Raw genomic sequence first — 72,089 nt, forward strand, 5'->3', positions numbered from 1 at the left:
TACCAATCTGTATTGCAGTATTGATTAAATTCATAGGTTGAGTATCCAGTATATATTGTATTTCCCTGCTTCCTCTGCATAATTTATTTGTCCAACTATCACTGTGATGTTAAATGAATCACTAACACTACCTTCTTTGGAGTCATTTACTTAGAGAGTCATCTGATAGAGTCAGTAACAGGCCGAAGAACTTCTCTTAGTGAATGGTCTCTTTCCTAATGACCTTATCTCAGAGACTGCAGTTTCTCACAGATAGCCTTGTACGCTTCACAGACTTTATGTTTTGGCAGCATGTTTCTTGTAGAAAGCAGACTTTGAAGCATGATACAACTTATAAACACTCTCATTTACTGTCTTTTGTAATTTTATTCATCAAGTTTGTACCTTTTCTGCCCGTTTCCTCTGTATTATGTGCAAAGTCACAATGTTCCTCCAGATATACCCCTAGATTTCTCATTAGGTGTGCTTCTCCTAACCCTTACATCATTTAATTTTATTTTTGGGTTTCTCTCTAGATTCCTTTTCAGCAGGAGGTAAGTTGTTTAATGAGATGCTAGAGCAGTCCTCAGTTTCGTGGAGCGCCTCATAACATTTGTCTTCCATATTTGTTCTGGAGTCACCACTTACAATGAACAGCACATCATCTGCAAATGCCACTAGTCCATTTATGTTACTGCTTTCATGTAACTTTTATAGTATGAGTTCCAGTACTCCATCACATAACCCTAGACCACACACTGAGCCCTGTGGACAGCCTTTTGTTGTTGTCTTCATTATATTCTTTCCTGGGCTTGGTAAAGAAGCATGTCGCCCATGGAAATGAAATCTCCGGCAATTGTACAGCGCTTCTGGCACTCCAGATCCCTACGGCGATCAAAGAAACACAGCCACCATATGTTATTGAAGGCACCAGCAATATCATCTGTCATTGCTAAAGTATATTTAAATTAGCTAGCGAAATCAGCTTATTAAGTTCCTCTTCAGTTGACTTGCCTCTTCTAAACCTGTACAGGTGAGGGCTCATCCTGTGTAGCAGTCTGTGATCTTGTAATGTTTTGCCTAATAGTTCTTCAAATATTTTTCCAAAAACGTTCAAAAGACAATTTGGCCTGTACGATTTGTGTATCACTGGATTCTTATCTTGCCTTTTACTAAAATTTCATAAGGGTTCTTCCACTGTGCAGAGATCCTGCCTTGCAAGAGGCACTCGTTGTATAGTCTGCTGATTGCTCACATAGAGTTTGTATTACTTTGGCAGGGATCCTGTCCGGTCCTGGAGACTTTTTAGTTTTCATTTCTAAAATTATCTGCTTAATTCCTTCTTTTAAGAAGCGGTACACAAATTTGTTGTTTCTATATAACATTTTTCGTAGCCCTCACTGATCATATGTCTCGGCTTCTTCTCCATCGTCAGGAAGTAGTGCTTCCATTACCAGTCAAGCCTACTGTTCCCAGCTTCCTTTTACCATCCTATCGTTTTTTCTTAGCGTGGATAAGACAGTTGGTGATCTTATTAGCCTCCACAAACTGCTTCCATCGTTCCATTTTTGTTTTCCATAACTCTTCCTTAAAATGTTGTTCAACATACTTGAATCTATGCAACGGTTTGGACTCTTTCTTCTTGAATCATGCTGCTCTAGTTTCGTTTCCTAGCTCTTCTTGTTTCAGGTATTAATGTCTGAAGTGCCAGTGCCTTGTTCCAGATGCAAGGTGCTCCTTTAGAATAACCTCTACTGACAAGAATCAGTTTTGTGCTGTTTGTGTTGCACTTGTGATGCCTGCTCTACTATATGACACTCAAAAATTTAGCAATTTCAGACAGCCCTTTATTTGACGTTTTACTCTTATTTTGATGCATTAAGTACACCCATGAAATGCGCAGTTATTTCAGATCACCCTAGGTCTTCATTTTCCATATATTAATGCAATTCTATATTATTTAAAATAATATTGGTGTAAATAGGTCAGCTATAAATACCACACTATATTGCTGCAGGTTTCAGTCTGCAAGAGAAAAATATGATTTTGTAGCTATATATAATGACCATTCTAAGTGCTTTTCCATGTTGTGGAAAGTAGGTCAGCTATGAATAGCGCCATATTAAGTTTGGAACATGCTGCAGATTTCAGCCTGCAGCAGGAAAACAAGTTTGTATTAGCTATAAACAGAATAGAGAGAAAACCATAAATATTCACTGAGACCAGACAAGACAATGATTGCAGTCTCACAGGTGAATATCTGCACAATGTGCCACATGCACTCAGTGAAAGCCTGCATCTCCATTAAGCATTCGTTACATAAGGAGGTGTCGTAGTCACTTCACGTGGCCAGCCTGGGGGTTACACACCTGATGTCGTGCAGCTGCCATTATATTACATCATGCAGCAGAGGCACAGCAAAGGCTACAGCCAGTGGCTAGGAAATGTAAACTGGGAAGATGTATATAATGACCCAAATGCTAATGATAAATGCAGCATATTTCTTCATAAATTTATATCCCTTTTTGAACATTGTTTTCCAAAGAAAATTACTCATTGTAACATAATAAACTTTTCAATGAAATGTTGGACTACTACAGGTATTAAAGTGTTTTCAGAAAGAAAAAGAAAACTGTATGAGACAGCAAGAAGTAGTAAATATCCAGATGCAGTTTACACTATAAAAATTATTGTAACATACTTAGAAAAGTTGTAAGGAAATCAAGAAATATGTATGTTAGAGGAGAAATTAACAACTCCAGCAATAAAACCAAATCAGTATGGAATGTTGTTAGAAGGGAGGCAGGAAAATTAACCACTGGGATAGGTAGTATTACTGTTAAAGAGTACACAGGTAGCCATTGTATTAAACAACCACTTTTTAAGTATAGGAGAAAAAATTATTGAGGAAAGTTCAACAGAAAAAGGCAGACAGTGCATGGAAGAGTCACTTTTGAAAAATTTTAGTCAGATTAAGTTTAATCTCAAAACCTCTTGCAAAATAAGGAAATTACTAAATCTTTGAAAAATAAATGTTCTGTTGGAGTAGATGACATCTCTAACAAGTTATTAAAACAATGTGGAGTAATTACAGCTGATGTTTTGAGTCACATATGTAATGCACCATTGACTCAGGGCATTTTTCGAGACAGGTTAACATATGGCATTGTCAGGCATCTCTACAAAAAGGGGGAAACCACAGATGTCAATAATTACTGGCCAGTATCCTTGCTTACAGCATTTTCAAATATCTTTGGGAAAGGAATGTACTCAAGAGTGGTTAGCCATCTCAACAGTAATGGGATATTTCATAAATCACAGTTCGGAATTCAGAAATGCTGTTCCACTGAGACAGCAATATAAAATTCCCTGTCGACATAATAGAGTCTTTAAATAGTAAAATGTCACCAGTAGGCATATTCTGTGACTTATCCAAAGCATTCAATTGTGTGAATCATGGCATTATTTTAGAGAAATTACAATTCTATGGTATAAATGGAACAGCATCTGAGTGGTTTAGGTCATATCTAAAGAACAGGAAGCAAAAAGTCTCTTTATATGCTTTAAGTGATTAAAAGGAATTTGCCACTTCATCTAACTGGGGTGAAATTACATTAGGTGTTCCACAAGGTTCGATCATGAGTCCCCTACTGTTCTTGATATATGTGAATGACATCCCTTCTTATGTGAGAAAAGATGCTGAACTGACACTGTTTGCTGGTGATACAAGCATAATTATTAATCCAGTAAAAGAAAGTCCGATAGAAAATAAGGTCTTTGGAAAAGTTATTAATTGGTTTTCTGCGAATGGGCTTGCTCTGAACTTTGAAAAAACACAGTACATCCAATTTTCTGCTGCAAAAAGTATAGTTCCTTCAATAAACATTAGACATCAAAAGAAGTCAGTAGCCAGGGTAGAGTATACTAAGTTTTTGGGTGTACATATAGATAAGAATCTTAATAGGAAAATTCATATTTTGGATCTCCTAAAGCCAACAGGTTTAGCAACTTGAGTAATTGCCAATTTTGAGGATGTATAAATTAGTAAGCTAACATACTTTGCATACTTCCACTCTCTGATGTCATACGGAATAATATTCTGGGGCAACTCAACACTTAGGCAAAAGGTATTTACTGCTCGAAAGAAAGTAGAATAATGTGTGGGGTTCATAGGCGCACATCTTGTAGATATGTGTTTAAAAGGTTAGAAATTCTTACAACTGCTTCACAGTACATTTACTTAGTAATGAAATTTTTTCTCTACAGCATGGACCAGTTTAAAATCAACAGCGACATTCATGGTTACAATACCAGAAGAAAAGACCTACACTATCCTTAACTTAACCTACCTTTAGCACAGAAATGGGTAAAATATGCTGTTCTAAAGCATTTTGATAAATTGCCAAATGAAATAAATGTCTGACAGACAGCAGTAATAGTTTTAAGAACAAATTGAAATCATACCCCCTTGACAACTCCTTCTATACCATAGATGAATTCTTGAATATGAGTAAATAAATCTGGAGATATAACATATGCATTTTGCGCCATTTAAGTGAATGGGATAGATAATAGAAGTATTTAGGTATAACACTATAAAGTAAAAAAAACACTTGTTTCCTGTGCACATTTCTTATGCATTTGACACATTCCACATCATAACGGTTTTTCCATGCTATTGATCAATGGATCACATAACTAACTAACTAACTAAACATTGCTATCCTACTACACACACATTGTAGACATTTAAACAGAGCATAGCTTTAAACTTAGGACAAGTCAGCTCTTCGGTTTTAGATTTAAGGTGGAAATTGTTTAAAACTACAAGCTGTCAGCGAACTGCGACATCAGAAGGGTGAGAGAAATTATTTAGATGACATTTTACACTTAGGACCATTGACCTACCATCGTTTTAAACTTGCAATAATTGGACTTTTAGTACCAATCATTCACAAACACTTTTATTTCAATGTTTTAGTATACAGAAGGACAGAATTACCAGTGTCGTTAACTGGTGGATCAACCTGTGATGCCACATACTTTGCATTTCAGATAGTCAATGGATACAATCACACAAGCCACATGTAATTATTATCTGTTTTAAATTAAGCATTTCTCAACTATTCCATATTCTTAATTACACTCTCTTAACTGAGTCAGTCTGGGACACACCATCAGATGGACACAACAGTTTTGTATTACAATACAAATTTACTTCCGTGTTAGGCAGCAATTGGTTTGCTGTTCACAACAAATAAATCCTAGTTTTGTTACTGTAATGTCTTCTTAAGTACTTGATGAATTTCAGAGAATGAAACGAGGTGGAACTCATGTCTTTCAGATTTCTTATACTAGTTGAAGATGTTACTGCAGTTATATTTGAAAAAGTGAAAATAATATCAATATCTCTGTAATTAATATACAGTGAAAGGCCAAAGAAACTGGTACACCTGTCTAATATCGCCCACAGCTCACGTGAACACGCAGGAGTGCCGCAACACAACGTCGCATGGACTCGACTAATGTCTGAAATGGTGCTGGAGGGAACTGACACCCTGTATTCTGCAGGGCTGTCCATAGATCCACAGGAGTACGATGGGGTGGAGATCTCTTCTGAACAGCACTTCCAAGGCATCCCAGATATGCTCAATAACATTCATGTCTCGAGAGTCTGGTGGCCAGTGGAAGTGTTTAAACTCAGAAGAGTGTTCCTGAAGCCACTATGTAGCAATTCTGGACATGTGGGGTACAGCATTGTCATGCTAGAATTGCCCAGGCCATGGGAATGTAAGTGGAGATGAATGGATGCAGGTGTTCAGACAGGATGCTTGCGTACGTGTTACTTGTCACAGTCGGATCTAGATGTATCAGGGAGTCTATATCACTCCAACTGCACATGACCCACACCATTGTACAGCCTCCATCAGCTTGAACAGTCCCCTGCTATCAATGACATCGTCAATCCATACCGTTTTCCCTCTCTGCTCCTCTCCCCCTACCCCTACCCCTTTCCTATCCAGCAAATTGCATAGTAGTATTAACAAGAGTCAGCCAGTCAGAATACATTACATTTTCAATAAATGAACATAATACATTTTGAAAATTTTCTTAACTAATCCAGTTGTGCTTTGTAGTCTTTCCCTCTCCACCTATCCAACCAGTCACAGGGTAGTATTAAAATAAGGCAGCGCAATTACAACTTAGTTTCAATAAATCAAATAAATCTAAAAAAGTATTCTTTGCACATTATATCTCTCTCACAAAGAAATGCAGTAATTTAGTGTTGAAAGCTTTATTTCGTCCCCCCCCCCCAATACACACACACACACACACACACACACACACACACACACACACACACACACACACACACACACACACACACACACTCCATTGATAGTGACTGGGCCAAATATCTCACGAAATAAGCATCAAATGAAAGAGGTACAAAGAACAAAACTCGTCTAGCTTGAAGGGATGGTGCGGTGGTTGGCCGCTATATGGCGCTGCCATAGGTCAAACTGATATCAACTGCGTTTTTTTTTTTTAAATAGGAACCCCATTTTTGTAGTACATAAATAAATATGAATGTTTTAATTGGACCACTTTTTCCGCTTTGTGATATATTGTTGATTTTAACTGAAGGCATTGAAATATATCTCGAAAACTACACAACACGTCAAAAAACTTTATACTTCAAATTTGTATGTCTCGAAGGAGGACATCCAATGACACCATAGACGACCCCCATTCCACCCTATAAGTAAATGGTGGTGGGAAACTTCGATGTGAATCTGCAGATCATGATTCTATGGCAGAATCTACAAACCTTTTGTCTCAAGCATTTTCTTCGTTTCGCCACAGTTGGCCCTATAATAGGAAGAGTAGAAATGCGTACACAATCGTAATTTAATTTAAATGTAAATACAACTCAATGGCCCTTGAATATCCAATCTCGAGTGGGTCTCTATCTCCATGCTGCGAGAGTAGGACAGGCCAGTATTTGATAAATTCTAATTCAAAACCTCATTTGCAACGTTGTACTCTGACATATCGAACAGTGGACTACTCGACGTGCCACTGTGGCCATGGCTCAAGGTGAATGCTACTCTACTTTTCCAATTAGAGAAAGTATTCAAACGTGGTACCGCTAACTTCAGTACAATTGATGGTCTACTTTTCACATGACTGTAGACAGGACACAAGCATGTCTGCGTGAATGTCAGCATAGGCGTTTCTGATGTGGTCGATCATATCTTCATGGCCTGTTGACACAAGCTGGTACACCTTAAATTTTAAATATCCCCACAGATATAAATCTGGCGACGTCAAATCCGGCGACCTAGCAGGCCAATTAATAGGGTCACCTCTGCCAATCCACCAACCAGTGTAAACACAGTCTAATATCTCCTGTACTTCAGTTGCATAAGGTGCTGGGTAGCCATAATCCTGAAACCACAGACGTTGCTGAACGTCGAGAGCAACATGCTGCAGTAGTACCCGAAGTTTCTGTTCCTAAAACTTTCGATATTTGCGTCCATTCAACGTGCCGTCGATAAAATTCGGACCAATGAGTTTGTTGCCCATGATGCCACACCATACTTTCGTCAGTGGTGAACTTATCATAACCAGCCAAGAATGTCCACACTCCAGTAATGCATGTTATTGCAGTTAATGTTACCATGGTTTGTGAATGTAGACTCATCAGAAAGTAGTGCCTCGGCAAATACCAGCTATTTCATTATCTTCTCCTGTAACACGTTTGCTACGTTTGGTTTTGCTAGTCTGTATGCTGCAATTAGGCATAAATGAGCTCACAGCCTTGTAAAAGAACGAATGAGAATGAAATACTTGGTATACCAGACAACAGTAGCCTCAAAAATTTTCCGACATTCTCCGTAAATCAGGATCATTTCAGTTTTTTCTTCTGTGGTTGCAACATTTATCATCCACTTGCATGTCTGTTCTCTAAATGATAGTTTGGTGTGCAGGCAATAAACACTGCACAAGTTTCGTAACATTTAGAGCAACCATCTTTTCTACATCTGCATGATACGTGAGCTCCAGTTGCAGTGTACTTCCTGTTATCATACGTTGTAGTTTGCTACATGGCCAAGGTGGTACCCTGTTCCATATGCCGGAGGAATACAATGTTGCAAATGAGGTTTCCAATGGGGTTATGAAATACCGACCTGTCCTACCCTCGCTGCATGCAGATGTGGCCCCATCTGCTATTAGATATTCAAGGGCTATACCCTTGCAGGATGGTGATGTGGTCCCATGTGCCAGAGGATTTTCAAGGGCTATTAAGTAATGTTTAAATTTAAATTGAATTACGATTGTGTACCGATTTCTGTTCCTCTGATTACTGCGCCACCTGTGGCAAAACGAAGAAAATGCTTCAGACGAAGGGTATTTAGATCTTGCCATATAATCGTAACCTACAATAAAAAAATATTTATCCCCTGATATTTTGAACCATGTTCTTCCAAACAATTATGTAAAGCAGCATTTGCAAATTGTCCGCCAAAAGTGTACCAATTTGCTCCAAAATGTATCGGTTTTTCCCCAAAAATATGTCATCTTTAATAAAAAATGTATCAACTTACCCTACAATTGTATCAGCTTACCCCAAAAATATTTTAATTTGTCCCTACTCCTAAAATGTATCAGTTTACCCCAGAATGTATCATCTTAGCCCAAAATTGAATCAAGCTACCCCAAAAATGTGTCAACTTTAGCTTGATATGTGGTCATTGTTTATTTTGCTTATTCACATTCCACTTTAAGCTGTAAGTCAAACCAGCAGTGATACCCATAGGAAATACAGTCTGTAAACGTTTTAGAGAGCCATAGTTACGGTTGTAGCAGTTAGTTTTAGCACTTAACCTGGACTAGACCTAATCATTTGTAATAATTTCCAATCAATATCATCAATTATATTTTTCTAATGACACACTGTCTCCTTACCCCCTAAACTGGTGATGAAACATTACTGAATAAGTTGTATAAACTTAAGGTAATGACAGTACATTCTACGAACCACCAACAGCATTTTCTCAACACCCTTTGTGTATATCAGAGATGGAAAGGCCACTGTAACACTTGACAAGCATTGTAGAGCATTTTGCATGTGGAAGTATTTAATTTGTGGGTTTATTGTGGTTTAAAAAGTAGACCTGATTAATTAGATTCAGAATCCAATACTTGTGATTGACTATTTGTTTTTGTGCTTACCTGCTTACTGTAGCAGTTTAGATGACATGTCTTTTTTGTGGTTATAACCTCAGTAAGATTAGTTTTATGACATCTAACTTTTATGCCTAAATTCTAGTGTTAACTGTTTGATAAGCATATTATTTGTAATTATTTAGGCATGAAAACAGTATTGGGGTACGTACTTTAGAGTACACAATAATGTTTTAGGCACCAAATTGATGGTTATGTGTCTATATGGAAAATAATATTATGATATGTGATGTAAATATTGCACTCTTTTGCGTTGCTGACGTATTTTTGCCGCCTTCTGGACTTGGAAAGAACGTTGTGAGACTTGATAAGCATCAAAGATGTGAAAACTAAGTAATTTGAGACTTGGTTGGTTCGTAAACTAAACCTACTATGCAAATCGAAGTATGGGTGCCACCTCCTGTTGATGATGAAAAGCGGCAGGAGCTTAAAGCAGTAGTTGATTTTATTTTGCATTTTTTTAATTTTTACAGAACAATAATTAAAGTACAACTCATTTTCAACAACTACAAGCTACTGATTTGTTAATCACATGACACAAGCAAATGTTGCTTTTCAGCTACTTATAAAAAGTATGTTTTATACATGTTATCATACCTCATAAGAAGTTAACCTGCTCAATTAATAATACCATTCACACATTTCGTTATCACATTTTACAGCTATTAAACAACAGAACTGTACTTGTTAGTGAACTTTATGACCTGTACAAAGTATTCCACCATGTAACTCAATATTTTGTTAGAAAAGTTGAGTTTCTATAGCAGTAATTGTGTAGCTAATTAATGGATCCACTATATTTAATGAAAACAATGTTTGAAGTTGTGCTGTATATCCCAACGAATGTAAAGAGGGAGGTACCTCTGCCTCTGGTGGAATCATCAACACAATTCTATTAGACAATAGCTTAGATCCAACCCCATATATATAGGTGACTTTTCGTTTAATATGAAACAATTAGTATTAGTTATTTTTCCAGATGACACTAGCATTATAATCTGTTTCAATAGATATTATACCAAAAGGAATAATAAATTATTTCTTACGAAGATCATTCAGTGTTGTTTCCACTAAAAGTCTCTCCTTAAAATACAAAAAAATAAAAAAATCGCACCTTATATTCAGATCTGCAAATCAGTGGACGCAAAACCAATGGAAAGTTTAGTACAGTGCCAAGAGCTAATAATTTTGGTGGAATCATTAGTGTGTTGATGAGAACTTAAACTGAAAAAAGATTAATTTTAGAGATTCGTAAACAACTCACTTTTTCTGCATTTACATTTCACATCACTGTGAGCCTTGGACTGGAACTAGCCAATTATTTACATGTATTTGTAATTAAATTCAGAAATCTGTTATAAAATTATTCCTGGTGTAACTAATCCACAGAAAAAAATTCTGTTGATGAAAAGAGTGCAGTAAGTATAATATTTGGTACTCAGTAACAATCATATCATAGACAATTCTAAATATAGTTTTGGTGTACATATATTCTCTTATGAAATTTTGTTGTAAATAGTTCATTAAATTTCAGGAAGAGCAACAATAGCTATAATTACAATAGTAGATGGACAGAATTATCTAATTTAAAATTAAACACATTACAACAAAATACCATAAAATATTAATTAGCCATCCATCTTGAATATAAAAAATGTTTCGACACCGAACAAAGATGTATTCAGACAGTTAAATTTTGAATCTCTGCTGTTTGGACGAAATCTTATGTTAAAATTGATGCAGACTTCCCACTCTCGTCGAATTTATGCACCCATATAGAAGTGCTGCCCCATTTACCACTCAGTGGTTGCACCTAGAATTTTGGGCCATAGGTCTGTATTTCTCACAGACCAGACTATGTATTTTCTCTAAATGCAGTGATGTAACACAAAAATTTCGTTGCCTTCTGATTTGAAGATATGAATCACTGTATTTACTGATTTCTCTTTTGAAAAATTCTGTGGCTACTTACCTTAGTCAATAAAAATAAACTTGTTACAGAAATATTAAATGTGATTTCGTTGTTCAGAGGCGACGGCTGGCTCTTCTTCAGACTAGCTTCACTAATCCTAATTGCTTTGTAACACCCACACTTCATAGCCTTCTGATTTGCAGATATGAATCACTGTATTTACTGATTTCTCTTTTGATAAATTCAGTGGCTACTTTCAGAGCACTAATTCTGAATTTTGTTTTAATGAGTTGCAGAATAAACCACATATAGAACTGTGTATGACCACTCGTGGTTACTTTTGAATGCTCTTCCAGCTGACATTTGTTCTATGACAATATACACAGGCCAATGAAATCTTCCAACTATCGGTATTACTCAGTGGAGCAATATGCATTACCAAACTGAAAAATCATGTTTTGCTGTACTTCAGTCGTGAAATTCAAATAGCTTGTTTTGTAAGTTAGTGAATGAACTTTAAACACAGCTCGCACTGTTCTGTAAATTATTTAAGGTTTTTAGCTTTTGGAGTCAATGTTCAAGCTTCCCTACATGATGATACTATTGTTGTCATTCAAGCCTACACAATCTTCTACCTCAAATGTCTTGCAACCAGAGTACTTTTGTTAGTTCACAGTACATAATGGTCTATGTTAGCATAAGAAGTTGTTGACAGCATTAAATGTCAAAAAACATGGGTGGCTGAACATTTTCGTGTACAAAATAGAATAAAACTTAAAATTTAAATTTATTTGACCGAATGCGTTTCATTTTTAACTCGTTTCTTCTGCCTGTGTCCTGGCTGGTGCAGTGATTTACCTCCTAAAGTAACTCCAAATCCATAATATCTAGGAGACTGACACTTTTATAGTCACTAGATCTACATATTTTCTTCTACATAACATTTATTATCTGCAACAATCATAAGTACATTTCTGCTGTTACTGGTTTCAGTTTGTTTAACAAATTATCTTCAGATCTCCTACTACCACTGTACGCCATTAAGGATATCGCATAGCATGCTGTGTCAGCCTGATTTTAATTTACTTCATTTCTTCTTTCTCCAACTGTGAGACTAGGTACACATTCATACAAAATGACACTCTGTCCAGGAGAACACCAGGATCACCCCTTTACAACAGAATATTTATTATTCGTCAAATTAACAAATACAGATTCCTTGGCAGTTAGTGATTTAAGTCTAGTTAACAACTACACTACAACAATATGGTTGAAAACTACTGGGTCTCCCTAAATAGATCATGGGTGTGCTATATATGAGAAGTTTCTGTCCAGGTCTATGACTGTGTGTGTTGTCTTTTTGCATAAAATAGTCACTTCTATTATCAAGCTAAATAATTGTGGTGTTATCTACACTCATGTGTAAATGATCAGCATGGAGCTACATTTAACAACAAATTGTTTAAATAGTTATTAATTTGATTCGTTTCTTGATCTGCTGTGCAGATCACTCGGAAAAAGTTAGTAACAAAACTAAACGTATCTCACCTCAAGTCTGGTATACACTGCAAGTGTACTAGCATCAGCGAACAAGAATTTTCTCCACTGTAAACGGTAAGCCTACTAGACTATGAGATCCATCCATAAAATGTAAATGAAAAATGTTGTCACCTAAATTCCGTTTTTCGAATTAAAAATAAGGGTCTTCACACCATATTTTCTCATATTCAGAGTCTACTGCCAGCCCACTACGACCGTTTCTGTTGTTCTCTGTTTCCATATCGTGAAGGGCCTGCCAAATTTCACTACGTTTGCCAAATATTTGACTGTTTATGGTGCTGTTTGATGTGCTTGTGAAGCATAGAATGTGTTTGGCATGTGTGCGAGGAATTTTGATTGACGGAGGGTTTTACAAGATGGCGGAAGTTGTTTGTGTCATTGGTTCGCCGCATATTGTAGCCATTATAGGTATGCTAGATGGAATGGTACGATAACTAATGAACTTTAATTAAGGCGCTTACTGGAGCAGACGAATTCTCTGTTCTCTGAAAGCTGTTAGATCTGTCATCCACCTACTTGTTGGCAGTGTTCCAACAGTGGCTGACACCGAACTTCTTTTCTTCTAGCAGAGATTCAGTTGATGGTTAATTGAAATAATGAATAGGAGAACAGAGAGAGCTGCAGACCAGAGAAAATGCACCTTCTCTGGTAAATTTATAGTATATTGTACTTCAAGTAGTACATAAAGGAAACGTAAGCTATCCTGATTTGCAAGTATGACAGTACATTTATAAACAGCAGTTCATATCTCTTCTTCTGCAGGTCAAAAATACTACACAGAAAATTATGGTAAAGCCTTAAATTAGCTTGGTCAATCTCCTGAACTATGCAAGAGTGAGAGGAGAGAAACCATGGAGAATGTTGATTATCAGCAAGGAAGGTAATAGAAGCCCAGTAATCACTTCGAACAGCACCCTGTCTATGGCGTGCGACATGATAACCAGTATAGCCCTGAATGCCGCGGAATGTAGGTGCTGATAGAACTTATTATCATCTCGCGAGTGGAACGACCACCGCGGATAACAATGTACTAAACTTGATCACCGACGCCAAGATGGCGTTGCTGTTTACATCCGGTCCACTCAGTTTACTAGTACCAGCTGGCTTCTCTTGCAGTCTTTCGTCACTTTTACTGGCCGAGGAACCCTCAACACAGTACTCATCCACCAACGATAAAAAGGACGTATAGCCCACCCAACCAATGGGGCTTGTTACCTTTAACATCCCTGTGAATCGATCAGCGCCCCAGCCTAGGGATTGGTGCTCTTACTGTGGCGAAAATTCCGTGGAAATGGCCGCCCCTAGTGTTGGCTCCCTCGGTGAGTATCCGTGACCTGAATTTGAAACTAACGGCTGGCTAGCGTCTGCAGATTTTCGCAATCTTATGGTATTGTAGAATGAATTGAATTTGGACCCTGAAAATTCGTCCACCCCACGAACCCCTGGTCTGCTGCTTAGGCAAGCTGACAGTGGTCCAAAACGTCGTGGGAAATTAATTTGAGATCATATAATTGAAGATTAAGGTAACGATCTCTGAGATAATTATTTTATCGGGTCGAGCGGCGTGTCAAGTGAACGGTAATGTAACTAATAGCCTACATGTGAAGTCAAAATGATTGATTTAATTTGTGTTCTCTCCCTTTGTCACTGAGCTGGACCATGCAGCAGTGTAGTCTAGTGACAGGCCTTGTAACCAGTCCACGAAAAGATTGCACTGTACAATATGTTTAGCGAATAATCGTTTTATTACAATTTATCTCACTGTATCGTGAGTTTCCACAACTATGGAAACTACGATAAAGGATTAAAAAAAAGCACTGACAATTACCAAAATATATTACGCAAGAAGAGATTATGAGCTAAATCACTTCTAAATCACTTTAGGCAGCAGCTTACGGGCGCTCAACGCCGAAGTTATCAGCGACAAAATCACTATTTAACGCATAATATACAAGCGGGAGTGCAATGAAATAAACAAAATAGAAATTCTTCGGTTCTTCCACTGACTATGTGGGTTATATGTTCCTACGTTGTGGTAATTTAATGAACTATCATTAGAGAAGCAAGTAGAAGAGAATACAATTTCGCATCTTTAGTCCTCTTTTTCAATGTGAGGGTGAAATAAGTCTAAACATATTATTAATAGTTTCACTGTCGATCCGCAGGAAGTTGATGTAATCATCAGGTTTCGGGTGTAACACTGACATTAACAGTTTCTCATGTATATATTTCTTCCTCATTTTAAACCATTTCCTGGACCATCTCTTGATTTCTGCTGCTTTAAACATAGTGCCAGAGTCAATGTCAGAAATACCTTTCCTGCGTTTCTAGCGGTTTCCACTAGTGCCAAAATACAGTATACACGAAAAGGGTCTGCTTCAAATGTAACGTTAAATAGACAAGCGTGCTTGGTACGTGTACGGGCTTGTTTGACACAATGGTGGCTATATAAGAGCGAATTTAACAGCCAAGTTATCTCTTTTTACGAGAGCCTCAACGAGTTTTTTTAATTGTCCATTAGAAGCAAGCTGGTGTAATCATCGGGTTCTGAGAGTAATATTTCCTTTAGCAAATATTTATAGGTAAATCTCTCTTATTTTAAGGCATTGCTTGGACCAACGTCTCGTTTCTTCTTCTTTAAATACAGTACCAAAGTCAATGCCGGGACTGCTTTGTCTGCATTTGTAGCTGTTTTTACTACTGTCAAACGACTCGCTAACACTAACAGCGTCTGCTTCAGAGTATAATTAAACTGACATACTTTTTACTTGTGCGGATTTGTTTGACAAATCCGCGACTAGGCAAGGGCTGATTTGGCAAACAGACTTGGGCGTTTACGGACACCTTAACACTTCCGATATTTTGATGTTCTGCACAAAACAGCGTCCATTGCGTCCAGGTACGATATTATGACCAATAATTTGGAGTATTCTTCTCGTTTTAGAGTTATAGTTCTTCTAGATATTTTTGCACGTCTTCAAACCGCCCCATACCAATTTGAACAGGCGCCAAATACCAAATACAGGTTGCGCTATCTATGCCACAGTATGTGCAACATTTAACACGCACTACAGACAGAAAGGTAGACAGCTGATTGAAGTGTTTACAAATTAACATCACCACAACTATAAAAAGAAACACACGAGCGGTGTGATAACGCATGCTCATTGAGAATGATTAGATGATATAAAAAATATAAATGTTATACGGAAGGTTGGATGTTTGTTTCCATGAGCGTAGATGGTAAAAATGAAAATAGCTAGTGGATTCACGGTCTTGGTTCTTCGAAACATTGTGTTCTTCCAGCTGTGCAGTTGACATTGAACTTTGACGGTCACGTGATAAACAGATAACAGAATTATTAGAGGATTTTGTTGCTTAAAAGCCATTCCTGCATAGCGTGCGTTGTCAGAAACGCGCGAATTCGGTTGAAGGTAGCATCTAACGCCGGCAGTTTTCAACGATGTCTTCAAACAGTGAGAAATTTGTTTCTATCCTTATATTTTCTGTTTGTGTACAACAATGATGCAGTCGGTGTTTGGCGTCATTTTTAGTGTGTTGTATCCATTTATGTTCAGTTAGGGCGGTAGGTTTATCAACAAGTTCGTTCCTTAATCAAGGCTTATAATCAACTATGTGTACGTTGTAGTCTTCAAGCCCATCTCTTCCTACTTTCTGACCAGAGAAGTGCAGTTATGTGTAATTACATTATAGGTTGTCACATTCTACCAGAAAAAAATACGAGTATACAATTCGGGCACCAATAATTTGACCAATCTGCCATACACAAATGCCGAAACTTGATATCAGTACCACCTCATTTTTCGCTCGATCGACCGTCAAGAGTTGAAAGTGAAAATAAAAACGTAAGGAAGAATCAAGCTTGAAATTGTATTATTTGTTCAACAGTACTGTTTGAAGCACTCCTGACTATTCAAGTCCTTTTACTGCACTATTCGTCTTCTGACACGTTCCACATCATTACGAAGTGTCGTATTCATGATCTATGGAACAAGTATTAATCTAATCTAATCTAATCTAATCTGCATCTCTTCCATCATTTTTGAAGCAAGAAAAATGTAGCGGCATGAATTCATCAAAAATATTACGTAATGTTACTGGGCTTTCAGTATTGCTCCTTTTTTAATATGACCTTTTCCTAGGCAGACATATACTGTAAGTTGTGCCTTATTTTACTTTCTGTTTTAGGTTGTGTGTTAAGGTTTTACAAATTGAGTGTTCTTTGTTGAATTTCACATTTTTAACATATCTATGTTTCACTGTAATTTGTAAATGATTAACACTAGCAACTTTTTTTGTTCATTTACAATTTATTGAAACAAATAAATTGTGATGATAAAGTAGGCATACACCAAAAAACAATGACATCTAACATTCTAAATGTTCATTCTCCAGTTGTCACCCAAATATACAGTTTCTCAAGAATTTGCTGACTTCGAAAATCTACAAACCCCATCGTCATAAGGCATACTTATTTTATATATATTGTGCACATTTATCTCGAGCTGTTGATTTTTATCATTTTACTTTGATCCTGGAACTGTCTAGTTCATATGGATGACGACCTTTAATGTACGAGCTTCCAAAAATGTATTTTGTTTTTGCTGATGAAAGGGTATAAACTCTTGAATTTGTGAGTATTCCAACAGAATCAAACAAATTGTAACTACAGAAAAAATGTGAGCTTTAACTTCACATCAGTTTGCTCAAAAACAAATAAATGTATCCAAGAAACATTAAAAAGAAAATTGTTGAAAATCGTGCCCTAAGAAAATTTTGGATCTCTGAATTCAACAAACCAAATAATAGAGGGTACAACAAGTAAACAAACAATACATACCATGCACAGTTCCATTCACTGCTTTCTTATGGATCTGAGGAAATGATACTCAGGGCATAAACATATTTAGAGAGTAAAAAGTGTGTTGAAGGTAATTATGGGTTTAAAGAAGTAGACTATTGTGAATTTTGTTCCACTGAGGTTGGTAGTATAAATGTTTCATGTATTTTTATCCATGAAACACACTTACTCAACAGGAACTCTCTCATGAAAATTTGTAAAACAATGCAAAAAGATGATATTCACTGTTACAGTACCAGAGGACAATCAAAATCTACCAGCTGTTTTCCAAAACATCATCCTGTCAAGAAAGTGTACTCTACTGTGGTGTTAAGATATGCCATAACACACCAGAAAAAGTACAAATCACTCCAAAGTCTATATTAAAGAGCAAACTAAAGCTGTTTGTCATAAAGAACTGTTTTTTTTCTGTACAAGAATTTCTAAACATGAAAGCACAGCAACTTTTCTTTGAATGTAGAGAACCTTAACTCCAGAGTTTGTGAATGTGTGCATATTTTTTTTATTCTGACCTGTGTAAGAGCCCATGTATACCCTTTACTCTGTGCTAGAGTTTTACAAAAGAGATGACAGTGCCATTTCAGGTGCAAGAAAGACAGACACACTATCAGTAATGAACAATAAACAAATTTTTGTGAATTTGTGTAACAAAGTACTCCATGAACTAGTAGCTAAGCTAAGTAATTCTAGAGAAGAGAATTATATCCTCTCAAATCATTAAATACGTCAAGTAAAGACAGTGTAATCTTTTTGATTAAAATAATTAATAAAATATTAAATTAAGATAATTACTGAAATTTTCTGTTGCCAAACCAGTTCATAAGAAAGGAGACATGGCACCCTGGTTAAGTATGAACCTACTTCACTTATATCTATAATATCAATGATGATAAAATACTGTATGCATAAACAGATGAGCAAATAGTTTGAATTTAATGTCATACGTAGTTGCTCAGAAAATTGGTTGAGCTGAAGTGTTTCTGCAGTCAAAGCAGTTACAAGCATGGTAGCAAAGGTATATACCCTAGTAGCCATTAAAATTACAGTTCCCTGAAGGCAACATGCAAAAAACTTCAAATTGGTATGAAGTGACTACATGCTTGGATGCAGATATAATGAGCATTTCAACAGAAGGTACATTTTAGTAATGCCAATTACATTATAGAAGATAGGATGAGGCTTTTCATTCAGAAATTACATTTGAAAGTTGGTTATTTGTGAGATCATCAAGTTAGGCCTCATGTAAGAAGAAGAAATGTATAACAGCATGTGTTAGAATTCAACAGTGGCAGAATCATTGCCTATCAAGACAGAGGTTTGTAATTCTGCCATGTTGCTCCTCGCATTGGTTGAAACCCCCAACTGTCATGCAAATGTGGTATCAATGCGCTCAAGGGGTCCATACTAAATGTCATGTAGAATGTCAGTGTCCTCATGTTATTAGTGCTTGAGAGGACAGACGCATTGTTTACTCTGCTGTGCAAGACCTTGCAGCCATATCACATACTTTTATTCAGGAAATGGTCTTTTCTGCAGCAATACAAGTATCCACACAAAAAGTGCAATGATGTCTGAATCTCCACAGACTGTGAGCATGGCAATCATGTTGCAGTTTCCCTTGATGCGACAGTAGAGCGAGTCTCATTGATAGTGGTACACCTAATAACAGTACTGGACACAGGAGTGGCACCACATCATGTTTTCATACGAGTTCCATTCTGTAGTCAGCATCACAATGGATGTCTCTACGTGTGTCAGCTCCAAGGAGAATGGACATTGCCAGACTGTGTTTCTCATCTTCATGCTGACGTGGTATGGGACGCCATTGAGTACACAATGTGACCACCTCAAGTTGATGTAACTGGTAATTTATTCTATGAGCAGTACATTTTTGGAGTGTTAAGGCCAGAGGCTGTGTGCTGTCTGAGAGGTCTCCAAGACATTATCTTTCAGCAAGATAATTCAGTTCCACACATTGCTCATGTTGTCCTCTCCTACCTACACACAAAGAGCATTTGAGTTTTGCCTTGGCCAGCACAGTTTCCAGATCTCTTCCCAAATGAAAACCTGTGGCAAGGATTGCTTGAGGACTGGCATATTTCACTCACCAGGTATTATGACTGATGAACTCTGTGCCAGAGTTGAAACAGCATGGAATGATGTGTATCTTTTAAATAAGCTCAGTTTGAATTGATGTGTATTTGGGCTAGATCCATTGTTTCTGCCAGAGGTGGCAGCTGTGTGTACTAAATTTCACACTCTGTATAATTACAGATCACCTATAAATTTAGTAATGTGGTCTTTGTAGTATATTGCATACACAAAATAAATAAAATTTGGTTATTTGCTATCCTCTCTGGAATTGCAATTTTAGTGTCTAGCAGTGCAGTTACTTTGAAAGAAAAGAGATGATTTATGCAGCTCCATTGCATGTAAGGAAAGCATTTGTATTGTTCTCACACAATATTTGTGTCAGAAAACTCAACAACTATGGAGTGGCAGAGAATGCTCTGTATATAATGTGACCTTACTTTAGCAATAGGGAACTCTTAGCGAAAATAAATAATCAAAACCTAAGTTATCTCCCAGTTACAGTTTGCATTCTTTGGTGGCATGTTATATAAGATTGATTTAGACCAAAAATTCAGATGGCATACTCACATAAGAAAATTATGTGGCAGACTTAACACGTCATCTATCTGCTGTAGTAGCAGAACAGATGTCAGTGAGAGACTGCTATTGCATACATTATATATACACATATTTCACTTTCTTCCAAACCAACCTGAGTTATGTAATAGGCCTAAATGGCAAGTTTCTAGGCATAAAATTAGTGTTTGAAATCCAAAAAGAAAAGTATTGAGTACATTAGAAGAACCCATCTTGGCAGCCATCTGAAGTAATGCAGGGCAACCACAAAAAAATCAGGATGATCAGATAAAGATTAGAACCTTCATCTTCTCAAATACAAGCCTGGTATATTTACAATAGTGCAATCTCATTCAATTGATCTCTAGTGCCCAATTGAGTTTTGTTCATATAATCTTTTGAAGAAGTTATTTACTTATGTAAGAAGCTAGTGCTACATTGTTCATTTGTGTCTAAACATCAGACATTATTTCAAATTAATTAATACAATGACAATACCTGACTTGTGTATGTATAACTTCCTTACCTTTGGTAAAGGGAAAAAAAAAGGTTCAAATGGCTCTGAGCACTATGGGACTTAACATCTGAGGTCATCAGTCCCCCAGAACTTAGAACTACTTAAACCTAACTAACCTAAGGACATCATACACATCCATGCCCGAGGCAGGATTCGAAGCTGTGACCGTAGCGGTCGCACGGTTCCAGACTGTAGTGCCTAGAACCGCTCGGCCACACCGGCCGGCGGTAAAGGAAACATTAGTAAGTATGATGTAAGGAGGTTAATCAATGAATTACTCTAGAACTGGACGAACAATTAACATGCCATATGCTAAGCTAGTAAGTAATGGATCACTAGAGAGATTAAAATATCTAGCAAAAGGTAAAGGGAAACATATCTGTTGTGAAGAACAAGTAGGGGTCCTGCAGTGCTTGCACACTACAAAAACTACATAAAATTACTAAAAAAGGACATGATGTCAGAACTCAGTACTTCCGACAACAGACTTAAGACTATAAGGAATGTAGTTAAACGAGAGACAAGACAAGCAACAGAACAGAGTAACATCACTATTGAACTAAATGGAAAGGCTATAAGTGATGAGTCACAGGTAGCAAATATATTTAATAATTATTTCTCAAATATAGTACAAAGTACAAGGACAAATAGCTCAAGAGGGAAATCACATTGGTATGTGGAAAAAGTTGTAAAGATTTTGTACTGTAAAACAAAAGTAACTGGGTGACCACTGGGATTAAATAATCATCTGGAACACTCAAGCCCTTCAGCAGCATAAAAATCAACCAAAATGACCCTGCACTCCAAAAAATACTGCCAAACATATAAAAACATATATAGAAAAATTTTAGTAACAGCAAAAGGGTCTCAAAATGATAAAATTATAGAAAAGGCAGAAAACAAAATAAAAGCTGCCTGGAATGTCACCAAACAGGAGACAAACAGAAAAAAGACAAAACAAGCAAATACAAAATTACAGCACAATGGTACCACAATACACAAATGTAAAAAAATTGCCAACTGTGCAAATCATTTCAGCACCATAGCTACCTGCCAAGCTACAACACAAATTTGACAAAATACAGCCTGTACAAACACTGAAATATGTTGCAAACACAATGATGTTGCGACCCAACACTTCAGAAGAAAAAGAACAATGCTGTTTGGAACCTAAAAAATAAACCCTCAGCAAGTATAAATCAAGGAAGGACTGTATAGACAGTATCAAAGACCCTTTGGTGCACATCATAAATGAATCATTCACCAAAGGTTGCTTCCCAGAGTCACTAGGGCATGCAAAGGCCCTACATAAGAAAATAGATCCCAAAAATATAGAAAATCATACTCCCATCTCTTTAATGACATCATTTTCAAAAGTAATGGACACCACAATGAAAATTAGATTCATGGGGTACCTAACAAAGTATGTTCTTGTGTTTAAAGAACAATTTGGATTCAGGGCTGGTAAAAGGATACAAGCAGCTATAGTTCATTTTACAAATATTGTTCTCGAAGTACTAGATAAAAAGAGATCATGTAACAGGCATATTCCTTGACTTCAGCAAAGCCTTTGGTGGAGTAGACCACACAATTCTGGTAAATAAACTGAAAGCTCTAGGTATAAGAAATAAGTGGTTTCGTTCATACCTTTTAAAAAAATAAAAAACTTCGATCATGTGATAAAATGCCTTTCTAACCCGTGATACATTAATATTGGAGTCCCCCCAGGAATTGTGCTTGGACCAATACTCTTGTAGATATACGAGTTTCACCCAGAGAGTCAAACGTAGTGAAACCGTACTGTTTGCTGATGACAGTAACATTCTGATCAGTAAAACATCAACAAATGTACAAAGCTGAAAAAACACGTATGCAGGTGGGTAGACAACAACAAATTAACTTTAAATGTAAAAAAAAGACAGTGTTAGTTTACACATATAAAAGAAAGTGTTAGTTTCCACATCAGCGGAAAACACAAAAATAACTCTTTAAAAGTGAAATATCAGCTCATAGAGTGTGTATTACAAACAAAACTTCTAGTGAAGCATGTTGACGCACAACTAAAATGGACTGAGCATGTTACTGCCCTTGGGAAATAAACAGCTTCAGCATGCTTTGCACTTAGAATAACAAATTCTGTGTGCAGTAGCTAATGCACTGGAACAACGTATTTTGCATATGTTCATTCTGTGATGAGTTGTGGGATAATGTTGTTGGGAACAATGAGCAGAACAGACAGATAATCTTTAAACTACAAGAAAGGGCTGTAAGCACTGTGAAAAAGTAGCAAGAGAACTCACTGCATTGAGTTGTTTAAATCAATGGGAATCTTGAATGTTCCATGTGAGTATATTTTGCAAATAGTGATCCACATGAAAAAGATGTTGATCAGTACCTAACAAACAGGTCTCTACACAAACATTGAACCAGATCCACCCACCAGTTACATCTCAATAGAAAAAACAAAGCAAAAACCCAAAATAGTGCGCTATTAATGCAATTAAACTGCACAATAAACTACCAGAAGAAATCAAAGACAAAAGTGAAATAGATGCCTGCAGGAATACCTTAAAAATTATTTGTTAGAAAAGTGTTTTTATACTGTAAAGGAATACCTAAAATGATATGTAAATTTTGTTGACTATTAACAGCCATTTTGCAGTATGTTCAGTAGAACAGTGAAATACAGTGTTCAAATGGGTAACCCAGTAAGGCACGAAGTGTATGTATGTACTTATGTGTGTAACTGTCTGCATTTATGTATATATTTGCCTGTATTTTACATATTTATGCGTTGACAGCATCCATACAATTTACATTGTCAATGAATGGATAAATAAATAAATATAAATAATAAACCCGGTCTTATATGAAATATGTAGTGCGTCACGAAATCAAGACATTTTTCCAGAAAGACTTAAATATACCACTGTTAAACCTCTCTTTAAGAAAGGTGATATGAGAGATGCCAGTAACAACTGACCTGTTTCACTGTTGACATAATTTTCCAAAATCTTTGAGAAGGTGAGGTGTTCTGCAATAATATCTCACCTTTGCAACAATAATATCCTTAGCAGATCCCAGTTTGGGTTTTAGGAGAGTTACTGTACTGAGAATGCCATTTACATGTTCATTCACCAAATTTTCAGTACCACTTGGAATTTTCTGCACCATATCTAAGGCATTTGACTGTGTACTTCTCAGTATTCTCATAGGTAATTTGAAGTTTTGTGGAACTAATGGTATAGTAAATGCTCTTCTGTCTGATATCTAAGAAACATAATTAGTTCTTTTTGCAGATTACACTACTATTGTAAACAATCCAAACATACATACAGAAGTAGAAGAAATGGTAAACAACATTCTTTAAAGTATGATTGTCTGGTTTTATGCAAATTGTCTCACGCTCAGTTTTAAAAACACACAATATATTCAATTCTGCACACCTAGGGGTACTACACCATTGGTAACTGTAACACATGGAGAGGAAATAATAAGTAGGGTGGAAACTTAAAAATTCTTAGGTGTCCATATTGATGAGAACAGGTGTTCTGGAAAAAGCATGTTTTGGAACTCTTAAAACAACCCAGGTCAGCCACATTTTGCACTTAGAGTCATTGCAAATCTTGGGGAGAGAGAAATCAGTAAGTTGACAAATTGTCATTCAAAATTTTGTATGGAATAATGTTCTTGAGTTACTCATCTTTAAGAAAGAAAGTTTCCATTGCTCAGATATCTGCTGTAAGAATAATATATGCTTCTCACTCATAATCGTCTTGTAGACATCTGTTTAAGGAGTTGGGTATTCCGATTACTGCTTGCAGTGTATTTATTCCCCCATGAAGTTTGTTGCAAATAATCCACTACAGTTCATAGATCCAGTTTGTGTGTGTTCAAAAGAGCAGAATGCAATTCAAGGAGAAACTTCACCAACTAATAGCGAAGATGTCGACAGTTTAATAAAGTCTAGGAGGTTGGAGACCAGCGATAATGTGTGTAATTTGCAAGAAAGTTGACTGTACAAAATGTACACATAGTTTCTCTCCTCCATACATTGTGCAGATTTTTTCACAGAGATAGAAGTAGGCCATCAGTGGAAGAAATGTTTGGTGAGTACCAGGGTGGTTTTCAGAAAGATTCATCCACATCTGTGTGCTCTGACAGCTCAGTGAGATTTTGTGCATGTGCTTTTTGTGGACTTCAAGGAAGCCATATGACATTATTCACTTTAAAAGCCTAAAGTACTACTTGGTACAGTTCAGGAACTTATTACCCAAGTTAGGATATGTCTAAGTAACACAGAAAGTAAGGTGAGACTGTACAATACAACCAGAGATAAATTAGTGTAGTCAAGAATATCATGTCATTGGTAGGATTGTGCTACTAACTTTCCTACTCTGCACCCCTATTGAAAATATATTTCATCATTGTGAAGTCACCAGTGTGCTTGCCACAGGAAGCGCTGTGGGGCTAGTCATGTGCTACAGCAAAAATAGCATGTTAATAACGTAATGCTGTATTTGTAATTTAGTTGGATTTTATAGCTTGCAAACTTGAGTAACATTTCTTTCATAGTTTAATAAAACAGTCAGTTATATTAGCCCTCGGAACTATGAACAGAAGTTTTCATTTTTCCATGTGCTTTTTGAGACAAAAAAGAATTGCTAAAATACTTTTCTCGATATGCTTAAAAATATAAAGCCTATCAGATTTCTCATGATCTGAAATACAGTAGTTATGACACTGGTTTCTATTTTTCATTGGAGTACAAATCCCTGACACACTATCCAGATCTATGTTTTATATGGTTTTTCCAAATTTCATGCAAGTGATGATTACAGTTTAATCAGTGAAGCCTAATGAAATTTCCTCCTACATCATTAGCAGTATACTGTAGCACTCAGTTGTTAATGATCTAAATGTGATGGGACACCAAACAATAACCTTTCCTATATTATAAAAATGAAAGCTAGAGGCAAACTTAACACTCAAATCGTCATAGAAACAGCGACAACTTCAGCCCACATAAAACATCTAGTACAATTTGCAGTCTTCAGCAATCACTAAATAGATTAATCTTAGTATAAATTAATAATTTTACTTCAACGATGGGTTCAATCTTTCACATTGCACACCTATAAAGATTGTAAACTGAAGTCTGGAGCTGTGTTTTTCTAACTGTATGTGAAGGCTAATTTCAGGAACTAGTGAAGGGATTTTGATACAGTTTTCACTAATTGATACACTGATTGATGAGGAAGGTTTGTGTGTGTAATTTATCACCACTATGCCAGACAATTTGTCCAACAGTAGATACTTAGAACCACCCATAAAATTATCATATTTTTATTTTATTTTTTTCTTAGAGTTCAGAATTGCACTGGTTCAACTTGTGGTTGGTGGAACAAAGGAAAATAATGTAAAAAAAGCCATAGACTTCATTAAGCAAGCAAAGGAAAAAGGATCTGATGTTGTCATTCTTCCTGAATGCTTCAACTCACCATATGGAACAAGTAAGAACACAGAAATTTCGGTATTTCTCTTTCTTTCTGTCTGTGTCTCTCTCTCTCTCTCTCTCTCTCTCTCTCTCTCTCTCTCTCTCTCTCTATCTCAGCTTTAAATGTGTGGGGAAAATTTCTGACATTTTGCAGATAATTGGTGAAATTGAATTTAGAAGTGAAATAATGCTTACATGGTTCCTTCATTAAGACTGGCCAATTATTTCTACTTTCCTAGTTAAAAAAAATGAGGAGGTTCACCATCCTGAATGATGTCGTTGACAACAGAACATGAAATTGCAATAAAAATACTTTTATATATTTTTTAAATGCAGCTGCTATTGTTTTCCTGTATTGTAGCTTGATATTACCAATACTTGCTTTCTGTGACTGTGTATCTTTAGTATGCCCTATTCAGAAATCTTTAAGCTGATTGAGTGTCTTACACTTTGAGCTGAATTCATTTATTGTTAAACCTGTTATTGTTTTCTGGTTTATTTTGCACTTTTAAAGCCTGTGCTGTTTCTTCCATGATTACTTACTGCTGTACATTTTGACTGGATTCACTAGCTGTTTTCTCAGAGCAGAAATATTTTATACTGACTTTTAAGCAGTTATGAATTATGTTCATGCTATTGTCATCTTTTGTTGTTAACTATTATGCAGCTAGTGTTTTACATGTCATATAGCTTTTAACTAGCCAGCAGGATAATTTTTGTAGGTGTGAAACCCAACAGGAAATTTGCAAGGAGGAAGAGAATGATAGGAGCTAACTTCCAGCCAAATTAAGTGTACACAAACAAATTGTTATTATATTTTACTGTACACATAACAGTGGGCATTTGGTTACTTGTTTTGTCCCTCGGCTTATTCAGTTCCTCTATTTGATGCCAGTGCTCCATACAGAGCAAGTAATTTCTCAAAATGCACGTTGTTCTCACCGTCTACTTGATGTTATGATTTGCTGTTTTCTTTCTTCCTTGCTTCGTCCCACCTCTTCATTTTTATTTCTTTTCAGCGGTCTCTGTATTGTGTCATCTGAAAATGAAAGAACCAGTTTCCTTCCTAATCATGCCCAATTTTGAGCATGTCCTCCATCTCAAATGACCTTATTGTCAATAAGAAATGAAACCCTGATCTTATTTTTCCTTCTGTCTGTTTTGGTGAATTTGTATCTAGTAGTTCTCTATTGTATTTTGTTTCTAAATTTTCCCAACTTTTCTGTGTCTATGTTCCATCCCAAGATTATGTCATTTCTTTTGAGTTTACGTCACACCTTTGAACTGTTTTTTACTACCAGCTCCAGCTCTTCACTAACACTTCTCTTTCTAGAATTTGATATATATATATATATATATATATATATATATATAGAGAGAGAGAGAGAGAGAGAGAGAGAGAGAGAGAGAGAGAGAGTGAGTTTTAGCTGAATCCTTTTATGTTTTGCTGGTATCCTTGGTATTCTTAAAGTTTTTATTGTGTATCTTTCTGATTTATTTAGTGACGATTTGGAAGGACAGATTGCTACTCTCCATATATAAAAGGTGTTCATTCACATACTGACACAATTAAAAAAGACTGTTAAAATGTTAAAGTTCTTGGATAAAATCCTTACTCTTCAGTAGAAAACATGCACATATTCACATGCTAGTGCCCTGAGACAGTGCCTATGTGTGTTGTACTTGTGTGAATGTGTAGTTTTCTACTGCAGGACTTTATCTGAAAGCTTTATTATTTTAGCAGTCTTTTTCATTGTGCCTGTCTGAGGGTCAGTGCCTCTTCCACATGATATGTAGCAATCTATCCTTCCCATATTGTTGTTATTCCATCCTGGACTTTCCATTGTTTGATTTATTAATTGACATATTTCAGAATATTTCTCCAGTTATGCTGAGGAAATTCCCAGTGGTGAGACAAGCAAAGCATTGTCACAAGCAGCTAAAGAAAATAATGTCTATTTAATTGGTGGGTCTATTCCTGAACGGGATGGAAATAAGTTATATAACACTTGCACAATCTGGAATAGATCCGGCCAGATGGTGGCTAAACACCGAAAGGTAACTTGAAACTACTGATTCCAGTTGGCAAATAAACCAATTTCCACAAAAGACAGACACAAAGTTAAATTCACAGATCAACAAACAGTAGCATATTAACCATCTAACACATAATCATATTTAACCACAGGAATAAATACTAGGGATTGTAGGAATGTCAATGAGGTTGATTTTTCAGTGTCAAAAATTTGTGACACTCTTTTTACAGAATCTCAGAGTGACAGTTCTGAAGCATATACTTTATCAGGTATTGCACATTACTCTGCTTGCCCTAAAACAGATGTGGTGTTGTGGTTTGATAAGTGAACTGGGGTGAGAATAATTGAAACAGAGGTGTTTTTTGTTACAGTGAGATCTTTCCATGAATTTTAACCATTAGCTAGTTATTTTGAATTCCAAAACATTTTGTTAACTTCAACTCACATAGGTAGAAATGTCTATCATAATAAGATAAGAGAAGCCAGAGCTAGCTTGGAAAGATTTAGGTGTTTGTTTCTCCCACATGCTGTTTGAGAGTGGAACGGTAGAGAAATGTTGGTAGTCTGGAAATGCGGTTGAAACTTCTTCAGAATCTGGGGAAAGAAAAACAACAACCTGAGAGAAATTGTGAAACACTTGGGAAAGGATCATGCTTTAGCAAGATGTCTTGTTTATAAAAAAATGATTTTTGTCCATGTATGGATATGCAGGTTGTAATATAAAATTTTCTGTACAGATTTTGAGGACTTGTAGTGGGGATCAAGATGGTTAAGTTTAGCATAGTAACTAGTGTCCAGAAATACATCATTTTCCTGCTACTCACAAAATACTGCAGCACACGTTGCTCTCTGACTCTTGCTGTGTGCTGTCTCGGTCTACTTAACAAGTACACTCAATGTGATGACTACCAACATCAACACAGGTATGGTACCTTTGTACCATGTTCAGTTACACATCATCACCAATCCCTGGTCGTCCAGCACCCACTGCAGCCATAGCCTATACCAGTAGGTCTTCTTCAGACCCCACAGTGGTCTTGTAAATCAAGGATTTCATGTGACCCAACACTTAGTAGTCAAGCAGGTTCAAGTCAGGCAAACATGCAGATCAAACAATTGGGTTACTGTGTCCACCTATCCACTATTGCCCAAATCATTAGTCCTACGATCTTGGAACACACATGTGAAATGAGGTGGTATACCATAATGCTGGAACCACAAGCTTTGATGCGCACGCAGTTGTGCATCTTCCAAGAGCCCATGCAGCATGCCATCAAGAAATCACAAGTATGTGGCACCCATGAGATGTGGTCGAATAAGGTATTGCCCAATCACATGTCCAGCCAGGATCCCTGTCCAAGTGTTCAAACCGTATTGTTCCTGAAACCCATGGTGGCGGGCAGCATCCTGGTTTTCATCATCTCACTTGACTGTTGTGGGAATTGAGAACACCTTCCCTGGTAAATTGGGTTTCATCCGTAAAATGGATCTGCCTTGGGAAGTCAGGTTTCACCACACAACATTACAAGAATCACCTGTGGAAGAGGGCTCATGATGTGAAATCCTGATCCTGCATTGCCTGTAACTTCTGGGGGTGGTACTGGTGTAGCTACTGTTCATGTGTAACATGCCAGACAGTTTGGTGATCCACAGTCAGTCTACCTGCTATGTCTCTGGGACATATCATTGCATCTTATTCTACTGCATGAAGTATAGCCTCTTCAAAGTAGGGTATGTGGCGATGCCATGGAACACCACAGTCGGGCCTGCTGGTGGGGAATTTACATGTTTCCAAGGCCAACTGGTACATTGTACCAAAGAGAGAGTGCAAAGGTGTCTAATAATGTGGAAAACCCTCTGCATACAACTGATGATCAGCCTTCCCATTGCAAACATGTAGTTCACTATGGTCACCAGCAACACACTAAAAATGAAATGTACATACAGCTTACATTCTGTACTGTAGTGAATGATTACTAGTTTATGATGGTACAGTGTGAACAAAGACAACCAGCACAACAGCAGGTACAAATCTCTCTGAGCAGATCACAAATTCAACTGAATGGCATGTAACCAAACTTGTAGTGAGCATGGAACATAAGGTGATCCGTGAATGACCAACATAATACCCTAGTCAGTGGCACTGAAAATGCAGGGGATCTGAATGCATGTTGTGGTATTTTCTGTGTAGCAGGGAAACAGTACATTTCCAGACGTGACTTCCTGTACCAAACTTAACTATCTTGGTCCTCACTACACTCCTTAATGTCTGTAAATGGAATTTAGTTACACTCTGTATTTATCATTTAACTTCAAGACACATGGTGTTTATGAGGCCCAGTTTCTGTATTTATGTATGTATGTATGTGTGTATGTAGGGACGGACATGTATAATGTAGGTAAAGAGTAGAATTTTCTGTGTATTCTTGCAGTCGACTCAGGATAATGCAATGTATGATGATGTCTGCACATTTTTGTATACATTGGTTTTCCTTATGTTACATTGCAAGATTTGTGCCCAGGAGTACTTGGAAGCTAATGCAGGGTGTTTCCATAAGAGCATTCAAAAAATGTTAATAAGGAGATATGGAAGTAAACTTTTCTACTTCTTTGCCTAGCATTACTGTTTTCCAGCTTATTTACAACTAACACACATAAAAGTTTACATGTACATTCTTTGTTTTGTGCAAGGAAATGAGGACAATGAGCCTGATTACTAGGAAGTATTTCCTGTTTGCCTGATTGGAAGGGAAGGTCCTATCCCATGGACTGCAAGGTCAGCTGATCTGAATCCCCTGGATTATTTCCTATGGGGATGTCTAAAGTCACTTGTGTATGAGACCCCAGCAGATACGGAGATGGAATTAGTTGCCAGAATTGTAGCTGCCTCTGATTGGATTTGAAATGCACGAGGGATATTTGTCAGGGTGCATCAGAATCTTGTTCAGTGATGTCATGCCTGCATTGAGGTTGATGACCATCAGTTTCAGCACTTTTGTAAGATGCAGTACAAATGGTGTGTTCATTGTGTCAATGTTGGTATTTGCAGTTAACTTAACTAATGTAAATTAAGCTGGCTTCTCTGACCCCAGGTACTCTACCTCAAATTGTTTAGTGGAGCATCCTCTATGTCCTGTTAAATTTTTGCATGCTTTCACAGAAACACCCTGTGTAATGTGTCTAATGTCATTAACATTTTTATTTTTACTAGTGCAGGTATCTATATGATTGAACCTTTTTGCTTTTAAAATTTAAATTTTTTATAATAATCTAAAGTAATGTGCCTTTCACATATGTGTAGGAGACTGTTGATCATGAACATAAAGTTTGAAACTTGTCCAGTACATGAAATAACAATTAAATTGCAGTGAAGGTCAAACAACAGTAAAAGACCAACACCAAATCTTCATTTTACAAACTACTACAATTTTTCATCATAATCTTCAGCTACAGTAAATTCTGACAACAATGTAAATTGATAACACAAATATTATGATTCAATCTTTTTGGCATATCCAAGCTGTTTTAGTGCATACAGCTGCAACTGCTGTCTGCATCAAAACATGGTGTATGCATGTTGTCAGAAGTGGTGCCACTTAGCTCTTTTGTAAAAATGCAAGCACCACAGCATGGCAGCAGCTCATCCATGACAACAACATATTTTAAACCGTGTTGAGCCCATTATTAACCTGTAAATGGAATTGATGAACAAATTGCCCCCTATGCAATGCTTGCCAGGCACACCTATGAAACTCTAGCTGGATACCTATGCAGTGGTTTCCTTAAATAGTTAAGATATGTACAGTAAAATAGATTGTCTGACATTACAGCAAACTGAGAAACATCCCCTAAATTATAATGAAAAGTAGTTTCACCTCATAGAACAAATAACAATGACCATATCATACAAGAAAGCAAAGCAGCCCCGACATTTCTCATTGCTGTGTCTTCCACAAAGGAGGGAATTTTTGGCTTGATAATTTTTTTGAGTTTTGTTTTTCAGATTCATGACATAGAGAACTAAGGGTTATGTGCTACACAATAACCTAAAAGAACTATGTAATCAATGAAACTTCCTGACAGATTAAAACTGTGTGCCAGACCGAGACTCAAATTCGGGTCCTTTGCCTTTCGCAGGTAAGTGCTCTACCGGCTGAGCTACCCAAGCACAACTCATGCCCCGTCCTCACAGCTTTAATTCCTCCAGTACCTCGTCTCCTACCTTCTGGGGCATAAGTTGCGCTTGGGTAGCTCAGTTGGTAGAGCACTTGCCCACGAAAGGCAGAGGTCCTGAGTTCGAGTCTTGGTCCGGCACACAGTTTTAATCTATCAGGAAGTTTCATATCAGCACACACTCCACTGTAGAGTGAAAATTTAATTCTAGAAACATCCCCCAGGCTGTGGCAAAGCCATGTCTCCACAATATCCTTTCTTCTAGGAGTGCTAGTTCTGCAAGGTTAGCAGGAGAGCTTTGTGAAGTTTGGAAGGTAGGAGACTAAGTACTGGCGGAATTAAAGCTGTGAGGACAGGGCGTGAGTTGTGCTTGGGTAGCTCAGTGGTAGAGCACTTGCCCACGAAAGGCAAAGCTCCCGAGTTCAAGTCTCGATCTGGCACACAGTTTTAATCTGTCAGGAAGTTTCATATGAGTGCACACTCCACTGTAGAGTGAAATTTCATTCTATGTAATCAATGTTTGAACCAGGACTGGAACGTAAATTAAACTACAAAGCACATGTAGCACTGAAGAATTGATCTTTCCTTCAAATCTGCGGAATTTGTATGAACCTCCTACATGCCTGGTCATAAACTGTAAGTGATATGGGAACCTTTGTCTATGTGGCATCTTTGAACTACAGTAAATCTGATAATTTGATATGTATCCTCTTACTGATTCCCTAAGAATTCACACCAAAACTAGCCTGGAACCAGTATTTTTTTGAAACTGGCTTTTCAGAGACTTTCTGTTTTTGGAATATACTCTGTCAGAATTACAATAGTAAATCACTCTGTGATGGACAATGCTTTTCTTGTACCATGTGGCACTAGAGTTTGTGGAGCACCTTGATAATACTCTTGTGCTGTCTTAATGATTCTGTGATGAAACACACTATTCTTTTTGGGCTCTTCTCTATCTCTTCTATTAGTCTTACCTGGTAAGGATCCCAGTACTCAAGAGTCAATCGGACAAGTGTTTTGTGGGCCACTTCTTTTGTGAATGAGTTAAATTTCCTGAAGATTCTTCCTCTGAATTTCAGTTTAACTACTATTTGTGTTAATGTCTTCATACCACTTAAGGTCACTCTGAATGACTACTTCTAGATATTTTATGGTAGGTACTGTTTCAAGGAATTTGTCATCAGTAGTGTAGTTGTACAATAGTGGATTTCTTATCCTTTGTATGTACAATATATTACAATTAAACAATGGAAACTCCAGGTTGCAATACCAACAATATAAGGAAAAGGACAATTATTCATGTTCAGGGTCAACTGCCAGTCCCTGCACCATTCATCAATCCTCTGCAAGCCCTTTTGCGAATTGCCACACTCTTCTGGCGTTGCTACCTTGTTGTAGATGACTGCATGATCTGTGAATAGCCATGTGGATTTTCCAACATTTTCTAGTAGATCATATATACAGTAATGGTTCTACAACACTTCCTGGGGTATTCCTGAAATTATGTTCACATGTATCCATTTTGTTCGATTAAGACTAACACGTTGAATTTTCTTTGCAAGGATGTCTTAAATCCTTTCACAAATCTGGTCTGATATGTGGTAAGTTCATATTTTTTCACTAAGCATGGCTGTGAAGATTCCTTCTTGAGGTCTAAGAACTTGGAATTAACCCAAGTGCTGATGTCTACAGCACTGTGGATCTCATGGAGGAACAGAGTGAACTGAGCTTTGCAAGATCTCTGTGGAATCTATGTTGATATTTGTGGAGGAGATTTTCATTCTCCAAAAATGTCAATATATACATGCATAAGCTGTGCTCCATAATCCTACAGTGGGTTGATGTCAGTGACACAGGTCTATATTTATGTGCATCTGTCCTATGACCCTCCTTGAAAACGGGAATGACCTGCACTTTTTCCATTTGCTAGGTACCCTCTGTCACTCCAGTGACCTACGATAAAGTGCTGCTCTTTTGCTTAATCTCTGCAGAATCTTACAAGTATCTAATCTGCTACTGATGCCTTTCCACTAATAAGCATCTGTAGTTTGTTTTGTATTCTGTAATCCCTTATCTTAATATCTGCCATTTTGGTGTTCATACAGTGATTGAAAGGGAGCTCTTCTTTGGTGAAACATTTCAGATATCCAAATTTAATACTTTACCCTCCTCTCTGTCATCTTCCATTTAGGAACCAGTATGATTCCTGAGTGATTGAATAGACGATTTTTATATGCTAACTTATTTACTTATAAATAGAAGAAACAAGACAAAAACTCAAAATAGTGTATTATACCATGGAATTAAATTGTACAGTTGACTGCCACAATAAATAAAAGATTCGAGGGATCCACACATCTTCAGCATGAAAGCCTAAAAAATATTTACTAAATAATAGCTTGCACACTGTAAATGAATATTCAAAATGTCTATAAATAGTAACTTAATGTTCTTGAACTTTGTACTATGTAATAATTTATGGCATGATTTAAAAAGGAGAACTAAGTATAGGAGCTATAAATACTGTAAGAGGAATGTTTATTTTAATAAGAAATATTGTACAAACATTTCACATCATCCATACAATGTATATTGTTCAACGGATGAATAAATAAATAAATAAATAAATAAATGTAAGACCAAAACCTCTTAATGCTTTTAGTCAGATCGGTTGGCAGAAGGTTACTTTCATAGTCACTGAAGGCAGCTATGATTGCTCTTGTTACACTTATTTTTGTTTCATTCAGCTTTTATTTTTCAGCTGTTTTTTGACTTCTCTTGAATCTGTGATGAAGCTCTCTCTGTTTACATAGCAGTTTTCTATCAAGATTAGGAAACCATGGTGCATCTTTTCCATTCCTTAAGAACTTGCTTGAAACATGCTTCTGAAGGCACAGTGCATGATGGTTTTGAATTTTTTCCATTTGTGGTCTGCATCCTCATTCTCAGCACTGAATATTTGATGTTGACTACTCAGATACTCAACGATTTTTATGCTGTCACTCTTGCTAAGCAAACATATTTTTCTATTCTTCTCAACATTCCTTGTAGTAGCTGTAGTCATAGATGCTATCACAGCTTTATGATCACAGATACCCTCCTCTATGTGAACTGATTTGAAAGTTCCATGTCTGTTTGTTGTTAGGAGGTCTAAGATGTTACCTTTATGAGTGAGCAATTTTTGGACAAGACATGCAGAATAATGTCAGATGACCCCTGTCCGTAGCACCATTTTTGATCGCATGACTCTGCTTTTCTATACATAGCAAGTTGAAATCACCCCATATTACAGTAGCTCAATTGGGAAACTTGAGTGACAAAATTCTTCCAGCATTATTTGTAACTGTTGATTAACATGACCCTCAGTGAATTAATTTTCTTGACAATATTATTATTGAAGAGAGATTAGAGGAACAGCCTACAAAAAACCCAGAAACATTATTCAATTTGCTGCCAGGCAATGGATTAAAATATAACTTAAATAAGCGATTTTCTTTCTTTGAAGCAAGAGTTGAATATTTAAGATACATACGAAGTTATGAGAAGTTAAACCTAATGAATAATCATGTAGAGTGTGTCGATAAATTATCTACACTTTAAAACCATAAAGAAGTGCAAGTTTTCATGGGAAAAGTGAACGACTATGGGAAATTTATTCCTAATGCAGCAACAAATTTGGATGGCCATAATAGTGTTATAGAGCTTTTCTGTCTTTAAAAGCTGGCCCCCACCATTTTAAGTAATGTACACAACAGGTAACTGTTTGATAGTGTGTTCTGTAAGTCACACGATGAAGAAGAGCTTTCAGAGATGTGAAACAAGTCTAGTTATATGCTAACAGGCAGTGGCTACTTCTGTATAGTATATTAACAACAAATTATGACTAGTGCACTTAAACTATAATTATGGTATTATCCTCTAGACTACTTTGTTGGGAGAAAATCAGCTACTTTAGAAAAAATCCATTGCTCCTGCACCTCCCATGCTACTCAGCTCCTGTTCTTCTCTAACATGCATTTATGTGACTTAGCAAGCACCACAGTTATATCTACACTCCCGGAAATTGAAATAAGAACACCGTGAATTCATTGTCCCAGGAAGGGGAAACTTTATTGACACATTCCTGGGGTCAGATACATCACATGATCACACTGACAGAACCACAGGCACATAGACACAGGCAACAGAGCATGCACAATATCGGCACTAGTACAGTGTATATCCACCTTCCGCAGCAATGCACGCTGCTATTGTCCCATGGAAACGATCGTAGAGATGCTGGATGTAGTCCTGTGGAACGGCTTGCCATGCCATTTCCACCTGGCGCCTCAGTTGGACCAGCGTTCGTGCTGGACGTGCAGACCGCGTGAGACGACGCTTCATCCAGTCCCAAACATGCTCAATGGGGGACAGATCCGGAGATCTTGCTGGCCAGGGTAGTTGACTCACACTTTCTAGAGCACGTTGGGTGGCACGGGATACATGCGGACGTGCATTGTCCTGTTGGAACAGCAAGTTCGCTTGCCGGTCTAGGAATGGTAGAACGATGGGTTCGATGACGGTTTGGATGTGCCGTGCACTATTCAGTGTCCCCTCGACGATCACCAGAGGTGTACGGCCAGTGTAGGAGATCGCTCCCCACACCATGATGCAGGGTGTTGGCCCTGTGTGCCTCGGTCGTATGCAGTCCTGATTGGGGCGATCACCTGCACGGCGCCAAACACGCATACGACCATCGTTAGCACCAAGGCAGAAGTGACTCTCATAGCTGAAGACGACACGTCTTCATTCGTCCCTCCATTCACGTCTGTCGCGACACCACTGGAGGCGGGCTGCACGATGTTGGGGCGTGAGCGGAAGACGGCCTAACGGTGTGCGGGACCGTAGCCCAGCTTCATGGAGACGGTTGCGAATGATCCTCGCCGATACCCCAGGAGCAACAGTGTCCATAATTTGCTGGGAAGTGGCGGTGCGGTCCCCTACGGCACTGCGTAGGATCCTACGGTCTTGGCGTGCATCTGTGCGTCGCTGCGGTCCGGTCCCAGGTCGACGGGCACGTGCTCCTTCCGCCGACCACTGGCGACAACATCGATGTACTGTGGAGACCTCACGCCCCACGTGTTGAGCAATTCGGCGGTACGTCCACCCGGCCTCCCGCATGCCCACTATACGCCCTCGCTCAAAGTCCGTCAACTGCACATACCGTTCACGTCCACGCTGTCGCGGCATGCTACCAGTGTTAAAGACTGCGATGGAGCTCCGTATGCCACGGCAAACTGGCTGACACTGACGGCGGCGGTGCACAAATGCTGCGCAGCTAGCGCCATTCGACAGCCAACACCGCGGTTCCTGGTGTGTCCGCTGTGCCGTGCGTGTGATCATTGCTTGTACAGCCCTCTCGCAGTGTCCGGAGCAAGTATGGTGGGTCTGACACACCGGTGTCAATGTGTTCTTTTTTCCATTTCCAGGAGTGTATATACTGGGAAAGTAAGGATGTATCTAATACAAATGTTAGGGTTACATGGAGTTTGCATTCTTGAGTCCAAGTATTCTGATACATTGTAGCAGGAGTGGCTAATGAGATATTCTTTTGCTTTGTTTTTAAATATTTAGGGATTTTCAGTTTCCTACCTGATGTACTCTAGGAACCTGTTATAGCCTTTTGCACCAGGAAGTAAAACTTCCTTCTGAACCCTAGTGAGGGATGTCCACATAACCTGTATGGATAGTGTTTCTACATCCAGTGTTGTGGTTGTGAATTGTTGGGTTCATACTAAATTCATTTGTGTTACCCACATTTACCAAGAGAGAGAGAGAGAGAGAGAGAGAGAGAGAGAGAGTTTATTCTCAAATTTTATCAGGTAGATTTTCCTAATGAAAAGTCTGAGAGTTCAGCTAGTACTGTCTGCTAAGTCATTAATGAATAACATGAACAGTAATAGCCCTATTACACTTCCGTGGGGCACACCAGATATTACTTCAGTCTCCATATATAACTGTAATATGTTACATTGTACCTTCCAAGAAGTTTTTGATACAGTTGCAAACATGTTTAGGTATACCATATAAACCCATTATCCTTAGGTGTTGATGTAATACTGAATAAAAAAATTTCTGGAAGTCAAGAAACACCAGGCCATCCAGGTATCCTCTGTATTTGGCATTTAGGAGGACTACAGGCATCTAAAAAATGAGGTTCACAGTTAGAGCAAAATGGCTAAGCAGGTATGACTAGAGGACAATTGAAAGGCTGTAGACACATGCAAAACTAAAGGAAAGGTAGATGCTGCCTATAAGAAAATTAGAGAGACCTTTGGAAAAAAGAGAAAAGTTATATCAATGTCAAGAGCTCAGATATTAAGCTCATACTAAGCAGAGAAAGGAAGATGAAAGGTTGAGTGAATGTGTGGAAGGTTTATACAAGGGAAATGAACAAGAAGGCAGCTACATAGAAAGGGAAGAAGACATAGAGAAAGATGAACTGGGAGGTATGATATGCAAAAAGAATTTGAAATAACATTGAAAACGTAACTCAAAACATAGCCCAAGAATTATTGAGAATCCTGGGAATGCAGCCAGGACAAAACTATTCCACCTGAAGTGTGAGACACGTGAGACAGGTGACATACCCTCAGTCTTCAAGATGAATGTAATAATTCTAATTCCAAAGATGGCAGGTTCTGAAAGGTGTGAATATTACTGAACTATCAGTCTCATAAGTCATGGTTGCAAAATACTTACACAAATTATTTACAGAAGTATAGAGAAACTGGTAGAGGCTTACCTTGTGGAAGATCAGTTTGGGTTCCAGAGAAATGTAGCTACATCTTGATGCTGTGGAAACCACAACACCAAACACCAAATGTAAATTCACTCGGAACCAGAGCCAGGCAAATGTCAACAGTGAGCGACAACCAGAACGCAGTACCGCCGAGATAGAAACGAAATCCAGAGCGAGTACCAGACTGGCTGGACTAGGGCAGAGCGGGTCCCTATAAACGAAACCGGAGGGAGCGGCTGTTGGCTGCTGTCTGCACAAGGCTTAGCGGTGGCGCTGCGAGGAATAGCCGCCGCAGAGGCAGAGCCCTCTATGGGCTAACCATGTCCATTTGTTCTGCCGCGTGTTCGACTTCCACGACGGAAGGTTCTAGATCCCTCCCCCCTGAAATTGGTGCATAGGGGCGGGCGGAAATGCCCCGGACGATGCCAAGGTGGGCGGAACGAGGGCACGGGTTGTGAGACGTTCAGAGGGACCGGGAGGGCAGACTGTCTGCGGCATCCATCAAGGTGTCACCAGAGGGCAGGGGGTCAGTGGGCGTCTCTATAGCCCGGCGAGGCGGAAGGGGTGCCTGCAGAGCCAGCGAGGAGATGGAGGTTGAAGCGAAGGGCTCCACCTCGAGGGACGTGTCCGCACAAGGAATCAGGGAAGGCGGTGGGGAAGGAATCAAGGCAGGGGCCCGAGGGTGGTTATGGTGGCGACTCTTAAGCCCTTTGTGTGTCTGTACGGTCGTCACTCGCCGCCCATGAGCTGCTGTCACTGTAGCAGGCATCCATGCAGGTGTGCTGCCATATGAGCGGGCCCACACGGCCATGCCCGGGATGTAGAGCTGGGAGGGGCAAGAGCGGGGCCCAGAAGGGGATGGTGTCAGCAGGTGGAGGAGGGTCCAAAGTTGTCGCCCGTGAAGGAGTTCAGCAGGACTATGACCGTTCAGCAGGACTATGACTGGCCACTGGTGTAGTGCGGTAGGTGATTAGAAACAAGGTGAGGGCCGAGGTGGTGGCCGACGGCTCCACTGATTTCATCAGCTACTGTTTGAAAGTGCGGACCAGGCGTTCTGCCGCGACATTGGATGAAGGATGGAAGGGGAGCAAGTGAACGTGTTTGATACCGTTAGCGGAGCAGAAGGACTTGCTGCAGAATGGTGTCGCTGCACGTGGAAGCAGCGATTTGCGTGGCTGTCAGAGAAAATCCATCGAGAATCTCCCGGCGGGCAGAGTCGATGTGGAAGCACAGTTCTTCCTGCTGGTCGAATGCCGGATCGAGTCCTGCTGGGAGACGTGACAAGGCATCTGCATTAGTGTGTTGACTGGTGGGCTTATAGTGGATGGTGTAAGTGTAATTACACAAGAACAATGCCCAGTGCTGAAGACGCTGAGCCATCCATTCTGGGAGGTGCGAATGGGGCCCGAAAAGTGACACTAAGGGCTTGTGATCCATGAGGAGGGTGAACCGTGCTCCAAACAGGTAAATGTGAAATTTCTGAACTGCAAAAATAATGGCAAGAGCCCCCTTTTCGATCTGAGAGGAATTCCTTTGCGCAGGGGTTAACATCTTGGGTGCATATGCCACAGGTTGTTCCGACCCATCCTCATTCCTGTGTGCCAGGACTGCCCCAATCTCGTACGCTGAGGTATCGGCCGCCACCTCCAAGGGACGATCCGGAGAGAAAGGCGTCAAGCAAGGGGCAGATTTCAGCATCGTCTTCAGGCGGGTGAAAGCCTGATCGCAGGCAGAAGTCCACGTGTAAGTTACCCCTTTTCAATTCAGGCGATTTAGGGGATGTGCGATGTGGGCGGCTTGGGGTAAGAACTTTAAGTAATAATTGACTTTCCCGAAAAATACCTGGAGTTCAGATAAGTTTTGTGGACGGGGAAGGGCATCGATGGCTGCGACATTGCGGTCCGAAGGGCAAATGCCATCTTTACTGAGCCAATGTCCTAAGTCCTCCACTTCTGGTTGAAAAAAAAACTGCGCTTCTCCAGTCGACAATGTAAACCTCCAGCCTGCAGGGCATGAAATAAGGTACTGAGGTTGCCCAGATGTTCCTGGCGTGTGCGCCCCGTGATTAAGATATCATCGAGGTAATTGACACAGGCCAGTATTGGTTGCGTAAGTTGCTCGAGATACCGCTGGAAAATTGCAGGGGCAGAGGAAATGCCAAACGGAAGACGCTTGTATTAATAGAGACCGAAAGGCGTGTTGACGACGACGATGGCCTGCAATTCCTCATCCAATGGCAATTGGTGATAGACATCTGCCAGATCAATCTTAGAAAAGTACTCGCCACATGCCAGTTTAGCGAGAAGGTCTTCTTGTTGAGGAATGGGATAAGTTTCGACCAAAGACTTGAGCGTTGACCGTAGCCCCAAAATCCCCACAAAGACGAAGCGATCCATTGGGTTTCTTGATGACCACTAAGGGCATTGCCCAGGCACTCGATTGTACTGGCTCGATAACCCCCGCAGCCTGGAGCCGATCGAGTTCCTGCTTGACGGCCGCATGCAAAGCTACCGGAATAGGCCGAGCCCGACAAAAGCGAGGGCGTGCGTTCGGTAGTAAAGTGATGTGTGCCTGGAAATCGGAAGCGTAGCCCAGGGCTGATGAAAACTTTAACGCCTCTGGATCGGGCGCCAGTTGAACGACCACATCCCAAATTAACTAATCTGCATATGATGCCTTGCACTGCTGATTGGTGCATGTGAAGTTGCATTTGCGGCTAAGGCCTTGCAAATCCATCACCCAGGAACAGCAGAACTGACCCAGCTGCTTGTGGTATTGATGGAATTCCAAGCGAGACGGAACCACGCGGTATCACTGGGAATAATAGTTAGTTAGCAACACACAGATCTCGTGAAAGGAGAGAGCCACAGAGTCAGCCAACGGTGCCAACTTGCGGAGCAAGAAAAACATGTTCGGTGAGGCCCAAGACAAGAACAACGACTGCTGCAGAGAATCATCCGACACCTGAAAGGACGTGAAATGTTGCTTCAGATGATGCAGGTACGTTTCCCAATCCTCTTTTGCGTCGTTGAACGGTGGGAACGATGGCGTATGTGGGAACGTGTCTGAAAGTGGGGCACCTGGGGAAAGAGGTGGGAGGGAATCCTGCTTATTGACCCTGTCCGTGTCCGAGAGTAACTGCAGTGAGGTCTGTAAGACCTCCAATTGCTGCTGCTGCTGTCGCATGAGCTGCTGTTGTTGCTCTAAGAAAGTGAGTAATTTCTCTTCCATACTCGTATTTTCCGTTTACCTCGTCACCAAAATGTTGTAACCACAACCAACAGTGGGAACTCCTTGGGCTGTGGATCGGAGCTGCCAGGCGGGAAGCCGCCGGCAGTGGAGCATGCACCGCCGGGTAAACACAGGACGAGTCGGACAACAGACCAATGACAACTGACAACAACCGACCATGACCGACTATGAGCAACACAACAAGGAAGAGATAAACAACGGAGGCTTGAGGAAACCACAACACCAAACACAAAATGTAAATCCACTCGGAACCAGAGCCAGGCAAATGTCAACAACAAGAAACGACCATAACGCAGTACCGCCGAGACAGAAACGAAATCCAGAGCGAGCACCAGACTGGCTGGACTAGGGCAGAGCGAGTCCCTATATACGAAACTGGAGGGAGCAGCTATTGGCCGCTGTCTGCACGTGGCTTAGCGGTGGCGCCCTCACTGCGCGAGAGGTGGCGCCCTCGCTGCGCGGAATAGCTGCCGCGGAGGCGGAGCCCTCTATGGGCTGACCATGTCCAATTGTTCTTCCGTGTGTTCGACTTCCGCGGCGGAAGGTACTAGAAAGAGGACAAGTTGTGTTTTCCAAGATCAGGCTTTTGAGACCACATGCTCATTTCCCTGGAGAAGGTTATTTTTTCCAGTTAGGTCATTAAGTCTGAACTCAGAATGTGCTCTACGATTCTATTAGTTTTGTGACTCAGTTCCTCTTCCTTTTGTGTAGGTTAGTGTGGCCTGTATTCTTTTCCAGTCATTGGAAATATTTATGTGTTCAAGAGATTGTGGAGCCAATTCATTTCCAAATCCTGTATAGAACTTGACAAAGATTCCATGAAATGTTACTAAGTTTTGGTAGCTTCTCAACTTTGATACTGTTGATTACTATGCAATTTACTCATACAAACACAGAATTCACCATTTTGACTTCTGTTTTTGTCTTGTTCAAATGTTGAGACACAGATTTTTGTGTCACTAACAGCCTCATCCTACAAGTAAAACTTTGTGTCATTTTGAAACAGTTGCTTAATTATCATTCATTGTGGTACTCATGGAAGACTTCACTCATTGCCCTGACAGTGGTTGAGCACATTTCTGTTAACATCTCTGGATTTATTTTTTGTATACCTATTATGTAATAAGTTATGTCTCTTAACAAGTGCCCTGGTATTTTTATATCTCCTGAATTGAAGGCCAAGACACTGTCCCATTTTGGGTGGATCATTAAGATAGTTACAAGTACGTCACAGAGAGGTTAGAGTTCCACAGTAACTGGTGTACATAGGAAACTGAGGGTCCATACGATTGCATGAGACTTTGCCCATATGATGGCAGTGTACTTGGTTGGAATGAAGACATATTTACTATTTTTTTACCACAGTTACTGAGATATGCCCTTATTTAATAAGTTGCTTTTTGGTCCCAATCATTTTAACTTGGACCATTACTTTACAGTGAGTTCATTATTTTTATTGCTTTGATGATGAACAATGGGACTTGGCAATAACTGTTTTTCCTGTATAATACAATGATTTCAAAGCTAATGTAATTGTATTAGTCTTAGCAGCTTTATGTGATTATGATCACTTAGTTGTTTTTTTTTTTTTTAATTGGTTATTCTGAAGAGTAAATATGTTATTCTTTCAATGTACAGGTCACCTGATGATGTATTTTAAGAATCAAACATGCAGAATTTCAGCTGTGGTTGTCCTCATTTTAAAGTTACATGTTGAAAACTGCCTAGCATGGTAAAATAGACTTACTTCAAATCCTTGAACTTTAAGAAGGGTGTAGTGAAAGTGCCAGCTAATATTCAGTTCAATAAACTATGTTTAAAAAATAGTATTGTTCCTAACTGTGTAAAACACATGTTTCATAGAAATATTTTGGTCTCAGTACCAAACTCACACAACATTATGTTATTTTGTACACACAATAAATTATGGTCATTATACATAAAGAAGGACTGTATAAATAGGAACTTGGATCAAGCACACCTGCTCCTCTTGATGCTGATAAACAGCGAACAGATTGGCTTGGTAATGCAGCATATAGACAAATATTTATGTTATGTCAGGAATCACTTAGTATGAGGCCAGCAAAATAAAATAAAAATTTTAAAAAAATTGTGGTAGAATTCCGTACAATAGTAGTATACCCTTATCGGATTTTTTTCTGGAATGGGTAACTGACAGAATATCAAGTTTACCATAATGAATTGAAACTCCTGGACAAAGCACTCTCATGTAACACACATTTGATAGCATCACAGCAACAGCTAAGTTTGCTAATACCTCATAGTTTCAACCTTAGATGGCAGGCTGCTGCCTACTGCACTGCACAGCGAGGTAACCGTAGGTGTAAACAAAGTAGTAAAGTCTTATTCAGAGGACTTGAGTACTTCTGACTATCTTTTGATGACACAGTGCTCAGAGAATATTATTGTTAAGAATATCAATAGGAAGCTTATAGTGCAATCTGATAAATCTAAATTAGCTGTTGTTATATTGGAGACTAGTATGCATATGAAGCTCATCAGTTTCTAGATGAGAACAATATACATAAAAGGATATTTGACTTAACATCCAAATATGCAGCAAATATTAGGAAAATTCTCATGACCACAAAAGTATTTCCTAATGTATATACCAAGAGAACACTGGTACCAATGAAGCTGTCAGCTCCTAGGCTTCGAGGAGCAGTAAAGATACATAAGGGCTGTAGGCTGGCTGCAAAGGCATGTGCTAATTAATTATGCATGCTCACTGTATAGGGTTACACCTCCCATTAATTATTTGCCTTTACTGCCAGCAATATATTGTTGCTGCTCCTTCTGACCAATTTTTTGCTTTTTTTTGTTAGTTCAAAATCTCAAGATGCATTATGTGCAATTTTGTTGGTTAGGCATACTGTTAACTCCATTTTATTTATTTATTTATTTTTTTGCTTTTTATGCATCATTAGGAACAACATTTTCAAGTCTGTCACTTGACATGCCATTACATCAACATCCTATCCCTTACCTCCTTTTAATAGTCAAGTATTCTACATATATGCATGGCTCAATAGCTAGATATCCTACACACATGCAAGGCTCAACTTAATGTACTCAAAGATAGTACGACGTTTGAATTGTTGTTAACATTTCCCTAAAAAGAGCTTGCCACTTTTTTATTGTCAATACAGGATACTTTTCAGACCGAAGAATTCCCTTCTTTGTATTCCTTTCATGCATTAAAATAGGTACAGAACTAGCCTGTAAGTAACAGTTTGTACCACAAATCATCACTGCCATAGTTTCCACTGAACATTCTGCATTTGTGTATTGTCTGGTGCATATTAGACTTCATGATTTTAAGATTTTTATGGTTGTGTAATTTTTAATATTGAGTTAATATATAGATTTGAGGTGGTCTCTGAAAATGTTTTTATCGTTTATAGTGGTGGGACAATGAGTAGGTAGTAACACATTATTTTGCTTATTTGATATGAATCAGTAACACTTATAGATAAGATAGATAGATGTTTTGAGTAAAACAGAAATGAGAATTCTTCATCTTATTCATTTTTTGTTGTGTAAAGGTTCTCTCTTCAATTGTATGGTTGGGCACATTGATTGTTGAATGCACCTGTCATGTAAAACTAATTGAAATAATAATCATAATCAATGTGTACTGCTGAATCACTCCTCCTCCTCAATGTTTAATGAACAGTTTTGTTTTCTCTTTCTAAGGTCCACCTCTTTGATATTGATATACCTGGTGGAATAACATTCAAGGAATCTGAGACATTATCACCAGGAAACCAGCTAACCGTATTTGAAACAGAGATGTGTAAAATAGGTGTTGGAATATGCTATGACATTAGATTTGAAGAAATGGCTCGCATCTATAGGAACATGGGTATGTTTTGTTATGCAGTTTTGGTGGTATACTTATATTCATCAAGTTAAATTTGTAAAAAAATATTCCTATATTTTAGGCTGTCAGCTGTTGGTGTATCCAGGAGCATTTAACATGACAACGGGACCTTTACATTGGCAGCTGCTACAGAGAGCTAGAGCTGTGGACAACCAAGTGTATGTTGCTGGTGTTGCACCATTGACTGAGAAAGGTTCAGATTACACTTCATGGGGCCATTCTACTCTTGTTGATCCCTGGGGCAAAGTAGTAGTTGAAGGAGAATTTTCAGAAGCAATTCTGTATGGTGATATTGGTACGTTTTACAAGAGAAATGAAATATCTTATGTAGTCAAGTATCTTCTAAATGTTCTGTTCACATTAAGTTATTTCACAATTTTTGAAATTCAATCTTAGATAAGTTGACTAAATTTTCCTGTGGTTTACCCTAAATGTTTATTGTAGATTATTGGTAAGACTTACACTTACAAAGTCATATTCAACAAATATATGCAGACCATAAGATATAGATGTACCAATATATCATTGATACAATTCACACTAATCCTATATCCTTTTCTCTGAAATTTTGTTATTTCAGTCACTGATGTTTCAATCTATGAAGCAAGAGAAAACTAAAATAAACTATAACTATAAAGTAGAATTTCAGCAAGGAGGCTAAAGTAACCAGATGAAGGCTGCTTTGACTTCTTCATTAAATTCTTACCTTAACTTCTTAAAATGTATGACTGGAAACTATGATGTATGAGGTGAAATTTAAGTTTTCCATTGACTCTACAGAGAATACACTCAGGAGCAACTGAATTAAAGACAGTTAATTAGTGGCATATACCAAGCCATCTCATTTGGAATGAAATGGAAAGGCTTCTTGGTACAGATTCCAGGAGACATCATACGTTTTGGGGCATTATTCTGATTCATAACTGCTCAGACACAATCCACAACGCACAGAGATCCATTGGAGCTAGCTCCAAGGTGTGCTCTTCTTGCTCAATGGCATGCTATCTGCATTCGGTAAGATAATAGTCAGATAACCTGGGGATCATGAAAGCACCCTTCTGTCTGTGGAGTGTTCTTCAGACTGTTCTGATCCAACTTGACAGTGAGGAACACACTGTTGACTTGGTGAAGCTACAGATCACCTGTAAGATGATGTAAGTTAACATAAGGATTCACATGATCAAAAAGTATGTTCTTGTGTTGATTACTGGTGAGAGATGATGCCACAGATATCAGTTGCTCCAATCATCCCATGTAAACATACTCCACATAGGAATACCTCCACCACCTGCCCTGCAGTAAACAGTATGTGTCACGCTATATAGTTTTTGATGAACTGCTATTCCTTTCAGCTCTCGGTGTGTACTCACATGTATCACAACTTGTGACTGCTGACAACCTTTTTCCATGCTTTAAGTATCAAGTGATTGTACTTCTGAGCCATTGCTAATCTCTGTATCCTGTAACATGCAGTAATTAGAGCTGTACCTACGTGATGGTGACTTCTGTGCCCTGTAGCAAAATGCTGGTTCTGGATGACATTGCTGTTCATCTGTTGCTATTCAACACTAAATTGGTGAATGATCTCCTGTACAGTGGCTTATGTATCTGCTGTAACAAACTGCAGTAACTGGAAACATATTGTTGTAGCCCATGGCAGTTGCCTCTGGTGGTGTCCATTTAGCACAAATCAATGCACCCAGGGTATGCCATTGACATTGTAACAAGCAAAAAATCCAAAGCCTTAATGTCATCAGAGATCAGATATCCCATACAACAGGATTACATGATCTAGTTGCATTTCAGTGCCTTGCTGAACACATTTTGCTTGTTCTCACAGTCAGCTCTCACCTCCAGATCAGACTCATCGTGGGTAAATGTTTACAGGGCACTTTCATATATGTATTTTGACAGGTAGACATCACCTAGTTGGTGTCAAATCACACTGTCAGTGGACTCAGTAGGTTTTGCAATAACTAATATTACTGCAACGAAATGCATATGGTTGACAGATAGAAATTAACACAGTAATTCCACCAGACAGTAACCTTGAAGCACTGTATGATTGATGTTTATGCACAACTGCTATTTTATCATAGAGTTTCCCAAATATACAACATCAGTAACTATATATTGTTAACATACTGAATGCTAACCTCTGACTGACTATTTTTGATATGGGGCAAAGTATGTAAAGACTGACATAATGATGTTCTATGATTTTGGAACTTACATATTTGTTTATAAAACTATAAGGTGAAAATTTACCAGAGCAGATGTGGTATAGGTTTCAACAAGCACTTTCTTTAACAACATGGTTAGTTAACAAAGTAAAAAAGATTTCAGAACTTTTATTGTATGTCTCCACTGTGAGTTACCAAGTTACAAGTAAAGTTGCCATAATTGAATTATGTTAATTTATACTAACTAATGGCTTAACTGAATAAAGAAGAGTGCTATCTGGTTTAGAAAAATTACAACAACAGAAATATAAAGTCCAGTCCTGGAATTTAACAGGTACAGTGGCTCAATTCACACAAGTAAAGTTGAGTGTGACTGATCTCTAATTACAGGTAGTTAGTTTCTAATTAAATTAGTTTTTTTGTAAAACTGAAAGAGGTTGCCAGGAAGAATGAACTGAGGGCTTTCTAATGAGTGATGTCAATTCTTTCAGAACTTCTCCTTAGCTCTTATTACTTTGACCATTACACAATGTAGTAATAATTTCAGCTATCAGTTTCTTCATTAACATGGTTTCCAGCAAAATAACTATACCATTATAATCAGTACCATCTGAATAATAAATTAATGTGAGATATTGTATGTACAGTATTTTGGCATTTTGAGTACACTGTACATATGTGTTCTATGTACAAATACAGTCATATGAAAGTGAAAAAAATAGTTATTTAAGAAGAGTAGAATAATAATAACAAGTGAATTAACATCACTTTCCAGTTCTGTTGGGAACATAAGACAGGTATTGCATTAATGCAGGCACCAAACATGAGTTTTTTTCTCTTTTGTGTGTGCCTGTCTCAACACCTCTGCTATTTTATGAATGGTCTCCTTTACTCCTAGAGTATGTAAATAATGTGAATTATAACATAAACACTAGTTTTAAGAATCCCTGTGAAGATACTCTTCAAGTACAATGCAATAGCTTATCTTAACTTTGTCAAATATTGTAGTATTACAATAATAATATGAAGTATGTTATAACCCTTTTAAATTAGATTACATCATGTTCATGTGAAAATATTCTTGAGCAGAGTAGTACTAGCAACCTAAAACAGAGTTCTTTAATTCACTCTTGAACTCTACCATCCCATAAGACATTTAATATTCTCAAACAGTGTGTTGAATTCATATACACACATATGAAAGATTCCTTTATGTATAATTATTTAACTTGCATTTGAAAAATAGGTATGTGACTAGTTTCCATTGACAAGCAAGCACTTTCTTAGTTATTGTTACATAAAATTCATCTGTCATGTTATCAGATGATGAACATAAGTAACCTTTACTTCACAACCAGAAAATGCTACTTTTCCAATACACAAAATGAACAGTGACCAAAAACCTTCATTCTTCTAGTTTACCCTAGAATTTTTTTCCAGTTTTTGTGTATGGTTCGTGTTACTTTTCACCATCCAGCATATCTCTTGCACTCATTCTACCATTATAATTAACTGTTTTTATCTTCCTTTCTCCTCCTTTGCTTTCTCCATAGATTTCTATACACTGATAATTTAATAATTCATGAATGAATATACCATACATGGAATAAACATCCATATTATTTTTCCATTTTGAGTGCAATAGTATCTAATTTATTTATTGTTGTTACTTTTGAACTGATTATGTTCATTAATTTAAACACACAATTCTTTTCAGATTTATCCACTGTAAAAGAAGTAAGGCAGCAGATACCAGTTTCTTTGCAGAGACGAACTGATTTGTATGACACTGTTAAAAAAGGTGAAATCTGACTGAATTTTGCTGTGTAACATTATTTGTTTGGTTCCACACTTTTGTGTAGTTACAAATAATTTGTAATGAAATGGAAAATCTGTACTATGTATTCGGAATCTCCGCTGTTCTACTGGCATACTACACCTGTAACTGCCATTGATCTACTGATATGAAAACAGTCTAAAATAATATTTTTGATATGATGTATCTAAGGGATGGTGTCATTGTGAATGAGTTTTGATTTGAAAATAAATGTTTCTGCTGGGATGCATTATCAGGAACAAAAAGATTGTATTTTCTACTTTGATGATGTCGCCAATTATATTCCCTCCTAAAAGTCATCAACTGCAATTCCTCTGGTGTTTCTGAAGAGATTTTCTATTTTGTGTTGGTGTCAGCTCAAAACAAACTGGTTTTGGTGACTTTATGAAAAACCCAGTGTTCACCAGAAAATTAATATTAGTTATTGTTAAAAAAAGAAAATGTCATTTAAATTGTAAAATTATGCATGAAGCTTCTTGAAGAAATTATCTATGGATCTTTAAGAACATTATTAAATTATTAACTGTGGATTTATCTATCAACAGAGTCATAATTTTCACATAGTCTGATATCATTTATTTATTTAATTTAAGTTCAGTTAGATCTCAGTGTGAATAGTATAGACTATGAAATTACATGTTATTAAATTAATTAAAAAAGTACAGTAAAGCATGGAACTATGATATTCTAGAATGAAAACAATAGTCTTGGACTCTTACCAGATAGAATTTATAAACAGAGAATTTCCAAAGAAGAGCAACACGTTACATTAAAAAGGACGGGCAGGTCGCTCAGACCTCTCCCACAACCTCACTTCAGGTGTGTACCTCATCCTGGATCTGAGTGACTTCCCAATGCAGCCCATTCTCCTCTCCAAGGAAGGAATAAATAGTTCAGAAAGCTTTGATACCGTCATCTATTTTTACTTTTATATGTGTATATCTGCAGTAGCAAATATTTTGTTCCTTAAAGTAAGTACTAGTCAGACATTCTAACTCATTATTTAATGGATTTAGTTCTTTCTTAAATAGTGTAGGATTCCATATTTATGCTGTTGTACTGCTGATTACTGAAGGATACAGAGACTTTGCAAATACTGAGATGTAAATAAAATTTGTGCTGTTTGGGTACAGTGGAAGAACATGTACTAAAGTATCTTTTGCTCAGTAATTCACTCCCCGCACCTCATGGTCAAGTGCATATTTACTAAGCCATGTAACAATACTGTTTACATCATTGAAACATTATGAACAAATAATCAGCAGAAACACAGACTGGATTCAGGACAAATGTCAACTGTTGCAACAAAATATTCCCCAACTAACAGTTTATAGAGAAATAGGCTCTGTGCCACCAGCATTCGGTTGCTGTGTCTGTGGATAGCCTATGGGTGTACTAGTGTCACCAGTAACATCAGTGCTGATACTGAAACAGAGCTAATGGAAACAGTTTTGCTGTAGAGGGCAGAGTACATCACCATCAGTTACATCACAAGAGGTGTGTCCTCTGGGCAGAGCCACCTACCATTGTATGTACATAAATAAGCATGTGCCACCTTAGCTGGCCTCGCTTGGGTCTCACTAGCATTTCAGACATAGCATTGTCATGGCTTGCTATTCTATGACAGCCTCTGTGCACCATTTGCTTATAATTTAGATGTTCATTCATATTTTTGTCTGTGCACTACTTATGATAACCAGATACCTTAATGGATTCTCTTTTGATAACACTTATTCAGTGATTTTATCATTGTATTTCAAGCACTGTACTGCACACAGGTTTCTCTATGTATGAGTATTCAGTGTAGCTGCCAATCATATGTTACTGATTAACTGTCCCCACAGTTATATCAGAGGTGTTAAGGGCTTTCGATATTCACCTGTGATAAACAAGGAAAGTAGCGTCATGGGTTTTCATGTGCAGAACAGCTTAAAGCTCATGTAGTCCCCCCTGGATAAAACAGTGCAGAAACAATACATCAGGCATTTTTCACATTCTTAGAACATCAACAGCAACTGGCATGTCAAGGAAAACACTATAAACTGTAACAACAGCACATGTCACAACAATGACAATCCCAACAGCAGCAGGTAGACCTATTCGTCAAGCTGCAGCAAACTTAGACATTTACTTCACTATTTCACATGCCACTTCTACTGTCTGCACGTTTTGACCACTCTTAAAGGAGGTTGGGATTCATAGTTGCACCATCTGTGGCAACATTTTGCCACCTTCAAGCTAACATATGGTGAAGCTCAAAAATCATTTTCTTCATATAGGCCAAACCCTGAGATCTTCAGTCTTCTTTACAAACTTGCACCCTTAGCTGATACTGTAGATTTATCTTTAAATGAAATATGTAACAAGTTAAGCACATACTTATGTAGTTGAAGCAATGTTGTGGTGTCTTAAATGAAATTGCACTAGCTTTCACAGCAACTAGTGCAGACTTTACCATTATTGATTGCAGTTCGTGGTGGCTAAGACACAAATGCGAGTTTGTGTGTTTTAGTATTATCAGTAATTTGATACGAATACATTAATACATGCTATAGTACTATGCCTGGCTCTAGGAAAGGAAATACAGCAAGAAGCATTGAAATCTACAGGATCTTCTTTAAATTACATATTCAAAAGCTCACAACCATTTTAAGTCATTTGAAATAGTAACTAACAGATAATGTACAGTTTAGAAACTGCAAAATATCAGAAATCTGTATTATAGTTCATCAGAATATGTAAAACCAGGAATAACCTAACTTTCCTTTTACTAGTCAGGACAGTAAATGGATAGTATGGTTAGCACAAGGTGACAGCAGCCAAACATAGTGAAGCAGCCAGACTCTTGTGAGCAGGAAAACTTCTACTCAGCATTGTGTCCACTATGGCACAAATAAGATTCAGTTTTGCTACAAAACCCACCATGCTCTGACTATATTAAGTCATAGTACTACCTCTTGCCCACTCTGCAAAGTGATGCACAGTTACTGCAAGAAGAAAGCTCATATAGCCACTATATGACAGTCACAAAGGAAAACACAAGCTCAGAAATACAGGTCTATTGGCATAAACATCAACATTATTGTTATTATTATTAAGTATTTTCTAGACTCTCAGTCATTGTCAAAACTATACTTGTTAATTTTCGTTTTCAACCAGGAAGTCAGATTTCAAATGGACATAGGAACATAGACAAATTTAACATGGAGTGGAAATAAATATTTATTTGATCATAAATGGACAGAAAAAAATCAGCTTTTTTCAGTAACCTAAACTTTTATTTGTATGATCTGATGGCAATTTTTGGTTATGGGCCACAAAACCGTGGACACAATAATAAAGAAACCTCTGTGTAACACAACAGTGGCAGCATAATGAGTGTCACCCATTTTTCATAGCATCATTTGAAACCTGAAAATCACTGTGTACAAATATACATTTTTTGTGGGTACCCCATTTATGGTCTTCACGTATATTACCAGGAATTAAATTGTGTGAGGTGGCAGTATGTTAATTACAAGAACTTAAAACAAAATAAGGTAGGATGCTTGCAGTTACTTTGGAGAGCACTGATTGATTCCTTTTTGCAAAATTGTTTCACTGAGAAAGATCGTAACATGAATGTCAGAATGATGGATATCAAAAGTATTCACAGTTCTGCACAATTGTCTAACTAAGAAAATACCAGCATTTAGAATATAAGAACAATTTTTTGGCTGGAGTGAAGAGTTGCTAGCAAGTAGAACACGGCATTTAATTCTCAACAGAGAGAAATCTTCGGACATATTCTGTGAGTGTGCTTTCTTGGAAGACTCAAGCAATATATTGCTTCCTCCTAAGTATATCTCATAAGAAGGCCACAAAGGTAAAATTAGACAGATTTGAGCTCACTCAGAGGCTTACCAACAGTCATCCCTATGCACCATTTGTGACTGGAACAGATGAAGGAGAAATTATAGGGGTATACAAAGTATCATCCACAACCCACCATTAAGTGGTTTCTATATTTAATGCTTTGCCTTTCTAGAATTTTAGACATAAACTTAAACAAACATTTTTGGAGTGTGATTAGCTCCTCCTCAGAATATGTAATCCAACTACTCCTTGGGTGACAGATATTGAGAGTGTTCAACACAACTGATGTTCTGAACAAAGCATCCCACAAACAGAACTACTTGTTGATCAGTACTAATAATTCATATTTGCTACAATCATCTGGGGTTATGGCTGACCTGTCGTCTCGGGAGTCATAAAGCTGAAGTGTCTAGTGAAATACATTTGTTATTGGTCTACTTTTGAATTGTTGCATTTAATAAACCCATTACCTTGTACTCTAAAATTGTTTTCACTGTGCACACTGAAGTTTAGAAATTATAAGATAAAAATTATTTCATCATTTTATATGATGTACAGTTAATTGTTGTTGTTGTTGTTGTGGTCTTCAGTCCTGAGACTGGTTTGATGCAGCTCTCCATGCCACTCTATCCTGTGCAAGCTTCTTCATCTCCCAGTACCTACTGCAACCTACATCTTTCTGAATCTGCTTAGTGTATTCATCTCTTGGTCTCCCTCTACGATTTTTACCCTCTACGCTGCCCTCCAATACTAAATTGGTGATCCCTTGATGCCTCAGAACATGTCCTACCAACCGATCCCTTCTTCTAGTCAAGTTGTGCCACAAACTTCTCTTCTCCCCAATCCTATTCAATACTTCCTCATTAGTTATGTGATCTACCCATCTAATCCTCAGCATTCTTCTGTAGCACCACATTTCGAAAGCTTCTATTCTCTTCTTGTCCAAACTATTTATCGCCCATGTTCCACTTCCATACATGGCTACACTCCACACAAACACTTTCAGAAAAGACTTCCTGACACTTAAATCTATACTCGATGTTAACAAATTTCTCTTCTTCAGAAATGCTTTCCTTGCCATTGCCAGTCTACATTTTATATCCTCTCTACTTCGACCATCATCAGTTATTTTGCTCCCCAAATAGCAAAACTCCTTTACTACTTCAAGTGTCTCATTTCCTAATCTAATTACCTCAGCATAACCCGACTTAATTCGACTACATTCCATTATCCTCGTTTTGCTTTTGTTGATGTTCATCTTATATACTCCTCTCAAGACACTGTCCATTCCATTCAACTGCTCTTCCAAGTCCTTTGCTGTCTGTGACAGAACTACAATGTCATCGATGAACCTCAAAGTTTTTATTTCTTCTCCATGGATTTTAACACCTACTCCGAATTTTTCTTTTGTTTCCTTTACTGCCTGCTCAATGTACAGATTGAATAACATCGGATAGAGGCTACAACCCTGTCTTACTCTTTTCCCAACCACTGCTTCCCTTTCATGTCCCTCAACTCTTATAACTGCCATCTGGTTTCTGTACAAATTGTAAATAGCCTTTCGCTCCCTGTATTTTACCCCTGCCACCTTTAGAATTTGAAAGAGAGTATTCCAGTCAACATGGTCAAAAGCTTTCTCTAAGTCTACAAATGCTAGAAACGTAGGTTTGCCTTTCCTAAATCTTTCTTCTAAGATGAGTCGTAAGGTCAGTATTGCCTCACGTGTTCCAGTATTTCTACGGAATCCAAACTGATCTTCCCCGAGGTCGGCTTCTACCAGTTTTTCCATACGTCTGTAAAGAATTCATGTTACTATTTCGCAGCTATGGCTTATTAAACTGATTGTTCAGTAATTTTCACAACTGTCAACACCTGCTTTCTTTGGGATTGGAATTATTATATTCTTCTTGAAGTCTGCGGGTATTTCGCCTGTTTCATATATCTTGTTCACCAGATAGTAGAGTTTTGTCATGACTGGCTCTCCCAAGGCCGTCAGTAGTTCCAATGGAATGTTGTCTACTCCGGGGGCCTTGTTTCGACTCAGGTCTTTCAGTGCTCTGTCAAACTCTACTCGCAGTATCGTATCTCCCATTTCGTCTTCATCTACATCCTCTTCCATTTCCATAATATTGTCCTCAAGTACATCGCCCTTGTATAGACCCTCTATATACTCCTTCCACCTTTCTGCTTTCCCTTCTTTGCTTAGAACTGGGTTTCCATCTGAGCTCTTGATGTTCATACAAGTGGTTCTCTTTCCTCCAAAGGTCTCTTTAATTTTCCTGTAGGCTGTATCTATCTTACCCTAGTGAGATAAGCCTCTACATTCTTACATTTGTCCTCTAGCCATCCCTGCTTAGCCATTTTTGCACTTCCTGTCGATCTCATTTTTGAGACGTTTGTATTCCTTCTTGCCTGCTTCATTTATTGCATTTTTATATTTTCTCCTTTCATCAATTAAATTCAATATTTCTTCTGTTACCCAAGAATTTCTACTAGCCCTCGTCTTTATACCTACTTGATCCTCTGCTGCGTTCACTACTTCATCCCTCAAAGATACCCATTCTTCTTCTACTGTATTTCTTTCCCCCATTCCTGTCAATTGTTCCCTTATGCTCTCCCTGAAACTCTGTACAATCTCTGGTTCTTTCAGTTTATCCAGGTACCATCTCCTTAAATTCCCACCTTTTTGCAGTTTCTTCAGTTTTAATCTACAGGTCATAACCAATAGTTTGTGGTCAGAGTCCACATCTGCCCCTGGAAATGTTTTACAATTTAAAACCTGTTTCCTAAATCTCTGTCTTACCATTATATAATCTATCTGATACCTTTTAGTATCTCCAGGGTTCTTCCATGTATACAACATTCTTTCATGGTTCTTAAACCAAGTGTTAGCTATGATTAAGTTGTGCTCGGTGCAAAATTCTACCAGGCCAGGCGGCTTCCTCTTTCATTTCTTAGCCCCAATCCATATGCACCTACTACGTTTCTTTCTCTCCCTTTTCGTACACTCGAATTCCAGTCACCCATGACTATTAAATTTTCGTCTCCCTTCACTATCTGAATAATGTCTTTTATTCCATCATACATTTCTTCAATTTCTTCATCATCTGCAGAGCTAGTTGGCATATAAACTTGTACTACTGTAGTAGGTGTGGGCTTCGTATCTATCTTGGCCACAATAATGCGTTCACTATGCTGTTTGTAGTAGCTTACCTGCATTCCTATTTTCCTATTCATTATTAAACCTACTCCTGCATTACCCCTATTTGATTTTGTGTTTATAACACTGTAGTCACCTGACCAGAAGACTTGTTCCTCCTGCCGCCCAACTTCACTAATTCCCATTATATCTAACTTTAACCTATCCATTTCCTTTTTTAAATTTTCTAACCTACCTGCCCAATTAAGGGATCTGACATTCCACGCTCCGATCCGTAGAACGCCAGTTTTCTTTCTGCTGATAACGACATCCTCTTGAGTAGTCCCCGCCCGGCGATCCGAATGGGGGACTATTTTACCTCCGGAATATTTTACCCAAGAGGATGCCATCATCATTTAATCATACAGTAAAGCTGCATACCCTCAGGAAAAATTACGGCCGTAGTTTCCCCTTGCTTTCAGCCGTTCGCAGTACCAGCACAGCAAGGCCGTTTTGGTTATTGTTACAAGGCCAGATCAGTCAATCATCCAGACTGTTGCCCTTGCAACTACTGAAAAGGCTGCTGCCCCTCTTCAGGAACCACACGTTTGTCTGGCCTCTCAACAGATACTCCTCCGTTGTGGTTGTACCTACGGTACGGCTATCTGTATCGCTGAGGCACGCAAGCCTCCCCACCAATGGCAAGGTCCATGGTTCATGGGGGGGGGGGGGGGGGGGAGGGTACAGTTAATTATGCTTTAGAAATTTACAGTATTAAAGACAAACGAGAAACATTATATACTATAACTAAATATGAATAAGTCTACTCTACTAAAGAAAGAAGTTATCTTTACCTGCTGTTTTCCACCACCAGTTTGCTAGTTGTGAGAATGTCTTGGAAGCCTTCAGATCTACTCATACACCAGTAGAGGTCTACTTATAAGTGTTTTTTGTAGTAGGAACTAGACCTACTGCCACTGGCATTCTTCACCAAATCAGTGAAATTAATGCATGGTTCCTGTTGTAAAGTCTATGATAAGTTAATATCACACAGTAAATACTGCTTGCATTTTAGAAATAAATAAAGCTATCAAAATACTTTAAAGATACTAAATTCAAATCCATTGCTCAGTTCTGAGGTAAATGTTCAGCTGTCATCCACTGCACTTGCCTGCAGCTGTTGGCATTTCAGTAGATGATGACAATGGCCCTGAATGGTCATGACACTGTGTTTGATGCAAGCAAAGCAGGTACTCCAGCACAACGTGTTGTATCCCCCAGCATTTCTGCAAGTGCCATTCCATTAATTCCATCGTAATTCACTCTTTTTGTTTGTCTGATACTGAAATTGGGCATGTTATGTGTTCAAACTCTGTCTTACAGGTTGTTGTGACATCCAAAGAAGCATTTTCTTTGCAGTTAATTAGAAATGGCATCTACTGTGTTATTCACAACTTCTTATAATTCTGGGTAATTGACTATAATATTTAATCAATATTTTCATTCCACCTGTGGCTTGTATCTGTTTTACAGGGAACAGTAGAATACTACATAATCTGGGAAACCATCCATTCTAGATTCATGTACTCTTTTGTGATTCTCAAGAGGTGCTCAGGATAAGGATCATACACAGTCAGCAGGTCAGCCATGCCTTGATATTGAAGTTGTCTGAGTAACAGTCTAGATCACAATTTATTTATTTTTGATGATGGGTTTCAAGAAGTATAGATTATTTTTATTTTATTTTTTATTTTTATTTTACACATCTAGTTTTGTAAGACCAAACTGAGGAGCATATCTCCATGGTCATAGCACAAGTCAGAACAGGAAATTAACATAGATAAAATAAAACATAGATGAATCCTTTGCAGATGACAAGCTGTGTGTATACGTTACCATAATTCACAATTAACACAGAAATTAGCTTAATGTTTTATGAGAACTCCCCATCAGAATAGGACTGATGCATGAGCAAATGCTTCTGTTTGGACTTGAATTTTCTTAATCATGGTAGCTTTCTGAAAATGGATACAGCAGAATACTGCATGCCTTTGCACAAGAGTCAAGGAGGTGCAATCCAAATGCAGATTGGATAGCTGCCTTATATTAACTGAGTGAAAGCAGTTAATTCTTGGAAGTAAGCTCATATTGTTAACAACAAATGACATTAAAGGAAATAGATATGGGATGCAAATGTCAGAATTCTCTAGACTCCTGAATAGGGGTCAGCACCCCAGGTTTGCAATCTTACACCACATATTGCTCCAACTGTCCATTTGTGAACCAAAAATACAATTTTTAAATGGGAAGAATTACTGCCTGTCATAGGCAAATGAAAATAATCATCTTAGTATGCGAAAAGCTGTGTAGCAGCTGTTGCATGTTGTCAACTCACTTGATGGTAAACAACAGTTGTTGCAACAACTGTTTAGTGTCAAATATGGACTTTAGTGGCTAAAACCTGTGATCAAAAATAAATAAACTGTGATCTGGAATGTATTATTCAGATGAAAGGAGAAGATAAGTGAAAATTTTATAAGCCCAATAAAGAGGTCTTAAACTTTCAAAGTACATTACAATGGGCTTATCTGATGTTACAGACACCTTCCTACAAGTCCATAAGCAGTGAGATATGTCGAAAGGGCAACTCTCAACTTGCAACTCAATCATTTATGGTAGCCACTTTGGTACAATGGAAATAAGAAGGAAATAGAATGTTCTTAATTTTGTGATGACCAATTACTACTATAGAATTTACAGATAGGCAGATATACAATATTATAGGGAAATTAACTTCCAAAATGGGGTGGCGGGGAGGGGGGTGGGGGGTGGGTGGAATATCTCCCTTAGTGTTTGACATGCAAAGACTGTTATCAATCTTGCGCAAAATCATCCCACTCATTTCTCCTCCCCATGGACCTTACTACACAAATTGTGATGCAGGACTGTACCTTTGATTCTCTGATTTAGTAATTATAAGCTACTTTTGGCTGAAGTAATTATATTGTCTTGTCATCCAACAAGGTAAACTCTCTCATTATATGTTCCTGCTCTTGCCGCCATTACTTTGTCTGGTCAACCACTTTGTTGTTTGGGTTCATCTACCAGATAGTGCACTATCCAAAAGAGAATCACCACAGTGAATCATTACATTTACATTATTAATTTATTTGCCATCATATGTAAGGTTTGCCATCTAGTGGCAATGGCAAACCATGCTAACTACTAAAGAAAAATTAGAGGTCCACTAAAATTCCAGATTTTGTGGTCATCAGTCTGAAGACTGGTTTGAAGCAGCTCATGACACTAGTCTTATCCTGTGCAAGTCTTTTTGCATCTGAATAACTACTACAATCTACATCAATCTGTACATACTAACTGTATTCATCTGCTTGTCTCCCTCTACAATTTTTACCCCTCCCCACCCTCCCACTTCCCTCCATTACTGAACTGATGATTTCTTGATGCCTCAGTTCAAATAAAACTTTAACTGTCACAGTCCTATGTGATGATGCTGACTGCTGTAGCTGAGGTCTCGATTTGGACCAGCTCTTGCATGCTTAATACTCTACTGTCCTCAGTGTGCAGATGCCGCTGTTGCTGAGAGGGAGTGGTTGTCTCCTGGAGTGACTCCCATATGTCATTACTCCCCCCCCCCCCCCCCCTCCCCAAACCTCTGCTTTGTCATTGTGTAGGGTGGATGCACGTGATGACGATGGTGGGAGGACTGAATGTGGATACAGATGAGGAGGCAGGGAGGGTAACTGTGGCTGATGGTGCCTCACTGCCTGCATCCAGGTATCCACCGTGAGGGCATCCAGGAACACCAACCAAAAAACCAGATGCAGGGTGACTGAATCCAGAACTGTAGACACTATGAATGGCTGGACAGAAAGGGGATCTTCTGGGATGCCCTTCCAGTGGCAGCTCATCCACAGATTCAATTTGGGCAGTTGGGTGGGTGTTGGCACTGGTGATATCAGTGGCAGCAGCAATGGAGTGTCCACTTCCATGGGCACCACAATGAATGGTATAAGCTGCAGCCGGCACAGAGATGGCTGCGACTGCAGATGAGGACCCCAGTGAGATGCTGGGTCTGTGGACAAACATTCTGTAGCAGAATCTCTGACATACTCGTATGGCTGGTGCAGTTGGTGCCACAGTAGCCCAGCAGAAGCATGAAAGATATAAGACATATGTGTGATCACTTTGGTAATCACTCCACACACCTACACAGTTTCTTGCCAAGGAATTTGTAAAAGACTGCATCCTGCAGCTGAAACTTTGCCCAACCTGGCAGAATGAATTGTTTCCATGGCGGTTACACAAGATGTAACAGAGAATGGTGCCTTTGACCATGTAACAATTCTACCAGCAATGCCCTGTCACATGGCAAGGAGCGATAGGAGGACAGGAAAGCTATCAATGCCTGGTCCTGTGCGTTGGAGTAACAGAGTTTCTCCATGTGACTTTTAAATGTTCAAATGAACCATTCAGCTCCATCATTAGACTGTAGATGAAAAGGTGCAGAGGCCACATAGTGTATTCCATTGGTGGCACAGAACTGTTGGAAATTGGTTGGCATGAATTATGGATCATTGTCCAAGACAATGACCTCAGGAAGACCTTCGAGACAAAAAATAGAAGACAAAGCAGATACTGTACTTGTAGTAGTGGTGATTGTCATGGAGACAACAAAAGGAAACTTACTGTAAACATCTACCACTAACAACCATAACATGTTCCAGAATGGACCTGTGAAATGAATATGAATGCTACCACAATCCAAGATGGACATGGCCGCTCAAAAAATGTTGTGGTGAAGCTGACTGATTTTCTTCACAAACTGCAATGAGTGATCATTTGCTGAATCTGAGTGTCCATGCCCTGCCAAGGACAATGATGACAGGCAAGTTGCTTCATGCAAACTACTCCCTAATGACCTTGGTAAATAAAGATAGGGACTGTGAAATGACAGCCCATGCATCATCATTCTCTGTATGCAATAGCACAACACCTGATCACATGGAAAGTGTGTGACAAGGCAAAAAATAACGTTATGCTGCTGGGTGGGGAATTTCTTTCAAACTGAATGGCCATCCATGGCACATATATTGCAAAACAACCTGAAGAGCTGCATCAGAAGCAGTTGCCTCAGTAACACACTGAAAGTTGAGTAGAAAAATTTGAAGACATCCAATATCCTGAGAACTGATCTGAAAACATGATTCTTCAGATGAAACAAATGCTTTGTCAGAACTGACCAGTAACTAAGACATGTCAGCATTCAGATGTTGGGTAGTAAGCCTCTATAATGACTCATTCTGATAATTAGTCAGTGTCAGAGCCCAATGTTGTGATTTTTGCATTGTCTGAGGGGGGACAGGCTTGGAGAAGCCAGTCAAAGGCTGATGATCTACTAGCAAATAGAACTTCTGACTGTACAAATACTGGTGGAATTTCATAACATCATAGATAACGGTGAGCATCTGTTTTTCAAGCTGACTGTATTTACTCCATGATTTGTTAACAGTTTTGGGAGCAAAAGCAATACGTATGTTGGAAGAGCCAATTTTATGGGAGAGTGCTGCTCTGATCCCGCAAGAAAATGCTCCATAGCTAACATGAGAGGCTTAGCTGGGTCGAAATGAATCAAACATATACGACTTAACAACGTCTCTTTCAGTTGCTGAAATGAGTTCTGGTATTATTTGGATCACACAAAAGGAACAATCATTCAGTGAAGCTGGTTTACCAGAGCAGCAATTTGCACAGTGTATAGAATAAATTTGAAATAATAGGTAAACATACTAATGACTGACTGTAGCTCTTTAATATTATGGAGCACTGGCAGATCTCTAATTTCAGCCAAAGGCAATGTAGTTGGATGCATACTCTGTGCATTTATTACATGACCAAAAAGTTAAATTTTTCCTGGAAGATGAAACACTTTTCCTTCTTGTATTTTAAGCCAGCTGCAGAAAGAACTTGGAACAGACAGACTAAATTTCCTAAATTTTCAATAGGTGTATGACATGTGATGACAATATGATCCAGATAGTTAGTACAAGAGAAGACTTTTGCTGTTAACTGTTCCAGGAATCATTGAAAAATGTGGAAGCTGAAGCACTTTGAAACTGGAACAAACCTAAGTGAGTGTTTATCACAAAGCATTGCTTGGAATGTTTGTCCAGCAGTAACTCTACATATGCATTTCCCAAATCTATCTCTGAAGTGTATCTGTCCTGCCCTAGTCTGTCCATCAATTCCTCCAGATGGGGAAAAGAATTCACTACTATTTGTGGGTTTGCTGTTGCCTTAAAGTTCTCACACAAATGTAAACCACCTGTAGGCTTCTTCAGAATGCCCAAGGGTGATGCTGATTGGCTTGCAGAAACAGGTTTGGTAAAACTATTTTCTTGCCGTCTGTGCAATTCCTGAGCATCTTGCTCGCATATTGAATGGGGGACAGGTAGTTCATGAAAAAGTCACTGCTATGCACTGTCTTTCATAGTGATGTGTAATTCAGAGTCTTTTGCTCTCCCTATATCTTGTTCAAATAGTTCCCTGTACTTACTATGTAAGTCTGAAATGTTAGTGTGAGCTACAGAAACACTGATTTGTTATACACTGTTCTGAACACAAAACTGAACAAATTAGATAAATCAGAACCAAAAATATCTGCACTTTTTTGAAAGTGATTACACAAAGAGAAACACACTTTGTTACTCTCTGAAAAGTTGCTAGCAAAATACGCTAACAAAGGACTGGAATTTCTTGTCCATTGTAGTCAGACAAAATAGAAGTAGGCAGCTTGAGAGGTGAGCTACCGATTCTGACATAAGTTTCATTATTTATCAGGGAAACAGAAGCACCAGTGGAATTTTAATTTAATTTTCCTATTTGCCACTATTAAATGAACAAAACTTTTGTTCCCCTGGCTGCATATTCCAGAGCAAGAGTTACACGATATCGAAGTACTTGGGTTGGTTTGCACCTGAGCATCTACTAGCACGATCACAGCTGTTGGTTTTTTCCTTGCCTGCTATGTATGCACACAGTCTGAATATGATCTTCACATCTACACTGAAAGCAACTAGCTTTACGTCTCAGACAACCTTTCTAATCATATGTCGAAAAACACTGAGGGCACGGTTTTCTCTCAGAGATTTCTAACACGCTCTGTGTACTACAAGACTGAAAGTTTTACTTTTTCTGTTCTTACTGTTTTACTGTTTGTCTGAGCTCAGTTCTGAGCCACCTGATCACTATTATGTACATGAGACTGAGTATCTGGTGCACTATGAACAAAGGAAATACCTGGAGCCTCAAAATCAATCTCTGTTGACTCCACAATTGTTTGAGATTCCACTCTTTACAGTACTGTTTTTAAATTAGAGTCAAACATGAAACCATGCATCAGATACATCCTGTGTAATGCCATCATGCAACATTACTTTACTATAGTTAATTCCACACAAATATTTAAACTTGAAGTGCCTGGTGAAACCTTTGAGTTTCGGTGTCCACTGTTTGACTGTCTGACGACATGCCTGCTTCAGAAGAAAAAATTTAAACCATGCAGCTGTTACATGGATTTGACTCTCATCATAATCATCTAGCAATTTCATAAACCATTATATGTGGCTTTCTTGGGAACAGTTTTGGCATACAAATTCACTCAGAGGTTATACCCCGCAGGACCAACCCTGGACAAAAGCATTGTGCCCCATAACTGTTATTTTGTAGATGGTGAAGTGTGCCTCTAATTACACCCTGAAGTCCAACCATTCTTTGTCCTGACAATGGTATGGGTACAATTCTGGAGCAGCTACCGATGGCACTGCTGCTTGTTTTTTGAGTAGTTACATCAATTGACTGACAGTGAGCAGCAGGCATTCTATCTGCTGCACCTGAAACTGTGCAGTTTTGGTTAGAGACATTTTCTGTGGCAGCTCAGACGTGTTGAAATGGCAACAAAATTTACTAAAAAGATATGCACAACAGGCAGACCAGCTGATGTGAATTATAAGTCAGTTAAATGCTGGAAATTGTCACTATTTGCTGTAACCAGGTGAAACTACTTTGTCTAGCCACAACTGTGGGTTCTTTGATTGCTCTGGAAGAAGGTCCATTACACTAGAACACATGAAATATTAGTTCACATTAAAGAATAAAAGATTTATTTAACTTTGATACACTTCTTTTTGCCATGGGAGTACTGGATAATTTAAAATTGTCATTGCCTAACGGAACATCACTTGATGCATTCATTAACAAACTGTTCTCTTGCAGTTCAATTTTCAACATTAAGGGCATTAAGGGCACTACAAGTTCATCTGAAACTTGAACTGTCACTGTCCTACTCGATAATGACGACTGCTAAGGTCGAGGTCTCAAACTGGGAGAGCTCTTGAATGCTCAATACTGTGTTGACCTCAGTGCAAGAGTGCTGTTGGTGCTAAGAGGGAGGTGTGGTCTACTGGATGCTACCATAGATTGCAGTGAGTCCTCACTAATGTTTGTGGTATTGAATTGCATTGCCAACTTTGGTGTGGTACCATGATCTCTGGACGATACCACACCTTTCTTTTAATCAAGGTGTGTCATGAAATTTCTTTTTCCCCCTATTTGAGTGAATACCTCCTCATTAATTACACAATCTACTTAGCATTCTTCTACAGCATCACATTTAAAAAGTTTTTATTCTCTTCTTGCCTTAACTGCTAAGCATCCAATTTTCACTTTGGCACAGGGCTCCACTCCAGACAAACACTTTCAGAAAAGACTCCCTAACACTTAAATTTGTATTTGATGTCAGAAAATTGCTCGTTTTCAGAAATACTTTTCTTACTATAGCCAGTCTACATTTTATATCCTCTTTACTGCTGCCATCATAAGTTACTTTGCTGTCCAAACAACAAAACTCAATCTACTACTTTGTCTCATTTCCTAATCTAATTCCCTCAGCATCGCCTGATTTAATTTGACTCCAATACCCTTGTTTTACTTTTGTTGATATTCATCTTGTAACCTCTTTTCAAGCGCTATTCCTTCTGTTAAATTGTTCATCCAAGCTGTTTGCTGTCTCTATGTGCTCAAGTTGTCCAGCAACATGTCACCAGCCTAAAATTTAAACACTCTGATGAACATGTAGGTGCAGTGACAGTGGACTATGAGAGATTCGTCCTCCTGACCTTGTGGGTGCTCCCATTCAAAGTACCTCAAGAAGTGGTCCTCAGAGAAGCAAGCCGCAGAGAAGTGGAAAACAATTATAACCTACCCAGTGTTAAATGGCACCCAGCAGATCAAAATTGAGCTGACGAAACACATTCCATTACATTTGATGATTCCTCTACATCTACATTTACGTGATTACTCTGCTATTCATAATAAGTAGAGGGTTCAATGAACCACCTCCAAGCTCTCTCTCTACTGTTGCACTCTTGCACAGCATGCAGGAAAAACAAGCACTTAAATTTTTCTGAGCACGCTCTGATTTCTCTTACTTTATTGTGGTGATCATTTCTCCCTATGTAGGTGGGTTCCAACAGAATTTTTTCACAGTCAGAGGAGAAAACTGGTGACTGAAATTTCATGTGAAGATCCCGTCGCAGTGTAAAACACCTTTGTTTTAATGCTTGCCACTCCAATTCATGTATCATGTCTGTGGCACTATCTCCCCTATTTCACAATAATGCAAAATGAGCTGCCATTCTTTGAACTTTTTTGATGTAATCTGTCACTCCCACCTGATGTGGGTACTACACTGCACAGCAATACTCCAGGATAGGGCTGACAAGCATGGTGTAAGCAGTCTCTTTAGTAGACTTGTTGCAACTTCTAAGTGTTGTGCCATCATCATGTACAATAGCCAACCACAACCATGCACAAGATATGGCCGGGAAGGACATGTCTGGTCGGAATGTTTACACCAATGTCTGATTCAGACACTACTGAGTGAAGCGACCCTGGCATTGATGCTCATGTCCCTAGTCATTACCTGCGCATTGGTGGCATGGAACCCTGCCATACCACTCCAGCACATGAATGAAGCCTCTTCAACATCACTCACTGCAGCACAACACACTGATGAGATCACCTCTGGGTCACCCCCAGTGTTTTTATCAGGATCATCCAATCTGAGGACCATGACGTAAGACATATGTCGTGCTGACTTCTGCCTTTATCCAGATGGGTACGCCATCAGATGATGGGTGACCACATTCTGATTTGGAACAACACATCAGGAAAAAGTGGTAACCACAGAAGAGCAAGGAATGATGTCGAACACCCTCCGACAATGCCCTCCTTCAGATGTCCTCGCGAGATGACAACCGGATGTCTGACAGGGACCTCCCGTATTGTGTCCAATGAAACAGTGTGGCCAGTCCTGGCACCCCTTCTGTGGCAGATCCTCTCTCAATCCAGAACATGTACTTAGTGTAGGCAGTATATGAGGACAATGGATCCTCCCCCCCCCCCTCCCCCAGCTTTTGTCGTAGCACTCGCTTCACCCACTCCAAGAGTACATGACTGTCAAATGTCTCCAACGTCAGCATCCTAGGCCCATGACATTGAAGACGGAATGGATCGGCTTACCAGCGTGTCTGAGTCGGTGCACTCCATGGAGATGCCTGACCTGGTGGGCTTCCATAAGGAATTCTGCATCAACTGCAAGGGACTGTACACAACAATATTTTGTCACCACAATGAATCTCACCACCATCTGTGCTCCAGACAAACTGGTCGTGTTTTGAGACACCATATACACTGCAGATGTTGATATTGCACTACTACAGGAAGTGTTGGTCGCTGACTTCCAAGTGCCCACTGGGCACACTGCCCATATTTTTCATGCCTCTGACACTGGTAGTGGCGTCTCCATCCTCCTACACGATGTGCTCCGTGCTGAGGACTTCATATACCTCCCCAATGCATGGGGTATGGCACTTGTCCTATTTGGCTCTAGCCGCTGTCATGACCAACATACATTTTTGTCAAGGAGGTCACACCACTCTTTACAGGTCCACAAGACAATTTGGTGCTCAGAAGGGACTCCAACTTGACACAAGGAACTGCTGGCCAACTCCTGCAGTATTCATCTTGGCCAGCTCTCTCTGTGGTCATCGATCACCTACCACTCATTGACACCTGGATGCATCTACCTCATCAGCTCCCTTGCTGATGGCATCCACCATGCAGAAGTCTGGCCCATGGCCTTTTCAGACCATGAAGTATACATCTGCAATGTCACTCTCCTCCAACAGTGTGTGCGATATAGTCTTGCTCTGTTGAAATTCAATGTCGCCCACATGACGATCCCAGACTGTCACTGTATGGTCAAGGATGCATGAGCATGATACCACAGTCATCCCAATGCCTATGACTCCCCTTATCTTGATGGCTCTCCTGTGCAAAGATAACCCTCCGTCAAACATTGATGAGTTATGGCAAGAAAGTCAAGGCATGGCAAACTGATACCTTGCACTTTCAATTCTCCATTCTTCATGACTGTGAGACGATGTCTTTCTCAACAGCTCAGGAGATGATGGCACGTCAAACAAAGGTACACTTCTCCTTGATTATGCACTGTCATCTAGAAGGAACTGTAGTCTGATCTTGAACCTCTAGTTGTATATCTCTAGAATATCTGTTAATGTACCACATCCTCCAGGACAGACAATGACAATGCTGGGCTCTGATCCGTTCCCTCACTGATGCACAAGGCCACCAGCATGATGTGCAAGAAACCATCAGTTGTGCTCTTCACAATCATTTCACCAGATTGTATGCAGCTGTATCGCAGTCTACTGAACTGATCGCAGAGGTTGCACAACTTACTATGAGCACTTTCCAGTGAAGGTAGTGCATGAACTCTAGAAAGATGTGACCATAGATGAAGTACTCAATGCTATCAAGGTGGTATCTGATAACAGATCCCCTGGAACTGATTATACCCCAATCAAACTTTACAAAAGTTTAAATTCTTTGTTGGCTTCCCCATGGACAACCATGGCACAAGAACTGATGTCCCTGATGACCATAGTCCCTAATGCCTTTCTCAAGGCATCATTATGTCCATTCACAAACTGCATGAGTGATCGAGGGTCCATGATTATTGACCAATCACAGCTATATAAAAATATTTAGATGGCTGCTGGCATAATGAATCAAGAAGGCCACACATTACATCACATCCTGTGACCAGACTTCCCTAGGAGGCAACAACAATATCCATACAGCCCTTTGCCATTACCGAGACATGACAGCATTTACTCATCATCAACATCTCCCCGGTTCCTTGGCATTGGTGGACTTTAGCCAGGCCTTTGACCATGTTGACCACTCCCATTTACAGACAGTCCTTCAGCATATGTGTTTCTCCGGCAGTATTGTCATGATAGTTTTGCACCTTTTGACTGGCATGACCTCCAAAATCATGTACAGCAGTCACCTCATATCACCCTTGGTCGTACCATGATCTGTGTGGCAAGGCTGCCCCCTTTCTATGATTTTATATGCTTAAGGGACTGCGCCAATATTTGGACGGTATGATGTTGCATGGGTACCATTTCTGTTGCAACACCTATGCAGATGACCTAGTCCTTTATTTGCACAGTGAGAATGAAGTTTGAGCAGCCCTGACCTGGGTGGCAACTTACAGTGAGGTATCAGGCTGCTCTCTTAATGTGTCCAAAGCCAAGGTTTTGCTCATTGGTGAGGGCCTACCAGAGAGAAACGTCAGCCCCCTTAGCATCGCCGCCATCATTCAGTGTCTTGGAACTGAATTCACAGCCAATCTCTGTCTCTCAATGGCTATTAATGGTAGGTGTTTGCTACAGACCATCAGAGCAAGCCTTGCAGATCACCAGCTATGAGCCCTCAACATTATCCAATGTGCGCAATATGTGAATATTTATCATGCCTCCCATATACCATACGTGGCTCAGTTATTAATAGTCCAAACTCTCCTTGTCTGATGTTTGTTGATGGCAGTGGGCTCTTTTGTCAACTCAAGGATGTTATTCAAAGTGCAATATGACTCCCACAGGACAGTGGTGGGGTAGAACTAATACATGTGCTGACCAGAGTCACAGTGCTGTACATCAGGTCCTAACTAAAACTCTGGCACCATTGTCCACAGCACCTCATTGGACTCCCATTCCAAGACTTTATGCCAGTCTCTTTGCCTGCCCCAATTTTGGTATTGATCAATCCATTCCCCTTCATCATATCTGACAATTTTTCATGGACTTTAATTATGTGTACTGGTTTTTAAACAGTTTACAAAGTGTTGCAACAGTGCAACCTCACCAAAATTAAGTATCCCCTGTATATGTGGCAGCATATATGGAAAGCAGTCCATGCACAGTGTGGCGTCGCAACTAGTGCGAGCGCACAGTTTTCTATCAAATATTTACTGTGAAATGTAGACAGACTGTAAAGTAGCCATCAGATTAGCATATGTGCTGTAGCGGGCAGATTACCGGTGTCCGTTCGTCTGACGTCACGACCATATGGCATGTCTGTACCGTGAGAATGTAAGACCTGTGCGCTAACTAGCCGCGTGTATAACGTGGAACTTTCATCTTTAATAACTTCTAACTGAGGAACCTGAGGAAATTAAGAGTTAATATACTAGTTTCTGTTATGAATAAAAATAAGTCATCCAAATTTGAGCTTTGAAACCTGCATATTTTGGAAATTAGAAAAATCTTACAGAAAACGCAAATTTCTACAATTTTCGAGTCTAAATAAATACCAGTATGTATAGATCACCTTCAGTGACCATCCAACTATGAAACAAAATCACCTTCCGTGCTTTTGTATTTATTTTGAGAATTTTACTTTTAGAAATTCACCTATAACTTTGTTAAAACCATAAATGTTTTGAATTTTTGTGAACAGTTATTTTATATGAGTAGGTGAGAGTGAATGAGTGTGCCTGAGTGAATGAAAGAGGGACATTCGCCATTCTTTGCAAGTGTATAAAATCTAGGTTGGAACTCGCAAGTGTTCAGACGATGTAACCGTGGGAACAGAGTCGCCAGTGGTTCCCCATCTTAGTGAATGTCGGATGTCCAAGAGTGTATGGTATTGTACAAGCAGCCAGAACGTTCGCGAGTATTTAAATAATTTCTGGAAATAAAGTAAAGTCTAGTTTTCCTTTCGGTTTGTTAAATTATACAGTAAATTTTGTGTAACAAGAAATCATGACGTAAATGATTCAGAAGTCATGACTGGTGCGTGCTAGATTTTGGCGCGAGGCGCACCCAAAGAGTTAATTCTGATTGGCTGTGTGATGTGTGAGCCAATGAGATGCGAGGACGGTTAGCAGACTAGGAGAGTGAGTCGCGAGTGGATGAGGAGTCGCGAAGGAACTGTGATCGAGAAGAGACATGCTTGATGTGTCCTCGCGAATAATGTGTAAAATGAAGTCATAAAACGGCTTCATCGGTTCGGTACTGTGCGATTTGAGACTGGAAGAGTCCAGTAACGCGTAGTGTGAGTTTGAGCGAGTTGTGACTTTTCGTTCCGCGAAAGACGCGAGTAACTTTAATAATTAAAAGCGTGGCGGTACTTCGTAAACTTTTACTAAGTGCTTATGGCGAGCATTAACGTTAAAAAACGAACTATTATTGAACATCGACTGCAAACGTGTATGTTAGAAAATC

At 38.9% G+C, this 72,089-nt stretch overlaps 1 protein-coding gene across 1 annotated transcript; it reads left to right on the top strand.

Annotated features, from left to right (window-relative positions):
• Positions 1-15,781: 15,781 nt before the first annotated feature.
• Positions 15,782-50,652, top strand: LOC126298866 (omega-amidase NIT2). Its single transcript, XM_049990377.1, has 6 exons — positions 15,782-16,179; positions 26,118-26,264; positions 28,122-28,306; positions 46,211-46,379; positions 46,459-46,692; positions 50,298-50,652. Exons 1-6 carry the CDS (start codon positions 16,167-16,169, stop codon positions 50,390-50,392), a joined length of 843 nt encoding a protein of 280 aa, XP_049846334.1. The 5' UTR covers positions 15,782-16,166; the 3' UTR covers positions 50,393-50,652.
• Positions 50,653-72,089: the final 21,437 nt, after the last annotated feature.

Source organism: Schistocerca gregaria, chromosome X (assembly GCF_023897955.1).
Source record: "Schistocerca gregaria isolate iqSchGreg1 chromosome X, iqSchGreg1.2, whole genome shotgun sequence".
NCBI classification, from domain to species: domain Eukaryota; kingdom Metazoa; phylum Arthropoda; class Insecta; order Orthoptera; family Acrididae; genus Schistocerca; species Schistocerca gregaria.

Coding starts and splice junctions, on each gene's coding strand:
- LOC126298866 (XM_049990377.1), top strand. Junction 28,307..46,210: donor TGGTGGCTAAACACCGAAAG/GTAACTTGAAAC, acceptor TCTCTTTCTAAG/GTCCACCTCTTTGATATTGA. Junction 46,693..50,297: donor AATTCTGTATGGTGATATTG/GTACGTTTTACA, acceptor AATTCTTTTCAG/ATTTATCCACTGTAAAAGAA.